Raw genomic sequence first — 72,089 nt, 5'->3', positions numbered from 1 at the left:
GTAATTTTGGCACAATTTTGTTGAATCAGGCTATAAGAGGCCATCCATAGCATGTCAAACGAAAAGGGGACCACTATATATGAACCCCTAGGTGTGAGTGAAGCACTTCATGAGCAAAAATTAGTAGTCTCTTGCTAGTTCATAACCATAAATTAAGGTTTCTGGCATAAAATTGCAATAAACGGGTGCCAAACCTTAAGACCATCATCACATTTTTCTTAAAGTCTATTTTGCATTGGCTGATGGAAATTTTAAGATTTTTTTTTGTGGGCAATTGCTAATTTTTACTAAATTTTGCTATTTTCTTTTACTATTTTTCACTCAAAAATTAATAATACGAGGCAAGAAGGCCAAAAAAATATTTTGACTGCAAATGGGTCATCTACAACACCTCACAGAGCATCGTGGAAGTCTGCACATCAAACGGTGAAAGTCCAAAATTTCACTTATCCCACCACGCGGTGAAAACGGTAAAGTAGAGCGAATGGGAGCTCAGAATCAAGCATGATTAAACCTGTAGCGTAAGTGCATGGCGTACTAAGCACATTGGTGCACAAACTATGGGTAAGTTGGTCATGTCGGGGAGTATAAGCACTTAGAGCCAAATTTCTAGTCATTTGCATTCTATGAGAGCTAGAGACACTGAGAGACGAGAGCGATTGCGACTTCGAGCGCTTCATACACCCTCCACACCGCACCACCGCACACAAGATGAGAGGTAGGGTTTCTATACCATCCACAGTTGATGTTTATGTATGCATAGCACAAAAGCGCATCAGACAGCGCATGCATGCAACAAAAACGTGCCCACCGCACAAGCCGCACAAAACACGTTGCATGAAGCCTTAAAACCAATCCAAATATGACTAAAATGAAACCATGTGATAACCAAAGCATGGGGAACACATAGGCAAGCTAAAAAATTCCATCTAGGTCAAAATCATGGGACGCGCGTGTCCCATGAAATAGGCATTTTAGGCAGGATATGCAAACTTTGACCTCATAGCCCCATCTATCACATCTCATACAAGCCATATATGCAAGAAAATCACACATGCACATTAAAACCAAGGCAAAAACCATCAGGAGCGCTTTGGAGTGACACAATGCAAAATTTGAGGTAGCCTCACAAACCAGGAACCCAATTTGAGAACCAAGCACATATCTAGCATTAGGAGACCAAGGGCTATCTACTCATCATGTTGCATGTTAAGAAAGACAACATTCATGGGACATGCATGTCCCATGAAAATGCACGAAAAGGAGAATGTAACCTCATTACATGATTCCTTATCATCTCCTGAGGCCATACATGTGTTCACATCACAAATCCACCAACGGACGAGCCCTCTAGAAACAACAAAAGATGAAAAATGAGAAAAATTGGAAGATCAGGCCATCGATAAGTGCAAAGTCAAGAATTTTGACATGGGTAGTTGGGGAAACATGTGCCCTACATGGCCATATACCAGCCCCATGAAGAACAAGCCAATATTGAGTGCACAAGGAGCTTTGGACGTGTTTCTAGATAGAAAGTTAGAGTACATGCTCAATAATTCCTAGTTACAAGTAGGAGTTTTCACATTTAATCTAGCAAGTAAGCTAGCAATTTTCTAATTCATCTAGAAAATCACAAACTCCTATATAGTAACTTGCTCTTGGACGTGTTGATCTAGTAAGTTCATATAGTAAGTCATAAACTCCTATATAGAAACCTGTTCTTGGACGTCTTTATCTAGTAAGTTCATCTAGTAAGTTATGAACTCCTATATAGTAGCTAGCTCTTTCGCATCCTCATCTGTTAGTTTATAAACTTCTATATAGCAAAGGGTGTTTCATCTAGTAATTTATCACTTACTATGGATCAAGTAATTGTAGTAAGTTTGTCTGCCCCTAGTTTCATTTTAGTAAAAATTCATTAAGCAGAGTTAAACAACTAATTATTGACAAATATCATGGTTACTCGCTCGATCATCAACTAAGTTTCTTTATTGATATATTTGTTGCTAATATAAATAAGAAAACAAAATAAAGTCTCATAGTTGTAGACGAAGCTATAAAAGGGAAGGGATCAAAACATTTTATATCTCACACACTCTATCATTGATTTGCAAGTACCACAACTGCACACATTGTCCTTGGAGAGGAAAATATATTACAGGATGATAGAGATTATTGTGAATTTTTTGAGCAATTTATATTATATTGTATTATTTAATGGCCTAGTAACTTGTGTGTAGCGGAAAATAGCATGAACATAGTGAACATTTCATTAGAATAGATTCCTAATGAGATTAACAAGAGTGCTTGGGTGGATAGAGCAACAAAAAGCATAACACCTAGTTAGATAGCATGAACAATACTTCAAAAGAGAGAGAAATTAAGCAATTGACAACATTTGAGGACCGGATTTGCATGGAGCCGGTCCCCCCTCCAAAAGGCTTGTATTATGGTTTCTCCCATCAAGAGATACATTTTACAATACAATTTCTTGTGTTCCTTCAATACTAGCTAGTGCAATGAAGATGGAAACTTCATGCACTATGCAAAACACGTATCAAACACAACATCAATTCCCTCACGGTCTCAGACCCAAGACCTCACACACCTTCGAAGATGGTGAGAGCTAGAGGGGTATGAGAGTAGATTGAGAGGAAGAAGGAGTATTCTTACGAGAGAGATGTACATCTCCTCACATAATCACTCATATTAGCACAGCTTAGCTTAGTAATTATCATGGTAGAGGAGATGAGCATGTATTAAAGCTTGGCTCTTGGTTGGATTTGCATCACAAAGCCAAGAGTTGTTGGTGTAGACCTTCCTTGTCACAAGCTTGGAGTAGGTGATAAGCTTTTCATTAAAGCTTCAGAAGGAGAGAGAGTCTTCTTTACTTCACACATGAGATTGTGTGAGTGTGTGTGTGATAATGCCTTGCAAAAATGATCCCCCCCTCTCTCTTGGTCGACCCCTCTTGCTATTTGCTCTTGCTAGCATCCTATTCGACCTCCCTAGGCTTAGCCAATGGTGATTAAGCAGCATAAGTGATAGCCTTTTGACATGGGTCCCCCTTTCCCCTTTTGTGAGAGCTTTAGGTAATTATTTAATTAAAATAAACTCTCATTGGACCCCTTTGCCTCTTGGCCAATAGGAATCAGGCAAGCCATTGGGCTGCTAAATGCTCATTGGTCCCCTTGGGAGACTGTCCAATAGTCTTCTAGAGAGTTTAATTCCCATTGGTTCTTTGACTAATTTTTTAAAAATTAATTAAACTAGATTTACTCTAGCCTAATTCTCATTGGTCCACCTCCAAGGCCATCCAATAGGATTTGAGTACACCTTGTGGGCATCTGGGCTAGGGAGCTGACATGTGTCCCTCATTCCCTTTGTGTAAAGGGAGCTTGTGTGTGTGTGTGTGTGTGTGTGAGTTTCTATCTCATCCCCTACTTGCAAGGCTCGCCCCCTCCTATGTAGGGATTGATAAAGACTTTTTGTGACACACACTAAGCATCCAATTTCCCAAGTATTTGGCCTTTGGACACAACCTTTGAATTTTGGAACCTTAGCATTTTGGAAGTCTTAATGGGCTGAACCTTAGGGTCTTTTAAGCCCATTGTTCCACATTTCTTTTTTGCAGATGGCCCCCCCTTTGAATCCCTACTGTGGCCCGGTGTGCTAGCTTAACCAATATTCTAGCTTTTTCTCCACTTGCACTTCCCCATATTAAATGATTAGTTTAATAACAGAGAAAATCATTTAGGAGAATTAGATATTGATTATTATATTGAGAGGCCGGGAGAGAGAGAGAGAGAGAGAGAGAGAGAGAGAGAGAGAGAGAGAGAGAGAGAGAGAGAGAGAGAGAGAGAGAGAGAGAGAGAGAGAGAGAGAGAGAGAGAGAGAGAGAGAGAAGGCTATGAAGCTAGTAGCATCTTTTGCTCTCAGCAGCATGAATGTTATTGTTTGATCACCATTAATCTTTATTCTGTCTCAATTTATAGAGGCAAAAGGATATGTTGTATCTTGACGTTGAGCTCCGCAAATGGGTTCCAATTGTAGAGGCTAAAGCATGAATGTTATGTGATCAGCATTGACCTTCATTCTATTTTTCTTGTACAGAGGCAAAAGCATGGATGGTATTGATCAATTAACAGTTGGCATTTTTTATGGTTTTCTTGAATAGGTAAGCAAGGAGAAACTATGTGGGATGAGACAGCCCATTAAGACTGGTTTCTTGTACATGAAATTGATTATCATGACTATCATAGGCAGCCCATTAAGATTGGTTTCTTGCACATGAAATTGATTACCCTAGTGATCGACATGTATGCCAGATGTAGTGTGCTTGAGAAAGCACAAAAAGTGCTTAAGGAGCTTTCTATCCGGAATGTCGTCTCTTGGAACACACTGCTCTCTAGATGCAATCACCTATGCGCGCATCTTGAATCATGTGGCTCTACAAAAGATTCTGATATGGACACAAAAATTCATGATGATATTGTTAGTCAGAGGATATTGAAAAGAGATGTCGTTCTTGGAACTTCCCTAGTCGATATGTATGCCAAATGTGGTGCACTTCAGAAAGCACCAAAAGTTCTTCAAGATTGAATTTGATAAGGCTTATGATTTTATTTTTCAGTCTCTTCATGATATAGGAATTGGGAAACTTTTTATTAAGTTTGTCTAGTTCTCTTTGGCAATGCTTGTGCTAAAATCTCCCTCAATGGTGATCTTATTGATGTCTTTCCTATGATGAAATCCATTAGACAGGGCTGCCCTATTTCCCCTTATTGTATGCTATCTGCTTTGATGAATTGGGACGGCTGGTGCAGACAGAATTAGAGGCAGGCAAGATAAAAGGTATCCCACATCCCTGGTGCTAGCAAAGACCTGTGTCTTCAGCAATTTGCTGATGATACAAATGCTATGATGAGACAGGATGAGCCATCTATTACTACCTTTTGGAATTGCCTACATACCTTCTGCACAACAGTGGATCTGTGATAAACCATCAAAAAATTGGATATAAAGTTTCCAAAGGAGATCCTCCAGCTGATCAAGGATCTAATGCCACTTAGTAAATTTGACTCCTCTAAACTCAAATTTTATTGGTCAAACTCATTTCAATAGAATGAAACTCGATTTCACACTTTAGGTCCACACATTTTCAATGACAGTCACAAATGAGTGAAATCATACATACATATGATCAAAACATGAGGTTATGCACCCATGTTTTATCAATTGTTACTTGAACTTGTTACACTTTATTGCACTCAATTTAACTCGTTTACGATTAAAGTTCTCTATGTCGGACGCATTTGACATTCAATCAACATGAAATTTAATTCAATTTATCTCAATCCCACTCATTTGATGCTCTAGACCTAGTTGTAATGTACTCAATTTGGGTTTAGGATAACTTTATTTGAAATGCTATTGATTGGAAGCATTTGGGTCTAGCATTTGACCTAATTTCTTTAAAATGCAGACAATTGAGGCCTCATGAACAATGCTATGGTTCGAATTCTCTTTAAATTGAATTCAAGTGATCTAATTGGATTTAATTTTTTTGGTTTGCATTTTGTTGGACTCATTTGCACTTAATCATTTGAACTAAAGGGACATGTTAATAGTGCATCTTGGTTTTCAATAAAAAAATAATAAGGTTACATGCTTACCATCAATCATGCATGATTTCTCTTAGACTCTTTTAAGTTCTCCATTGGTATTTTTTGGCAAAAGATATAGTCTTTTTTGAACATATTAATACCTAGATTGCAAAATACCCCATATGCACATACCTTTCATAAAACACTAAAATACAATCAAAATGAACCAAGTAAGTCCCAACTCATCTATTGAGCAACATGCCATGCCCATGATTGATACCATGTGTTTTTGTAATGTACCATGCCAGATGCCCAAGAAAGTAGTGGGAAGCTCTCACCCCTATATGGTTGGGCTAGTCTACTCATGAAGAGTGATAGTCCTTGTCTTGTTAGCTCAATTGCTATTGGTTTTGTGTTTTCTATTGTACCGCAGTTACCTTATTATGTTATATTTTGAACCTCCATCTCCATTGTGTGCTCTCTTAATTGTGTGCATGTTTGCTTGCAAGAGCTCAAGATCTATCATTCTCTCTCTTTACATGGAATCAAAGAATGGTTGTGTGGCTAAGGGTTACAAGCAGCAAGCAAAAGCGGGTAGATGTTAATTGCTTAAATGGAAAGATTTTAATATTAAGCGGGAACCTCAAGGAATCCTACATATGAAAATAAAAAAGGAAGCCTTTTGCAAATGCAAATAAACATTTTATATCTCTCGCTCCTGTGTATCCAATTTGACAACCCTATAAGGTATCCACCTTTGAGTCAATTTTGCAATGTCATATATTTTCAAGTCTTGTATAGTAGTCAACCAAAAGTTTTTGATCTTTTGATGGTACATTTATGGGTAATATAGGTAAGGTTGTCTATAGTTACACATGCTACTCAATATAGGTTCATGCTCCTAGTAAGGCTTTACAATCATCATTGTATGAATCCTTGTTTAGCAATGCATTCTATATGTCTAATTAAGGGGATGGTGCATTCTACCATTAATTATGGCAAAAGAAAGGAGAATGGTTGTGAACCAAAAAGAGCAATGTAGTCTATGTTCTCAAGGTAGTCTCATGAAAAACCTCACTCTAATTATCTTAAGGGTGAGTGGGAAGAGGATAGCTAATTTGTTAAGAAACCCAAAAACCTTGGCGCTAGTGAGAAACCTGATTAGTTTGCAATAGTGACTCCACGAGCCAGGAGCGCCATGAGCCTCTATCCTCAAGTGTCGAGTGCCCCACGAGATGCATAGGGCAGGATGTCTTGATGGAGGATACACATGTTACTTCTGAATATTAGCTATGAAACATGGTCGAGCAAGGTCCGCGTACCATCGGCAAGAAAGAGCCACACGTAGGCATCACCATTGCTACCTAATTGATGCACCACATGTATTGGAAAAAGCGGAGAGATCTCGTAGCAACAAGCTAGGAACCTCCGCCTCGGGTGACCCACCCTAGGACTCGAGTGTTCAAGGGTAAGAGCCCTAGCAAAATGAGCACCAAGTGAGCACAAGGTACCTGTCCCTCTAGCGGGGACCCAACCAAGCATGACTAGCTGCTGGTTGACGGTTTGTACCAATGCTTGAGTTTGGAAATTACCTCTAAGTTCAAAACTTGAAGGTGAGAAAACCTAAAGAGTTTGAAGAAATTTAGTGTAAAACCTTCCAAATATAGTGAATTTATCGTTAATTTCTTTTATGCACAGGTTTTCTAACTTTTATTATCTCAAGCTGTAGTTTCTACACTAATTGAGTGTCCAAAGTATGGCCCTCGTTCTCGGCCACTTTGTGAACACGCTCTTGCCCTATTTTTGAAAATATTTTCTATCTTGGCTCTCCGTGAAAATTCATGCTGAGATGCAGAGGATGATGATGTGAGAGGCCACTGGCATCAGCGTTGTCCATGACCGGCTTGTCATCCCTTCCGGTGTAGCGATGGAAGCTTTGGAGGAAGCAGGCTTGGTACCTCACTATACTGACACTGATGGACACATTATCTATGGGTCTCTCCCCCCCCCCCCGCCCAACATGACCAGAGCCAATATACTCGTTCTGAAGCTCACGAGCAGGTTCTCGAGGGGCCATTGATGCGTGGCGTTCACAGAGGCAGGGTCTGCAAACAACAACAACGGATCCTACATGGATGTAATGAGTAGATTGCAGCGACATGCAAGAGACTTGGGCCTTGCTTGGAAACACACGGAGAATGAAGTAGGCCTTCAGTCATCAGTATAGCAAAGAATGGTTTTCTGGCTTCTTGGTAATGTACAAAATTTCAATTCTCGGTCATGGAATAAGCTAACGAGTTCAATTAGTAGAAGCAGTAAGTCATCCATGCACATGGTAATTGTAGTCACAGATGAGGAATAGTCATCTTGTTGAAAATTTACCTTTTTAAAATATATCCTTGTCGGTGCCAGGTAGTAGCTATAAACATGCAACCCGTTCTTTGGGATTGAGAGGGGGCTCTGTATCAAATGTGGACCTGCTGAACTGCAGTTTGCAATCTGAGCAAAGCTAAACAAGGGGGACAATTGCAGGTACTAATTGGCTTGAGCGATTATTCTCAGATGTTTTGATCTGATTGTGCCTACAACAAGGCATTTTTTGATAATGAGTGTAGATTGCTTGAGGGAGTATTGAGTACTTTGTATCGTTGAAATTAGTTTGCAGGTACAAAATATCTAAATCTGTGATGTATTTGCATATAGAATAGGGTGATCGACAAATGCCTAACCTATGAGTTCCTCTACAAGCAATGCAAGATCAGAAAAGCATTTGGTGGTCTGGAGCGCCTCTGCCAAGAGTGCTCCCCCGAGTATTGGATTCTTGTATTGGATGTCTTCCAGAGTAGAAAAGTTTATAAGTCTCTTCCTAAGGATTGTAGACCTATATGTGATCGCTTGAAGCAGCTTGCTCGGGTGATCGACGATTTTGTAAATTGTGATTTGCAGAAGGCTAAATTGGAGGGTATGTAAATGTATGCATCATGCCTGGATGGCTGCAAACTATGTTTGTTCTTGCTGGTTCACGTGCCCAGATGGAGGCCAACTGATTCGAAAAGATATTCCATCTTTTGAATCAGATGACAGAGGGTTTCCGTTCGGCCACCTTCCTTGATGACTGGGATGCTCTATTAGATACTGTCGTCCATTTCACGACCAGTAACGTGGGAATTGTTGACAACATTCCTTCTTGCAATGCTAGTGACGATTATAGGAATTTTTGCACCCACTTGGAAGCTCTTCCTGATCAACTGAGGAATGAAGTGTTGTTAACTGGTGCCTCTTTTAAGTAATATGCTTCATGAAGAGGACACCATCGGTTGATTTCCTTGTTTTCAACTAGTTTCAGTTAAACAACATGTTTAATCATATAATGACATCTGTGGACTCTGTTTTCAGGGATCTGTGCATAGCCAATTTGTGGCTGGATAATTTGCAGAGTTAGATTCAACTTATGAGATTTCTTTTTTTCACGTTTCCTACTTTGGCTGGGGTGTTGGAAGATTCTTGTAGGTTACGTGAGAGCAAGCAACCTGGGGATCGCCTCAACAGCGTGATTGGATTGGCAGGCATCACAGATTTCACCGCACATAAGGGAAAAGACATTGAAGCCTCAACTGTGAAGTTTTTCAATAAGGCTGGGGAGGGTCTAATCCACGAAGCATTTTTCTAGGTGAATGACTACCATGACAAGGAGAAATGTCACTCTTGGCTGCCCAGCTTGTGCAGAAAAGTAAGTATTGCACTAGGTCCGTTGGGCGCGCATGTGAGGGAGGATTTGTCTGATGATGCAGTCAAGTGTGTAGTGTTGGAGAATGGCATGCTAGAGCTCACATGAAACATGTGCTTGGTACCTGTGGAGTTCATGTTTAACGGGAAGCTAGACAATGTACAACGTAATCACTAGACCAATGTACAATGTACATGTTTAACGGGCAGCTAGACAATGTACAAGCTAGTAAGAAGAGAACTCCTAGTTGTGCTATATGGTGAGATTAAACTGCTATATAGCTAGAATGTGGACCTTTATTTCTTGCTATATAGTCAGATAAAACTGCTATATAGTTAGAATGTTGTGGCTATAACCATCTAGGAGTTTTCTCATTATTACATGTTTGCACTCTTACTAGATACGTGTATTCGATTTAGTAAGTTGCCTAGCAATCATAGTTTTTTTACTATATAGAAATGTGTCCAAAGTTCCTTGTGGTGCAAGAAGCCAAACAACAGATTTTAGACTCTAAAACAGAAAAATGGCTTAGCCCCATCACTCAAAATCATCGTAAGAGATTTAAACACATATTTGGCATCCTACCAGCATGGGTAGCACAACCATCATGTCAGAACAAAATTTTCTCAATAGATCTTACTACAAAATTAGAATTTTATGATTAAGATAATGTCTCTCAAGTGTTTTAGCTTATGAAAGAAGGTAGGTTCTCCATAGTTTCAAGTATGATATAGTCGGAAGGTAGATATGTTAAGCTATAGGAACATCTTTCAAAGGCCTTCACTTTGTTATTAGGGATGACCTTTGCTAATTTGTTGTACACCCATATCATCTACAACACCCATATCATATGCAACACTTTCTCATTGTCCTTTGTAATGCAAGAACTTGCACTATCTATGCCTCTAAACCAAAATATGTGTTTTAACTTCTTTGTACCACTTATTTTTCCTTAGGTTGATGGTAGTATTTCCCAATTCATTGTCGGACTCATCTAGAGTCATGGCCCAACATTGGCTTCTACTCCATTCCCTTTGAACATAGTTGTCGAACGGGTTTGTGATTGTCTCAAGCGAAGCCATCATAGACCGCCAAAAATTAAAACTCAGCGAACAAAGAAAAATACATGTCATACGTCAATCAAAATACCAAAAATGACATGAAATAATCACATCTCCCATTTACACTAATCTAGGTTGTAGTATCAACATTCTCAAAAAAGTACAAACATACAAGTAAGTAACACAAATAATGAATACAAAAGTCCTTGTGCTTTGGCGGACCTGGCGTAGTTGAGTGTACAACCCAACTGTTATGGTACCAAGTGTGAGTTCCTATCCATAAAGGCACAAGAATACAAAGTATAAGGGGAGAATGACTCTAGTCTCTACCTTATAGGGGAAGACAAATCTAAACAAACTTAATCATAATAATACCTTATAGGATACAAAGTATAGGGGGAGAATGACTCTAGTCTCTACCTTATAGGGGAAGACAAATCTAAACAAACTTAATCATAATAATACCATGGTTGGGGTTCAATGTTTTTTTCACCTTTTGTCAATGCATGACCATTGTTTGATGCCTTTTTCCCCATCGTTTGGAGCACAACCATACTGCCATTTATTCCTTTGTGTCTTCTATCCAACAAATAAAAACATATTATTATCAATTGCATCTAGAATTTAGAAAATCTCTCACATCTAAAATTTGAGAAATATAAACTGGAACCCCATTTTCTCTTATGCAACAACCAATGACATTTAAAACTTATAGACCTCGCCGAGTCCCATGAGCCCTCTCAAGGAATGTTCCCAAATAGTTGGATTTTTATTGCACTCCTTACCCCCTTGCACCCAAAATGAGGTAGCTCATCCACCTACATGGTCTAGATTCCAAGAATTAAGTGGGAAACCATCCTATGTGCCGAGGATAGGCCTAAGACCATGATCGATTAATTGTCCTTCCTAGCTGTACATGTGTGGACGATACCTGTAACATTTAATGGCTTAGTAACTTGTGTGTAGCAGTAAATAGCATAAACATAGTGAGCATTTCATTAGAATAGATTCCTAATGAGCATAGCAAGATTGCTTGGATGGAGAGAGCAACAAAAATCATAACACCTAGTTAGATAGGCATGGACAATACTTCAAAAGAGAGAGAAATTAAGCTATTGACAACAGTTGAGGACCACATTTATATGGAGCCGGCCCTCCCTCCAAAAGGCTTTGTATTATAGGTTCCCCCATCAAGGGAGACATTTTACAATACAATTTTTGATGTTCCTTCAATAAATAGCTAGTGCAATGAAGATGGAAGCTTCAAGCACTAAGCAAACACTTAAAACACAACATCAATCCCCTCACGGTCTCATACCCAATACCTCACGTACCTTCGAAGATGGTGAGAGCTAGCAGGGTATGAGAGTACGTTGAGAGGAACGAGTAGTCTTACGAGAAAGAAGTATATCTTCTCACATAATCACTCATAATAGCTTAGCATAGCTTAGTAATTATCATGGGAGAGGCAATGAACATGCATTGAAGCTTGGCTCTCGGTTGGAATTGCATCACAAAGCCAAGAGTTGTTGGTGTAGGCCTCCCTTCTCACAAGATTGGAGTAGGTGATGAGCTTTCCATTAAAGTTTGAGAAGGAGAGAGAGTCTTCTTGCTTCACACATGCGATTGTGTGAGTGTGTGTGTGATAATTCCTTGCCAAAATCAGCCCCCTCTCTTTCTAGGTCGACCCCTCTTGCAAATTACTCATGCTGGAACCCCATTGGACCCTGCAAAGCTTAGCCAATGAAAATTGAGAAGCATAAGTGATAACCTTGTGACATGTGTCCCCTTTTTCCCTTTTGTGAGGGCTTTAGGTAGTTAATTAATTCAATTAAAATCTCATTGCACCCCTTAGTCTTCTGGCGGATACGAATCAGGCAAGCCATTGGGCTGCTGAATGCTCGTTGGACCCCTTGGGAGAGTGGCCAATAGTCTTCTAGAGAGCTTAATTCTTATTGGTTCTTTTATCAAGTATTTTCAAATGAATTAAACTAGATTTACTCTAGCCTACTTCTCATTGGTCCACCTCTATGGCCATCCAATAGGATTTGAATGCACCTTGTGGGAAATTGGCCTAGGGAGATGACATATGTCCATTATTCCCTTTGTGTAAAGGGGCTTGCATATGTGTGTGTGTGTGTGTGTGTGTGTGTGTGTGTTTGTCTCTCATCCCCTACTAAAAGGGCTTGCCCCCGCCTATGTAGGAGCTTGCAATTATTTTTTGGCACACTACAAAGCATCCAATTTTCCCAAGGGTTGGACCATTGGACTTTACATTGAATTTTGGAACCTTACCATTTTGGATGTCTCAATGGGATGAACCTTAGGGTCTTTGAAGCCCATTGTTTGCACATTGCTCTTTTGCAGATGGCCCCCCCTTTGGATCCCTACTGTGGCCAATCTGACACCTTAACCAATATTCTAGCTTTTTCTCCCCTAGTACTTTCCCATTTTAAATGACCAGTTTAACATGAGAAAATCATTTAGGAGAATTAGATATTGGTTCTTATGACAGTACCTCTCTCTTGGAGGACTGTTAGATCTTCCTCAATTACCTCAAAAGGTGCTTTTCCTGTGGAGGTATGTACAGTATTATTGTAGTCATACTCCACTAAGGGTAAGTATTTCTGCCATTGGGACCTTTGATCTACTTCCGTTACATAGACTTTTAGTAGATCAAGGATTCTTAGGTTAGCTATTTCACTTTGGCCATTCATTTGTGGGTGATATGCTAAAGAGAATTTTAGCCTTGTCCCTAAATTCTCAAAGAGATCCTTCCAAAAATTATTGGTCATTCTAGGATCTCTATCCGTCACTATGGACATTGGCAAGCCATGGTACTTGAAGATTTGTGAGATGAAGAGGCTTGCCATTTGATGGGCTTTGATAGTCTTTTTGTCAGGTATAAAATGAACTTGTTTACTGAACCTGTCTACTGAACTTATGTACTATCGTCCATATTCCCGTATTCTTATGGATAGACTTGGGAAATCCAAAGATAAAAGCCATGGATATGCTCTCCCATGGAGAATTAGGGATTGGCAACGGTTGAAGCAATCCAGATTGCTTCCCTCTATCAAACTTTGTCTTTTGGCATACCACACGTTTAGAAACATACTCTTGTATGTTTTCTTTCATGGCAGGCCAACAGAAATATGTTTCAATCCCTTTTAGGGTAGACTAAATCCCTCTATGCCCCGCATAAGGAGGAGCATGAGATTCATACATTACTTTCTCACGTAGTGAGTTAGTAATGCATAGTCTATTTCCATAGAGAAGATAACCATCTTGTAAGTTAAATGGTGCTTCTTTCTTCCCTAGTGCAAATCACATCTCTCAAATCCGGATCATTAGCGTACTCATCTATCATAGAAGATAGATAATTGTGAGTTGTTATGGAAACTGCTATTGGGAAACAAGCAAACTCAAACACCTCTATAGCGATGTCACAAAAGATCATTGAAAGAGCACAAAAATAACACCAAAATCTTTGAAAAAATCCTTTGAAACATCACTAATACAACAAGAGTAGTCCCCTTGGGAATCTACTGGCCGTCGCCCACCAAGAGACTATGCCACAGAGAAGGAAGAAACCTGTTTAGGCACGGAATTACGGATGTCGCCTACCAATTCTCTTGAAAACAAATCTTTCCCTTTCATCAAAAACCACTTAAAAACTCCCCATTCAAAGAATACATCACCCACAAGATGTATGGGTTTCCACAATTCAACCTACATAGTTTTGCCCCAAAGTTGCCATACATTGTAGGTTGCAAAGAACAAACCATAACTCCAAAACCCCAACTCCAAAAGACATGATTTCAAACTTCAAGAAATTTCTGCAAACTCTGCAACAGAAGTTTTGAAATCCTTCAAATCTAATCCACACACAACTATGTGAAAAATCAACTCGAACAGGATGCTGTAGAAAAAAGACTAGGTGTAAAGATAGCTAATCGAGGGCAAAAAACTGCATCCAAAGGCATCAAGAAGCCAGAACGAGCTTAGACCTGAAAAACTCTGAACTTTGGATGAACTTGTTTAAGTTTGTACATGAGTTTAAGTTATATACAAGTCTCACTTCAAAAAACCACACTCACGGGCACTTACAATAGCCCGACAACTGTCACTAGACTAGCGACTTGCAGTGCACGTACATGTGCTTGCTAAAGCAAGCTAAAAACCCGACAAAAATAAATCCCACACACACTTTTGACATCGGGTGTCATGTCAATATGTACAAATTTACAAAAAACAGTGTGTCAGAAATGCGCCCAACATAGTTTGCCAACCCCTCAGTCTGCTAGAGCATTCATGCTCAGCAGTAGCATAAGCATATTGTCCACCCGAATCAAAGGTCCATACAATATAAGCACAAAATGCATGAAGAAACACCAGCTATATCAATTGTGTCACTCCTAATATCAAAGCATAAACCATATGTAGAATCCAAATCCTGTTTAGGCATAAAGTACTCTCAACAGATACCACACAGAGAAAGTATTTCACAACTACAACATCCAAAGAAGCCTTTAACATCTCCTCCAAAAGGTCTTCAACCTTTAACTCAACTATTTTCATATCCTCATGCATATTCATATCATTACCCCCACTCTTCATTAAGCATCCATCCAATTCAACCATACCATGTTTGATATGTAAGACATCTTCTACACATAGCTTCCTATCCTTAGCATAAGGATCAATCAAGGAATCATCAACCATATCATCTTTAGGCATCCATATTACATTTTCACGGCATTCCACATCCTCAAACACCTCCAAATTCTCCTTCTTGATCAAGGCATGGCTGCATACATCATCATAGATACAAGCACGAGAGTCCTCATGGAAAATCTCCTCATTAGCAAGGTCCACAACATGCTCAATAGCATTATCATTTATTGGAAAAGGTTCAACAATAGCAGACATTTGAGATAGCTCTTCATTCACATCATTCACTTCCATATAAGTATCCTCATTGACTCGTAAATCATTGTCAATGACTTCATATAACGGAGAGGGATACTCAACATCCACTTTTGCATCACACACATGCTCATCTTTCCGTGTATGTACATAAAATATATCAACAATGGCATCTCCTTGATTCTTATCATGATCATTCATTAAGAATTCATTTATTGCATCCTTTTCCTTCTCATAAACTTTTACATTTGTAGAAACATCATCTTTTGCATCTGAAACACCATTGAGAGGCATAAACAACAAGGATGGCATGATGTGTACATTCATCTTAGCGTCTTTCTCCTCATTATATGCTTTTTTCTCTTTATCAATAGAACCATCATCATACAATATTGCATTAGAGGCACTCTTTGTATCTACATCAATGCAAAAACAAACCTTTGGCTCCATATCACCCTACAATCCAAGTTGCCTCACTCTCTCTAGCTTCCATTCCTTATGCTTTGCAATACTTACTGCATCATCGAATGTGAGTGGCCTTTTAAGCTCAACCTAAAACTTGAAATCAGCCCTCAAATTTTGCATAAACATAAACTTCTTAATCATAAGAGGAGGAGCATCACTTTCCAAAGCAACACACCATCTTCGCCACAAAGCATTGAATTCCGTGACAAAGGCATCTACACTTTGACCATCACATTGCACAAGTCCTTCAATGGAGTGCCATACATTTGTTGCGTCCTCTACCATACTAAAACCCTCAAGGAAGAACTTCTTGACCTCATGATAATTCATCACTTGTGAAGGTTGAGATGATTTCCACCAAGACTCATACTCATCGTACCATGTCCTTGCATCGTCTTTCAAGCAAAAGAACAAAATCTTGAGAATAATCATTGGATCTTTCTTATTTGCAATCAAACAACAAAACTCAATCTTCTCAATGAATGCATCAGCATCCTCACCTACATGACCATATAACCTTGGAAACTCTATCACCATAGCCATCAAAGCTGTCAATTGAGGGTCACTTGAAGAAGATCCTCGGTGGCGGGCACCATAACACTGTTGGGAAACAAGCAAATTGAAACACCTCTATACCGATGTGACCCAAGAGCATTGAAAGAGCACAAAAAGAACACCAAAATATTTGAGAAAATCCTTTGAAACACCACTATTCTAACAAGAGTATTACCCTTGGGAATTTACTGGTCGTCATCCACCCAAGAGACTATGCCACAAAGAAGGAAGAAACCTGTTTAGGCACGGAATTACGGACATCTCCTACCAATGCTCTTGAAAACAAAGCTTTCCCTTTCATCAAAAACCACTTTAAAACTCCCCCTTCAAAGCATACATCACCCACAAGAGGTATAGGTTTCCACAATTCAACCTACATTGTTTTGTCCCAAAGCTGCCATACATTGTAGGTTCCAGAGGACATACCATAACTCCAAAACCCCAACTCCAAAAGACATGATTTCAAACTTAAAAAAATGTGCAACAAAATTGTTGAAATAATTCAAATCGAACCCACGCACAACTATGTGCAAAATCAACGCGAACAAGATGCTGTAGCAGGAAGACTAGGTGTAGAGAGCTACTCGAGGGCAAAAAAATGCATTCAAAGACATCCAGAAGCCGGAACAAGCTCAGACCTGCAAAATTCTGAAATTTGGCTGAATTTTATTTTAATTTTGTACACGAGTTTAAGTTATATACAAGTCTCACTTCAAAAAACTCACTCAGGGGCCCTTATAGTAGCTCGACAGCTGTCACTAGACTAGTGACTTGCAATGCATAAACATGTGCTTGCTAAAGCAAGCTAAAAACCCCACAAAAAAAAAGCCCACACACACTTTTGACATCAGGTGTCATGTCTGTATGTACAAATTTACAAAAAACCGGTCAGAAATGCGCCCAACACCGCATTCAGTTTCGGCCGTCTTGAGAGTGCATCGGCTACTTGATTATGCGTGCCTGCAATGTGATCAATATGAAAATGAAATTAAGAAACAAAATGTGCTGATGTTATTTGTTTCTTGGAGAGCGTGGTCTGCATCATGAAGTACTTAATGCTTTGGTGATCCGTCCGTAGAATGAAAGGAGTTCCCAATAAATAGTGCTTCTATGTGTCTAAGGCATATAGAACTACAAGGAGTTCCTTTTCAGCTTGCTCAATAGGGTCGAGCCTTTGAATTTTATAGGCTATGGCATGTCCTTCTTGGAGCAAACCAGCTCCAAAGAAATACCCACAAGAGTCACATTGGACATCAAATGGCTTTGAGAGAACCAGAAGTGTAAGCAACAGGTTGACAGACCATGAATACCGAACTTTTTTCTTTGTTAGGTCATGTAATGGTCTCCCGCAATTTGTGAGAACTTTTCTATGAAGCGTCTATAGTATGCACACATACCTATAAAGCTTCTTAGTTCATGAAGATTCCTTGGATGAAGCTTCTACGATCTATTTGGATGCCATCTTGAGAGATAATGTGACCTAAATACTGAATCTCTTGTAAGAAAAATTCACCTCTAGCTTTGATGGATCTATTTGGATGCCATCTTGAGAGATAATGTGACCTAAATACTGAATCTCTTGTAAGAAAATTCACTTTTCTTTCAATTAACATAAAGTTTATTCTCTCGTAGAACTTGAAATATTACCTGGAGGTGTTGCTTGTGTTCGTCTAGTGAATTAGAGTAGATGATAATATCATCAAAAAACACTCCAGTAAACGTTCGGTGAGACGTTAATAGCTTCTCCATCAAGCGGTTGAATGTGGCTAGTGCATTGGTCAAGCCAAAAGGCATGACTATATATTTGTAAAGACAAACTGTAGTGCAAAATGCGGTCTTTACAATGTCTTGATCAACTGTACTTATTTGATGCTAGCCACTTTCTCGGTCAATTCTACTAAAGGAGTTCAACCCTTGTAGATTATCAAATAGGTCTTCTACCCTTGGAATGGGAAACCTATTTTTGATAGTGATTCTATTTAGTGCTCTATAGTTGACACACATACGATATGTGGGTCTTTCTTTTGCACTAATAGCACGGGTGAACAAAATGGAGATGAGATAGGCCTAACCATGCCCTTCTCAACTAACTCATGCACTTGACACATAATCTCCTCTTGTTGAGCTTGAGAAACTCTATAAGGAGGTTTATTAGGCGGTGAATTTCCTGGAAGAAGTTCAATTGCATGGTCATCATTGCCTTGTTTAGGAGGTAGCTCACAAGGGATGTCGTCAATAAAAACATTTTGAAATCCCTTGAGAAAATTGGATAACTCTAATTCCTTGTGATTGTTTATATTTTCTTTTGCTAAAGCATTAGGTGTATTTTGAGAACCTTTTACAAAAATCATGTACTCGGAAATAGAGCTCTTTATTGACTTATTGAAACCTTCCGTATGTACAATGGGTATGGTGTTACCCAAATCCTTAGCATCTATGTACATATCTTTTTTACTTGAACCTGAAGTAGATTCTCCTTTTAGGGAATTTAACATTGGCAACCATGCAATCAAACCATGGTGCCCCTAGGATTATATCCTCGTGCTTGAGAGGAGAGATAGAAGTCCTCTTTGTCCACATAGATTTGGTCATGGAGCCTCAATTTTCCAATTAAGGGAGTGACTAAAGCTTCTTGCACCTTGAAAGCACCATTGGCAGGTAGGACATATCCCATCTCATAGTCTAGGATGCCTAGCTTGGTGTCCAACTCTGTTATGAGACTGTGAGTAGAACCAGGGTCAAAGAGAATAAAAGCATCATATTCTCTTACCTTTCCCAAAGCATGGCATAGAGGAGATCCTTTGTGGTGAGCTTCCTCTTCTTGGATATCAACCAAGGTAGCTCTAGGAGGCTCATGGCGGGTGTTCTTTTGGGGGCAAGAACGCTACATATACCCTTGCTCGCCGCATTTGAAACAACGGTTATCCTTGCGATAATGATCAAGCTCTTCAGGAGAGAGTTTGTTTTTGAATTTGTAAACTCCCTTCTCCTTAGCTTTGTTGTTATTAGAATTGCCTTTAGGAGAGTTTTGGACATTGTCCTTCCCCTTAGGCTCATTAGAACCCTTGTTTTCCGTTGGCTTAGGATTTCTCTTAATCCCTGTTTGGAAATTGATTCGTGAAGCCACCATGGTATGGTGTATAACCGCAAATATGGTGCGTGGCCTTTGGGAGTTGACATATTCTACCATTTCTTTAGTTAAGCCCGCACAAATTTGTTGTTTTTGCTCTCCAAAATCCATCTTTTTGAAGACAGTGGCTTTGAGATGTAAGTACCAAAACTTGTCTACATATTTGTGAATGGATTTGTAGGGAGAGAGCTTCAAGCTTCACCATTTGGTGAGTACTTTGTCTTTAGCATCAATAGCCAAAAACTCCTTCATGATGGAAGCTCTTAAATCACTACAAGAGGCTATTCATATTAGCGACGCTACACAGCGACGCTCAAAAAAGAAATTTCCCGGCGTCGCTATGAGCGTCGCAAATTTACAAAGAAAAAAAATTTACCGGCGTCGCTATGAGCGTCGCAAATTTACCGGCTGGGCTAAAAAAATAACCGAGTGCGCCCAAAAACTCAGATCTCAGATCTGAGTTTTTCGGCGCCCTCAAGCAAGGAGCAGGTAACGCTCTCCCTCCCTCTCTCTCTCTCTCTCTCTCTCTCTCTCTCTCTCTCTCTCTTTTTCTTCTCCACACACACACACACACACACACACACACACACACACACACACACACACACACACACGAGGAGAGGAAGGAGAGCCAGGTATGCTCCTTCCCTCTCCTCATTCTCATGTTCCCTTCCCCTCTTTCTCTCTCCCTCTCTCTCTCTCTCTCTCTCTCACACACACACACACACACACACACACATAGTGTTTTTGAGAGAGAGAGAGAGAGAGAGAGAGAGAGAGAGAGAGAGTACAAACAAAAACAAAAACGCACACACACATACATGAACAAAGAATGCACACACACATTGAGAGAGGAAAAGAGAGAGAGAGCATGCATAAACAAAAAACACACGCATTGAGAGAGGAAAAGAGAGAGAGAACATGCATAAACAAAAAACGCACACATTGAGAGAGGAAAAGAGAGAGAAAACATGCATACGATCCAAAAAAACGCACACACATTGAGAGAGAAAGAGAGAGAAACTAATTTAACGTCGTAGGAAACTAATTAAAATTAAAAGACCTAAAGATCTAGCCGACGAGGAGTTGAACTCAAGACCTATTATTCAAGAGGGAAATGGCATAATCAATCTATCCTACTTGGCATGGGTGATAGAAAGGTTATACCATTTATCTCTTTTTATTGGCACACACATCCACACACGCGCACACACAAAAGAAGAAGAGAGTTATAACGTCGTAGGAAACTATCTTAAAAGACGTTAAAGATTAGGTTATATGTAGACTTACATTAAATTAGATTTAGGTTTATTTTTAACTAGATTTACGTTTATTTACGCTAGATTTAGATTTACGTTATATTAGATTAGATTTAGGTCTCCATAGACTACGATGCCTGCATGAAGCGGGTGAAGAAAGCCCTCAATGGAATATAGGGTATTGCTGCCTTCACTCATGGTGGGCTTCGTCGATCCAAAAGTACTGGTGAAATGTCTTCAGAAGATAGGGAAGAAGGTGGATCTTGAGGGCGGCAAGAGTCACTACATCCCCGACACAATGACCATCTAGACAACCTCTAGTCATTCAACAGCAACTTCAAAGTTAGTAACAAGAGCAAGAACGGTCTAAAGGGCCAATTGCTGTTGTCAGATGTGGATGGAGATGAGGCAGCGTCACCGCCGGAAGTTAACTCTCACATCTTTAGTGATGAGAATGCCAACTCTTGCCGAGTTATGTGAAAAATTATGTGTTAAATCAGTTTTAAGGTTCTTATAATCCCTGTTAGTTTAGTTCTTTGTTTTTAATATAACATAATTTACGTTAGATTTAGATTTATGTTATATTAGATTAGACTTAGGTTTATTTAGGTTTACCCACACACACACACACACACACACACACAAGAAGAAGAGAGTTTTAACGTCGTAGGAAACTATCCCAAAAGACGTTAAAGATTAGGTTAGATGTAGACTTCCGCTAAATTAGATTTAGGTTTATTTTTAGTTAGATTTACGTTTATTTAGATTTATGCTTATTTACGTTAGATCGAGTCCATGCAAGAATTACTTACGGTTTAGGGTTTAGAGTTAGACGAACAGTGAAAAGATCTACTGTGAAAAGATGTTAAGATGCTGTGAAGTGCTACAGCTAGAGAAGAGGCAAAGGGGTTTTGTCCACTACATGCAGTATCATGTAGACGTGGGTGTGTAGATTTCTTGTACCCACAAATATAGGTATTGACCAATAAAGACGAGATTATAACCCGGTGGTTCTGATCTCCGTGCACCTCTAGACCGAGGTGTGCGGGGATTGGACATGACTAGAGAATGTGAGGTAAAGAGAGAGAGAGAGAGAGAGAGAGAGAGAGAGAGAGAGAGAGAGAGAGAGATAAGAAAAATAATGCCAATAGAATATTAAATTTGTTGTCCAGGTTATAAGTTTTTTATCCTCATTATGAGTAGTGACGAGGATGTGGGACTGTCCAACCGAAACACCTATCTCTCAACGAGGGTCTTATGTCCTTGTAATCAATGCAAGCATGCTGTGCGACGGACAAGACGTGTTTCTTTGCAGCACGTTCGCGAATTTGGTGAGTTCGATCCATCTATTATAGATCGAGTTGTTGCCAATTATAACTCGTCGGACTCTGACGCTGGCCAACAAGCAGCAATCTTGCAACCCAATAGACGTGTTCGCAGGCGCTTTGGTCAAGCAGCATATGTGAGGCCACAAGATGTAGCCTCTGACAGCTCGGGGGATGATCATGCAGAGCACATTCCCAACGAGGCAATGTTTGAGCCCGAGATTAATGAAATGATCGAGACGATCATAGATTCAGAAAGGCTTATCTATGATGATATGAAAAGTGAAGCCGATACGCCATTGTATAATGGAGCACGTATATCTAGATTGAAAGCACTCCTGGTTCTTCTCAACATGCAGGCAAAGTTTGGATGGAGTGACACTAGCGTCACAGCGCTTTTCAGGTGATCTATTACAATTAGTTTACTTTAATAAAACTCTAAATGTATAATGATCTGATAGATTTTTACACGACTGTATCATATTTTTATGTTGTGTAGATTGCTGAAAGAGCACATACTACCAGCTGACAATGTGATGCTAGATTCCCGAGATGAAGCAAGAAAGATTTTGCGAAACTTGGGGATGGATTACAATTCTATCCACGCTTGTCCTAATGACTGCATTCTTTTCAGAGGGGAATACATAGACATGGAGAAGTGTCCGAAATGTGATTTCGAAAGATATCGAGTAGATCTCCACGGGACAAAAATTCCACAAAAGGTTTTGCGACATTTTCCTTTGCTTCCTCGCATCAAGCATTTCTTCGAATGTAAGTCCATGGCCGCCCTAGCATCATGGCATGAGGAGAATAAATCTTCGGATGGTGTGCTACGAATTCCTGCAGATTGCGCAGTCTGGAAACATATAGATGGAACATGGTCGGATTTTGCCAGGGAAGCTCGAAATTTGCGCTTAGGCCTGGCTATGGATGGCGTAAATCCATTTGGTCAAAGATCAACATCTTACAGTGTATGGCCCGTTGTCATCGTCAACTACAACATTCCCCCGTGGTTGACTACGAAGAAGGGGCACCTATGGCTAAGCTTGATTGTGCCAGGGCGATATAAAGTGGGGAATATGGATGTGTATCTTCGTCCACTATTGGAAGAGCTACAACAATTGTGGATTGGCATAGAGGTGGTGGATATGAGCCGACACACAGGACGACGGAATGCTTTGATCAGAGGCATTCTAATGTGGACCATGCATGACTATCCCGGGCTAACAGAATGCTCAGGTGATCTATTGACACTCCTCACTCAAACACTGTAAATCTTGTTTTTTCCCATAGTTGATCTATTATCATGTGTATACATGCAGGGCTTCAAACAAGCGGATACAGAGCATGTGTCACATGTGGACCTAGACTGAATGCACGTAGGGCACCCTCACTGAAGAAGCAAATATACGAAGGTCATCAAGCGTATCTTCCAGAGAATCATGTGTTACGCGACGGCTTTTTGGGAAGAGAGCCACCAAGGATGTCTGCACAAGCATGGTTAGAGCAGAAGGAGATGTGCGATGACGGATTGCCTCCAGGGATGAAGAGACTATCTCTATGGTACGAGTTACCATACTGGCCCCGACTCATGATCAATCACTTGCTCGATCCAATGCACATATTCAAGAATGTGGGTAATCTACTATGGGACCATCTGACCGGCAAGAAAGATACTTTGGAAGCCAGAGTTGACCTTAGAAATGTAGATCGTATGGAGCAATATTGGCCGCAAACAGCGTCTGATGGATTGATAAAACTCCCTAAAGCAGCATGGATTTTCACAGGAGCCCAAGAACGCAAAGTAAAAGAGACCATTCGATCTTTGCGGACCCCCACTGGCGTAATGCACTCGCTCCGAACGTGTTTTACTAAAGAAGGAAAGCTTACCGGTTTGAAGTCACACGATTGGCATAAAATGTGTCAGGTACGTTCATAGTGGACTTTAATATCATTGCATAAAATGTGGACTTTAATATCATTGCTGCACATAATTTACAGTTTATCTTACCGGTTGCCATTGAGGGATGTTTGTCTCTCGACATCCGTAACACAATCTACAAACTTGCAAAGCTGGTGCAATGGATCTCACAAAAGGAGATCAACGTAGACTCCATACCATTCGCCAAACTAAATGCTGCGGAGCTTGTGTGCATGTTTGAGAAACATTTTCCTACTACAATGCTAACCATTCAGGTGCATCTTCTTGTTCACATAGTTGATGAGGTGTAAATAGCTGGCACAGTTCATTCTAGATGGATGTTCTTCTTAGAACGTTTCATGAAAACGCTTAAGGGATATGTGCGTCAAAAGGCACGTCCGGAGGGTAGCATGGCAGAAGGTTGGCTGGTATCAGAGTCCCTAGTGTACATTGGAGAGTGGCTAGACGGATTTGATAAAGCCCGGGACACGCTATGGCGAACCTTAGATGATGAGCGCATATCTTGGATTGTCATGTGCAATCTCGGTGTTGAGAAGAAGATGACGGAAGATCTAGAGGCTAAAATCAACCGATTTTGCATGCTTCACAATCCAGTGATGCAAAAGTGGATTTCACAATATCAGGATGCAAAGCAAGAGCGACAAAGGGCACGAATCGAGTACGTGGAGACGGGGAAGACGACCACCGATGCACTATCCAACGGTTCTGGAGAGCCTACCAACCTTCATGAGCTTAAGATGGTTGCACAACCAATTGAAAAGCGCACAACAATACGGTGACGAAGTGATTGAGGAAGAGTGGGAGTACTCTCGGGGTTGCGCGACCAAGGTAAGTTTGCAATGTACGACTAGCAAGTGACTTTATTTATAAACGTTTGAACGGCCACTCATAATCTTTGTTCGTTGTAGTATAAGTCATACACAGTAGCATGGTGTAAAGGTCGACATTTTAGAGTGGAACGAATCGACAAAAAGCGTTTTACTCAAGATTGTGGAATCATGGCAAAATTTGAACAGTCTAGTCGACGACGTTCCTCTGATGCAGATCCTGTGGTGGCGGAACTCACTTAATTCGGCACGCTGCAAGAGATTTTGAGGATCGATTACAGAGGATTTTTTGTCGACTTGTTCGACGTGCAATGGTTCAAGATAATCATGGAGGGTCGCAACGCTACTGTGCGTAGAGGAGAGTCTGGTTTTCTTGAGGTGGATTCTACTAAGAAATGGACTGACCTAAGAGACACTTTCGTACTACCCGAGCATTGTGAACAAGTAAGTATGTAAATAGTTAACATCCCCCTTTTACAAGTTATGTGCTTGAAAGCTCTCATGTAAGTTATGTGGCTCTGGCAGGTAATATTTCATCCTACAAAGTCTACATCAAACTGGTGGTACGTCATAGAGGTAGCCCCTCGTAGTGCAAGGACGTATGAAGGCTACCATGTGCCAATCACAACGGCATCAATGGAGGAGATCAGAGAAGATGCTCAATCAGAAGCCGCTGCGGTGGTGCCAGACGAGCATCAAGATGCTACTACTCTATATGGGGTGCATGCAGAGGAGCTACAAAATGAAACAGAGGATATGTGTTTAAACGGAGAGCTCTATATAGATATAGGAAGTTATGCTGAGTTATGCGAGGATGAGAGAGAGATCTCTTAAAGCCACAAATATTGTATTTGAACAATTTTGCTCCGTGTTGTAAAAGCTCTGGCTCTCTAAGTACCTTCCATGGTGTATAACGCTGTTTTCTACTCGCGCTCACATCTTTTGATTGAAAATTCTGAGTTTTCGACTTGCCTCTTCTATCACTCAATTCATTGCATCTTTGTATTTATATGCATCATTACGTCATTGTATTTAATGGTCTTTGCGTCATTGTCTACTCTATTCATTCAATATTAAGTTTAAATATTCGTGTGTTTAATGCAAGTATGGATGATGAGGAGTTTCTTTCTTCTTTGTCACCGCAGCAGAGACAGTGGTACGTGGAGCGTCATCTCTCTGGCGCATCATCGCGCGTTCCTACTCCATCCGCATCTCCCTCTCTTTCGGAGCATTCGGCGCGCTCCGAAGCTTCGGTGTCGACGAGACGAGCTTCACACTCGTCTAGACACCGGCGCTCTAGTGGTGGCGGTGGCGGTTGTTGTGGGGAAGCTACGCCGCTTGGACGCGATGAGACGTCTGACTAGACGACGTCAGTTTAGCCGTAGCTAGATAGCATTAGTTTAGGGTTTCTCATAGCTTATGTATCATGAGATGGATTTTATACGTCTTTTTGAGCCATGTATAGTATTACATTTGTCACCGCAGTTCCTTTTGCCAATCAATTCTTTATGCCATGATGTTGTACAATTGTCATTATTACATTTGCCAATCAATTCATTTTGCCTATGATGTGTACAATTGTCAATTTTGCAAACAATGCGTCTTGTGGGTGACTATTTTGGGTCTATTATCTACCCTTGCACTTTTTAAAAAAAGTGAATCAAGTACAATATGGTTGATGAATGCCCTGCCACCAAAAAAAAATTCTCTCGGGCGTTGCTATAACCGTCGCTATTTATGGCTCTGTAGCGTCGCTATAGTCTTCAGTGTAAACGTCGCTATAATCGTCGCTATGAGCGTCTCTATATAGCGACGCATATAGCGACGCTCGTAGCGACGGTTTTAGCGACGCTCGTAGCGACGGTTTTAGCGACGCCGGGGGTTATAAAAACCCAGTGTATTTCCGTCGCTAACAGCGTCACAAGAGCACACAACCTCTTGTAGTGAATCTTTCCATGTCTGTGGGGCTTCACCGTTTGCCCGTAGGTTAGACCAGCATTGCCTGGTGGACTTTTGAAAGTGAATATCTACATGGGGTAGCTTAGAGGAATCCATGAAGCCCTCATCTCCAAACGCCGCATCGAATTGTGGGATGAAAGCCAAGACTTTGTCCGTAGCACCAAAGGTGCCATCGTAGGTAAGGAAAGAGATGCTATTTCCTCCCTCTTTGAAATTCTTGAGCTTGGAAGATCTCTTCCACGTGGCACTTGATTTCCTATGGCCTCTTGTTTTTGATGTTTCAAAAGTTGCACCATCGCTTTCTTCAAAAGATGAAGAATTTGAGGAAGATGGAGAAGAGGACGACCTCTTTATCGCCTTTTTCTTGCCTTGTTCCTCCCTATATGCACCATCACTTTCTTCATAAGAGGAAGAGGATGAAGAAGATGGAGAAGAGGGTGACCTCTTTCTCGCCTTTTTCTTCTCTTGTTTTCTGTCATCCCTCTTTGAATTATGGTGTGGAGAAGTGTGTGATGGTCTTCTCCTTTTAGGGGGTGATGGAGAGCATTTTGCCCGCCGTCGTTGTGGAGCCATCTCCACTGAGGTGGTAGGAGACTCACTTCTTTCTCGTTATTTTGCTGGGGGCTCTTGAGTTCTCCTTTGGGAAGGAGATGTGTCATCAAGAAGTAAATTTTTGAGCCGTTCGTATGGATCCTCTTCTTCTTCCCGAATCGGAGAGAGGCCTCTTTTGGAAGTCTCACAAGGAGGCTTCCTAGGTGCTCTCTCTTCAACGTGGTGGGCTTGGAAAATCCCATAAGCACGAAGCTGTTGTTGCACTTCACTTTGGAGGGATGGATTGCACATGGATTCTTGAAGCCTAGAAACAAAGTAGTTAACAAGCATAGGGGCATCATTAGTAGACTGCTCATTAGCAAAATCAAAGCTATCAACATTCAGTTCACTCTCTTTAATATTCTCAGCCATTCTAACAACTTTTAGGTGTAGTTTGACACTTCAAGCCCTAGTTGCTACTTCTCTTTACCCCCTTAGAAAAGCACTCAAGCTCCTATACCCGTGGTTCGAGTATCATTAATTGCAAGGAATTAAAGAGAGAGTCTTTCAACACCAAAACAATAACGGCTCTTGTCAAGCTTCTAATAGCTCAATAGTGGTTAAGCCATAGTGGTTAAGCCATAGTGGTTAAGCCATAGGCAAGCCCCGTAGGAATCCACTATTAAGACCATAGCTCTCGAAGGTGATTCCCCATTATTTGCGCGAAGGCAGGCGCACTGCAAGGCTGAAAAATCCTTATTCTACTTATTCAATTGAAATTAATAATACCAACCATTTATAGCTAGCTCGAGGACCTCCCTTCTTGAGCAAGAAAAAATAAAGCTTATGCTCTGATATCAATGTAACATTTAATGGCCTAGTAGCTTGTGTGTAGCGGAAAATAGCATAAACATAGTGAGCATGTCATTAGAATAGATTCCTAATGAGCATATCAAGAGTGCTTGGATGGCGAGAGAAACAAAAAGCATAACACCTAGTTAGATAGGCATGAGCAATACTTCAAAAGAGAGAGAAATTAAGCTATGGACAACAGTTGAGGACCGGATTTATATGGAGTTGGTTCCCCCTCCAAAAGGCTTTGTATTATAGGTTTCCCCCATCAAGGGAGACATTTTACAATACAATTCTTGATGTTCCTTCAATAAATAGCTAGTGCAATGAAGATGGAAGCTTCAAGCACTAAGGAAACAATTTAAAACATAACATCATTCCCTCACGATCTCAGACCCAAGACCTCACACACCTTCAAAGATGGTGAGACCTAGCGGGGTATGAGAGTACATTGAGAGGAAGAAGGAGTAGTATTACAAGAAAGAAGTATATCTCCTCACATAATCACTCATAATAGCTTAGCATAGCTTAGTAATTAGAATGGGAGAGGAGAATAACTTGCATTGAATATTGGCTCTAGGTTGGATTTGCATCACCAAAGCCAAGAGTTGCTGGTGTAGGCCTCCCTTCTCACAAGCTTGGTGTAGGTGATGAGCTTTCCATTAAATCTTGAGAAGGAGGGGAGAGTCTTATTTCTTTACACATGAAAGTGTGTGAGTGTGTGTGATAATGCCTTGCCAAAATCATCCCCCTCTCTCTCTCTTGGTCGACCCCTCTTGCAAATTACTCATGCTGGCACCCCATTGGACCCTACAAAGCTTAGCCAATGAAAATTGAGAAGCATAAGTGATAGCCTTGTGACATGTGTCCCCCTTTCCCCTTTTGTGAGAGCTTTAGGTAGTTAATAATGCAATTAAACTCTCATTTGACCCCTTAGTCTTCTTGCCAATAGGAAAAAAGGAAGCCATTGGGCTGCTGAATGATCATTGGACCCCTTGGGAGACTGCTGGCCAATAGTCTTCTAGAGAGCTTAAATCTTATTGGTTCTTTTATCAAGTGTTTTTAAATGAATTAAACTAGATTTAATATAGCGTAATTCTCATTGGTCCACCTCTATGGCCATCCAATAGGATTTGAATGCACCTTGTGGGAAATTGGCACAGGGAGCTGACATGTGTCCACTATGCCCTTTGAGTAAAGGGGCTTGCATGAGTGTGTGTGTGTTTCTCTCTCATCCCCTACTAAAAGGGATCGCCCCCTCCTATGTAGGAGCTTGCAAAGCCTTTTTGGCACACTACAAAGCATCCAATTTTCCCTAGGGTTGGACCATTGGACTTTACGTTGAATTTTGGAACCTTAGCATTTTGGAAGTCTTAAGGGGATGAACCTTAGGGTCTTTGAAGCCCATTGTTTTCACATTGATCTTTTGCGGATTTCCCCCTCTTTAGATCCCTATTTTCCCTCCTTCAAATCCCTACTATGGCCTGTCTGCCAGCTCAACCAATATTCTAGCTTTTTCTCCCCTGGTACTTCCCCATATTAAATGACCAGTTTAACAAGAGAAAATCATTTAGGAGAATGAGATATTAATTATTATGACATTACGATCAATACCAATCTTTCTTAATTTTTTCAACTTGAATCTATTGAATCAACATACCCTCAAGAGTCAACATTCCTCTGCAAACAAGAGGAAAAAAATCATTTGAACTCGAAATTGCTAAAAACGGTCTTTTAAAAAACATATGTGATCGTTTCTAGGTTATAACATCCACTTATTTTAGGAAAACTTAAACAATATTCCCTAATTTGCAAAGTAATCTTAGTGCAATCAATACATTATAACCTTAAATAGTGATTCTAACGTGGAGATCCATTTTATGGTTAGTGTTGTTGGCATTGCAATACTCTTTTGCATGTCCGCTTCAGACATTGCTAGGTCCCACGCTAATGTGTGATTCCTATCAGGATCATTTTGGCAGCATTTGCCTTAAACAACTAAAAATTTAGCAAATCCTCAGAGGGTTCACCATTCAGTATCCCCTATATAACGTGCGTTTGTGGGGTATTAGAAAAACCCCTCTTTTAACATGTCTATATGAATAGAATGATTCCTTATTTTAGAAAATTTTTCTAAAATTGAATATTAAAACCCCTCATTTTGATGTTTCTTTGTTAAATTGCATAAATTTTTTGCATTTAAAACTCCTCCTTTTGAACTCACCTTATACATTAACATGATTACAGAGTGCACCCCCCGAGGCAAAAGCATGCATCTACACTATGCATTTGTGTACATAAATGCCTATGATGATGACTTGTCATATAAGAAGTAGCAATTTTGGGAGATGAATTTTAGTTAACTAGATTTCTTGGTTAGTTTTGCTAATTTTCACCCCTTAAAATTGATTTTTTTGAGAAGCAATATAAGTTTCAATGATTAAATAACAAAAATGCTACTTTTTGGATAAAAAACTAAGAGTAAAATCCTAAGAATTAGCTTTTTTTTTTTTTAACTAATATAAATTAGAGTATCAGCCTTTACTTACTAGTTTTATTTTTTAAAGCTAAAGTTCTATTTTTGTTTATTTAATAGCCTAAAAAGAGGCAATTTGCGGTAAAAGTTAGCTAGCTTTCTCAAATGATTCTAGAAAAAATATGGGATACACAAATGATGTTAATTAATTATAATGAAATCTTAAAAATAATTAATTAAGAACAAGTCCAATTTTCCAAGTTTAAACAATAAATTTTAAGCTAAAAACCACTGATTATGAAAGCATAATATCTTAACTACATGAGGTTATCAAATTTCAAAATTTCTTGATAATTTTGAGCTAATATTAGTTCATCATAATTTCTTTCATCACTTTTCTAACTATATGCAATCTTTAATGAAAAATAATGCATAATTATGTTAAACTAGTGGAAAGCGATAAGCTTATGGAGATATTTGAGAGAATTTATGAGAGTAGTATGCTATTATCCATAAGAGGTATGTAAATAAGTATTGATTATGTTTAATTACATAAGGAGTGGATGTCATGCAAAAATTATGCATAAAATTCTATTAATTGGAAATTAATTACCTTAATTGAGTTTTAATCTCCAAATAAATCAATTCTTGCTAATGCTTGAGTTGCAAGAGCTCTCCACAAGAATGTCAATACTACAAAACTTGAAATGATATGATCAAATGAGCTAGAAGAAAGAGGAGAGAGAGAATGTGGAGCTAATTTGTACAGTGGTGGAGCTTCCTTCCAAGGAGCCATGAATGCTTGCTTTGCCCCTCCTTTGGCGGCAACTTTGGTTTGATCACCTTCGGACAGCCACACCTTTGACTAGAAGTATCTCTTACTGTTGTGGTGAATTGTACGAGCCACATATTTACTCCAAAAAGTGGTCACTTTAATTTAACCATTCAATTTATGCATATTAAATTTAATCTATTAACTAATTGACAAGAGATTATGCACACGAACACCCATAACTTGAGCATTTCTAAGGCAATTCACAATCCAAAAATTGGTATGCAAAGATTGAGACAAGGAAAAAAAAAAAGTTATTTTTTTAAATTATTTCTTGTAGTAATAATTACAAGATTATGTTTACATATGTAATGGACACATTACAATCTTTTCATACAAATGTGCATGCTAAGTCTTGTTTTGCAAGCCCTCTCAGAAGATTGAATCAATTTTTCTTGGTTGGGTTTTTCATCAATTGGGCACCTTGTAATTTATTGCGTAAATTTATTAGTATGGTCTCTTATAGATTATTAATCTTTGTTTTTGAAAGATTTGATATATGCTACCATACTCTATTTTATCTCCATCATAGATAAAGATGCAATAAAATCTTTCTCCAATGTTATAAAGTTATTACAAGACTCTAATTCATCGTTTTGAGACGAAAGCCTTCAATCTAAATGTCTTGGTTTGTGACTTATTTTGCTTGAATAGCCTACCTAAATGACACAACAATATGGCCATATGGATCCCTTGATATGTTGTACTTACTGACCCCACTTTTGTAGCATAGATAGTCTTATCGAGTCATATTCATGCTCATATGACTCTTTTCGTTATATCTCTAGGTCTTATGCGATGAGATTCCTCATGCACAATTATCAGCATTGGTGGCTTTGTGATATCCATGTGTTCTAGTATTAGTATTCTCCAATCAACATAGCTACGGTGTCCTGGAGAAATACTCCTCCAAGGTCAAATCATTTTGCTTTAGATCAAAGAACTCATTCATCTTCAAATATTGGTGGGCATGGGGTAGATATCTTTCTCTAACTGCCAACTTGATTTCATTCCAAGACTGGAAATCTTCCGCAACACCCTTGTCACGGCAGTAGTGTTTCCACCATAGTTGCGCTTCTCCAATCAATCGAAACATTCCTAGCATGGATTGATTGTCTTGCATCGTCTTAGCAGCAGTAAAGTAGTCATCCATGGATTCTGATCCATGCCTTAGCATCCTTTTCAAAATTAGCCTCCTCACCTTAAAGGAAGGGGGTTGCATCTGCTTCAGGAGCAACTTCTTCTCATGTACTTCCGTGTAGAGATCCACTTGGGCTTCCATTTTTCCCTGATTTTGATTACAGAACATAGAAGTTAAGTCTATCTTCAACAAAGTTATCCATTAATCACTTCTCAAAATTGACCATCAGTGATGGTAAAATTTTTCTAGAGCTTGATTCTATATTTCATATGCATCGATAGGCTTTCTCCTTACACCAAAGACTTCCTTAAAACATACAGAGGTAACCAAGTCCCAACAAGCCCACAATAAAACCATTCATCACAACTCAAGAGACAATTCATGAGAAAATCAATGTCCTTTATTTATGTAAGAATCCTTTACAACGATGAGGTCCATGATCTTGTTACAAAAGTAGAATAATAAGTCTGATTTTCTGGCATATAATCATAGCCATGATACTCTTGTGTGCTCTTTAGATAGAAATGGAGGGTTTTACACCAGAGTTGTGGTAAGCGGGTCGTCCATACCTTGCCAGAGAAGTGGCTATGTCTCCCCATAACAACCACTCTATCTTCTGGAACAGCTGCAACAATGACCTTGTCATAGACCCACCAGTTGAGGTTAACACTTTTGTGTACGATCATTGTCTTGAAGTTGGTTGGCCAAAAGATATAGTAATGCACCGAGCTCCAACTCTTCACACCATTTGAGGCGATGGAGATCATTCCTCAAATTGCCTAAGCTTTCGGATCTGATGGTGAAAGTGCCTCACAAACCCACCAGGTTATGTACCATCCTCGTTGGACACTGGTAAAATGCGGAGTGGTCAATACTTCTAGAATTCCGATGGAGATCATTCCTCAAATTGCCTAAGCTTTCGGATCTGATGGTGAAAGTGCCTCACAAACCCACCAGGTTATGTACCATCCTCGTTGGACACTGGTAAAATGCGGAGTGGTCAATACTTCTAGAATTCCGATAACTATTTCTTGAAATTTATAGTTGTTTGATCGGCACACAGTTAGATACATGATGTTGAATACTTGAAATTGTATGTATGCCTCATGTTGATCCCAGAACCTGCTATATATATATATATACGTAAGAATACAAAATTAATTGAATATGTCATTAAATATAATATCTAACCAACCCAAATGATTTTTTGATATTAAACTAATCATTTAATGTGGGAGAATAAATGGGAGCAAGGGTTAGAATATAGACATGTGCTTTTACAGATCTATCTCAACACGGGGCCAATGGTAAAGGGGTCCAAATGAGAGATGGTTTGTCAAAGAGCAAGGCTAACCAATTGAGCTTAAAATAAATTAGGGTTAGCTTCATTAAATACCTCCAAAGGTTAGTGTGAAAAGTCCTCTGACCTTAGGTAAGTTAGGGCTAAGCTTGAGGTGGGAACTCGGCCCAAGCTTGAGGTGCTTGTCATGCTTGCTGACTAAGGTGCTTGAGGTTCTTTCCGTGCTTGATGTGCTTGTCGTCTTGCTGACCTAGATGCTTAAGGTGCTTGTCATGCTTGCTGATTAGGGAGCTTGAGGTGCTTGTTGGAACACTACCCAAGCTTGAGGTGCTTTGTCATGCTTGCACACTAAGGTGCTTGCCCTAGTCTGCACATCGATGAGAACCTTCCCAAGCCTGGCTTGCTCTGCATGCTTTCCTCGTCATTCCATCCCCCCCCCCTCTCTCTCTCTCTCTCTCTCTCTCTCTCTCTCTCTCTCTGTGCACGTTGGTTCTTCCAACTCCAACGACAATCAACCTCAGCTTCTACCTTGATCCTCATGCACAGACAAACGACACTCTATTCATGGATTTTATTTGACACTGCTTGCAATGATTGCCCTTTGTCCACTAGAGCAGCAGATGCTTTGGGCAAGACAAGTCTGGGGCTTGTTATGCAAAGCTTAAATGCAAGCTCTCATACACATTGCTGAAGCTGCCTACTTCTACTGGCACATCCCCATGCCCTGCATATGTTACCACCCTGCATTTGGGTTGCCTACAATGGTGACCACGAGTAGTTGCAACAATCCCAAAAGCACGTCCACGAAATCCTTCCATATATAGAATTCTCTCCGTCTCTCTCTCTCTCTCTCTCTCTCTCTCTCTCTCTCATGCGGCATCCTATCCCAAATCACTCCCGATATTTTGTCATAAATTCCCAAAATGCCCTTAAAATTTCCCAAAATTGCCAAAATACTCCTGTTTGAGATTAAATTTTCACAAAGATAAAAATTTTGTAGCTTTTTGTAAGAAGATGATTGTCTATGAATACAAGATATGGTAAAACTAGAATCTGAGTTGGTTATTTAGGATTTGGAGACGAACTGCTTCATTATTTTTAAACATAACTCACTCTCTCTTTTCCACGTGCAATATCTCCCCTTTTCACCCTCACAAACCTAAGAGGATCTACTGAGATTCCTTTAAAAAGAAAGGAAAAAAAGGTTTGAACAACACATACCATTTTTTTTGTGTCCATGACACAGATTCTCCTCAACGCCTGTAATGTTTGTCTACTCCCTGCGCGTACCATGTGTGGGTGTACCTTTCTCTTCCACACACCCGTGCCCTATGCCGAGCATCAAATTTCTACCTGCTTCGGGCCGATGGTAGCCATCTCGTCTTGCCCATTCTCATCATGGCGCTATGCATGCCCAGTGCGCTTACATTCACTCTTGCTTTGCTTTGCAAGTGTGCACGTCTTTGTGGCACCTCTTGGTCCCATGTTTTGCACCTGTAAGAGGTTTGCCTCTACCAGTTTCTCTCTCGTGGCCTCCTGTGTGAGGCACTGCACAACAAAGAGACTCCTTGGCAACCAGTCCTTGCATCCTGTGATTCCTCTGGACTGCAGCACACCTGCCCACCCTTCACCTTGCCATATCCTACCAGCTCGCAACAGAGCCTCCCTTCCTTTGAGTGTGGCCATCTGGGAAACCTGCTCAGTCAGATCGGCCTCCTCGATTCCCTAAGCTCCATCTCCTAAGTGCAATTGGCGTGCTGAGTCCCTCCACTCCCTCCATTCTTACTCTGACAAGATTGTTCTTCTCATGCTTGTTAGCATGGAACTCCAGCAACCAAGAGAGAAGAAGAAGGAGAAGAAGAATGTTTTCACGTGTAGGAGACTATCCCAAAAGACTTTAAATATCTAGCTGGGCGAGGAGAGTTTATTCATTATACTTATACTTATAGTAGGTCTATTCTACACCCATTAATTAATTTCCTGCATAGATTCTCTCAATATCTCAACTCTGAACACTAGTCTCCTAGTTGCAGATGGTGCAAACAATTCCTTCTATTTGCATGTCATCCTCCTTCTCGCATTTCCACTCACGATACAGAGCAGACAGGGAGAGAAGAATTGGAGGGGACAATGAAATGTGCCTTCAACCCTTGAGCATGGCTTTCGACGTGTCTGCATCGCCCTCAATGGTGGCCCTAGCAATAAACTACTCACAAAACGCTTTCTTCTATTGGCTGAGCCCCCACCCCTCGGTTCACTTTTGTGCTTCAGCTGCGTCTATAAGCTATATCCTGCATCCATCCATTGGCCCTGCCTCGCCTACACTCCATTCATAGCCTTATCACCATCACCTGCAACCCACAAAAAACACCCTTGTCCTAGCGGCAACAGATCTCCCACCACAAAAATAGTGATGCGCAAATCACATGGGAAAGCAAGAGAGAAATGTCACCTCTAGATGTGCAAAACACACACACACACACACACACACACAAAGAGAGAGAGAGAGAGAGAGAGAGAGAGAGATTTTTGACGCGTCCAGATCACTGTTGGCCGTTTTGCTATCCTTTTCTATCTCAGTGTCAACCACACACATGCCTACTGTTAGCATAAAAGAAAATATTCGTCTATCTCTTGCATGCAGACGTCTCTCGTTTTCCTCTCTTAAGCCTTTGACAACATCTGCACGGATTTCCCTTTCTCTTTCTCTTTCTCTCTCTCCTCTCTCCCCAAGATTCCTCTTTCTCTTTCTCTCTCTCCTCTCTCCTCTGCACGTGTGATCTGTGACTTTTCATAAGAAGACTGATTGTCTATCAATACAAGATGATAAAACTATAATTTGAGTTGGTTATGCAAGTTTTGGAGATGGATTGAGAGGTAATTGTCAAAACGGAATAAAAATAAAAAATCTTGAACTTTTCACTCCTTCAAGCCCCAACGCATCACCCAACAAATGGAAACAAGTAAAATAATCACGGTGGCTTTCTAAAATAATTAGAACGTGATAAAATCATTAGGTTGAGTTTTAGAATTAGTGTTCAAGAAAGGATTGCCTCAGCTTAGCCTTGAGCCGGTTGAAAATGGAGACTTAGCTTAGCCTTGAGCCAGTTGAAAATGGAGACTACCTCGTTGCAAACCATCGTAAAGGGAAGAAAAAGTGGTGAAATATGTGAGAAAATAGCTAAAAAATCTTGCAAATTGTAAATTTATGCTAGTATTTCTAGTTTGCTTTTTTGTGGGAAGGAAACTTAGTCGACGGTCATTTAAAATAAAAGAGATTTTTTTGAATATTGACTAGAGAGTTTGTGAATTGAAATGTGAAATTTAAAAAGCTCATTAATATATATGTGTGTGTGTGTGTATCCATAGAATTTACTAGAATTATGCAAGTGAAGTTTCACTTTAACATTCTAAAACAATAGAATGCAAAAAAAGTAAAGATATGTCAGGATATGAAATGAAAGTGAATAAACATTTAAAGGAAGTCTCCATCATGCACTAAAAACAATGAACGTCTCCCTAAAACAACACAACACTAAGGTTTCTTCTAGAAAGCAAAAAGATTAAAGCAAGGCCAACGCTAAGACACTACAAAATGAGATGCTTTAGTTTGTTTAAATGATAATTCAAGAGATAAGCAAAAGTAAAAGGTGTTCACCTTTTTTTCTCTCTCAACCACTTAGAGGCTTTTCCCTTGTCCCTTCTTGTAGTCACTTAGGTTTACTACCTAATTAAACATTTATAGGAACCAAGGAGCTTCATCGCTATGGTAAAGCATTATGCTCGGTCACCCAATCCTCTCTTATGGAATTGGAAACCCACAAATTTGTGATGCATAACCATCTACAAAAATGAAGTGTATTATCCTCCTTTATATTGAATAGCATGAGCCTACACAAGGCGAAATAAACCTTGATCAAGTAACTAAGTAAGCTATTCCTTAAGTTTGGTTTCTTTTGAAACAAACATCTTGTATGATCTATAATCAATTGGCTAAGCTCTAGATATTGATAGCCGTTTTTGGCTATTCAAAATTGCCATAATGAGCTACCTCACCTTATCAAATCACTCAAACACTGTGGTTATCCTCACTCTTTCACTGTGCATAGACAGGCGTGTGTGAGTTAAGGGACTTTTTCCATATCTCCTTAAAAACCCTCAATTAGCTCACTTGGCTAATCAAGCCAAAAAAAGAAAAAAAAAGAAAAAGAAAAAGTATGTTATGGCCTCTTTTGTGTGTAAATATTTTATTGTATATATGGCCTAAATATAGAGATTTTTTATAATTATTTTGGTATTTTATTTAAATATTTATACTTAGGTGTGTGTTTTATTAAACGTATGAATGCCTTCTTTCATCCTCTTGCACCATAAGTATAATTTTTTTTTGCCAATGTGTACATACTCTAACCTCATATTTTTCTTTTATACAAATTACCCCCACATTTTCACCCTCACGCTTGTGAAAACAAAAAATCGATTTCTACTCCCTTAGTCACATTCATTATAATATTTTCATTTACTTGCATACCTTTTCCTCTTTCACCCAAAATAATTCAAAATAGGGACCATATCATATCATTCTAATATCTTTTTTCATATCCATAATTCTTCCATATTTCTTAATTATTTTTACTCATTATTCTAGCAACATGTGCTCATTGAGCTAAAATCCATAAATAGTCCATACACTAGTCCGACCTTGTATATACTTCTTATTTCATCGATAATCCTCCTCCATGCATGTGTAAAGGTAACGATGAATAATCACCTCAAATTTTTTCATGATTTTTGAAGCCATTATCGTTGAGATAGGAATTTTTGAGTGGACCCCAATTTGCCCACTTTTCTCACAAAGTAACCCATAGTCTTCTCTCACCTCCTTTTCCACTTCCATACACACACGCACATACACACACACACACACACACACACACACATACTCACTCATTTCTCTCCATCACCCACTCAAACCTGCAACTTTCATGCTTCTTTCATCTTCTTCACCATTTCCATCTCTCCCTTGCTCCATAGCTAAAAAATTATCATCTCTACGCACATATAGCTCAATTTCTCTCTCTAGAGTCAAACTCATATTACTATAACCTCTTTATCCTTTTCCAAAAAGAAAAAAATCAACAAATAACCAAAGTCAAGCTCTACAAAAGGAGGAGTTTGATCAAAGAAAATTCAACTTTCCCCTGGTCACAAAAACTACACCGACAAAGTTCTAGAACCGCTTCATTCACTGGAGGAGATAGGTGGAAAATTCTTTTTCCATCTTGTGGTTTCCATCAAATTGTGTATATTCTCATCCTTCTCTTACATTCTATCATTGTATAAATAATATAATGCACCTTAAGTGCATATGCCATGTAATTTTATCCCATTCTACTAACCACAAACTACTAATACTAATGAATAACCCTTCTTATAAATCGCACCCACTCTACTCTACCTTGGAGTAGGCAACCTCATACAAAAAATCACTCACCTCTCTAGAATCTTCTCTATTTCACCTCAATAATTCTCTCCTCTTGAGCCCACATCCATGTGACTCAGGAGACAAGAGAGCTCCACTATTATAAGAATACACAAAAAAATTCATAAACATGGTTTTCTATGTAAATATTGATAAGAAGATCATCCTAATAAGGGCTCTCCTCACCTATAAATAGAGACCCTTTCCCTTTGTAGATAGCATTATCTCTACACTATTGCTCACTACTTTGAGGGTACCATTCACCAACGTAGTTGTAGGGAGAGAGAGTGAGCTCTCTATACACCATTTCTTGTGGGGTATATGAAAGCTTCTTGAGATAGTTGTAGCATTGTAAGGGAGTGAGTGATTCATAAATTCCAATCAAATTTCACCTACTCTTGCACATCAATTGAATCAATAAGTTGGGTGCAACCGCAATTCAAAACTCTCTTGAGTCTCTCCAATTCACTCTTGGCAACCTCATCTTGTTTTGTTTAAGGTGACGCGTTTTCATTTTGAGATTCTTGTGTGGTATTTGCTTGTATGTGATGCCAAGAGCTCTTGTGTTTGTTTTGTTTCTTGAGAAACATTATAAGAGGGTTGTAAGGTGAGAGGGATCCCATAACCCTAAGATAATGTGTAGATTGCAACCTCATCAAACATAACTGTGTCTCTTGATTGTCCTCCAAGTTGTTTATACACCCGCATCAATCATTTAAACTGCAGCTTGATTCTTGCACAAAACTGTGTGTGTGTGTGTGTGTGTGTGTTTGGTGTGTGTATTTGTAGCATTGTTATTAGTGATAGTGTACCTTCCTTTTCACTTGTATTGCTCAGAGATTCTCCTCGTTTGCGTCCTAGTTCGTGTTGCAGAGAAATGCACATAGCTTGGAGAAGACGAAGGAAGCTCAAGGCACACAATGGAGAGTGTATTACTTAGTGTGCAATGGAAAGATAGATAGCCCTAGAATGATAGGCGTATATATCATGCACGGGGAAAAAAACCTCCTAAAGAGGCAAAAAATGCCCCGGTGGTCCTAGTGTGTTCACACACATCACTACCACATGTATATGGTAACAAATCCCCCCTGGAGTGATGCGGTGAACGAGAGTTGGCACATGAGTAAAGGGAAGTGCCATGCCCTAAGGACATGATCAGTCCACAAAGGGGAGTAAGCCCAAAGCTGAAAGCTTCTCACGAGACAATGCCTTTGTGAAAAGATCTGCAAGGTTTTCCTGTGTTGGCACATAATCCAAGCTGAACTCTCCTGCTGAGAGCCTCTCCCTAACATAGTAGTAATGCACCTCAATGTGCTTTGTGCGAACATGAAAAACTGGGTTCCTGGCAACTGCCAATGCGCTCTGATTGTCAGTGTATATAGTGTTGGCAGTGTTCGGTCCAACACCCAAATCAGCCATAAGGCGTCTCAGCCATACACACTCAACCGTAGCTGTGAAGACTGCCCTGTACTCAGCCTCACAACTCGAAGTGGCCACAGTAGGTTGCTTCTTGCTCAACCATGATATACATGAATTGCCAAGCATGAAACAAAAACCACTTGTGGTGGACACTCTCGTGTCAAAACAACCAGCCCAATATGAGTCCGGAAAGCCATGTAAGTCTGTCGGCAATGATCCCCCATTGGGATAAAACAAGCCAAGATATAAAGTGCCACTAAGGTAGCAGAAAATCCTCTTTATAGCCTGCCAATGCTTAGACCTTGGGCTATGCATAAATCTGCTAACCTGTGAGACTACAAACTGAATATTCGGCCTCGTGTTGCATACATAAATGAGGTAGCCAACAACAGTTTGATAAAGAGTGACATCAGCAGGATCGCCAACATCATGTAGACTCAACTTCAAACATATTTCCATGGGAGTGGAAATAGGTTTGCAATCCTCAAGTCCAAACTTACATAGCAATGTCTCTATGTAACTTTTCTGACACAAGGCAATACCACCATCACACTGCTTAAACTGTATACCCAAGTAGTGATGCAACAGCCCCAAAGTTTTCATCTTGAAAGTAGCATTCAAATCAGCCTTAAATTCAACAATATGTCTCTCAAAGTTGCAGTGATCAGCAAATCATGAACATAAAGAACCACAATGAGAAGTACATCACCCTCACGCTTTACATACAATGTGCACATAGAAAACGCACAGTAGTCATACGACAAGTGGGAGCAAAAGTCTCTTCATAATCAATGCCTTTTTGCTGTGCATAACCCTTTGCAACAAGTCGATCCTTATGGAGATTGATCTCACCATTCGGCTTGCGTTTCAACTTGTAAACCCACTTCGTACCAATGGCCTTTTTGCCAGGAGGCAAATCACATAAAGTCCATGTGTCATTTTCTATAAGTGCATCATATTCTGATTGCATGGCAGCCATCCAATTTTTTGAATTTTGTGCTTCATCAAAAGACAGAGGCTCATCATGTAAACTAGACACAGCCAAAGCATAACAATTTGATGCAGAAGATGCATGGCAAGAGCCTGAGTACGACTAGACAAAGGTGCATCCAATTTACTGTCATGCAAAGTGTGCACCAGCCATTTTGGCATACCTCTAGCATGCTCATTTTCAGCCCTTTCGTCATCGAGTACATCATGTACATCTGCATCAATAATAGGCTGATCTAAAACATTTCCAGAAACCCCCATAGGCTATACATTCGTATTTCCACCTCTAAAAAGAGGCAACAAAGTGTCATAAATGTCCTGTGAGCTTACATTACTGTCTCTAGTACATGACAGCAAGGGATGAATAGAATCTTCCACAAACACTACACCCCGTGAAACCAGAATACGCTTTTTTTGTGGATGATACAACTTGTAACCTTTGCTTTCAACACTATAACAAAAATACATTTGATAGCCTTATCATCCAATTTTCTGAAATTGCACTTGTGGCACCAAAGCATATACGAAACAGCCAAAAACACGTTGTCAAGAGTTTTTTGGAGCAAGGGATTGCGCATATGTACATACACATGCATGGTGCATCGAATAAAGGATTTCCCAATTTCCATAGCCAGGTGGTTACGTGGGGCCCACATGTGTATAGGTAGGACAGCATGTACATAGTGCATCGAATTTCACTATCACCAGTACCAGTATGTTTTTTCTACAATAATGAGGAGTTTATAGAGCGTAAAACTTCTCGAGGAAGCTATCCGTGGGCCGACGACATGAGGTAAGTAGGTGCGTCAGATGGCATCTAGTGGCATCAGGAGGGCGAACGGGGTCAATATTTGCACGTGGATGAATACGGACACAAAGTGGTGTTTTCTTGTGAGAGTTATGCAAAACGTTCATCATTAGGACCACTTTTTGGGGCCACTTCATGTGGTTGCGAGACGCATTATTGAAAAGAAATGAGTGCCATGTGTGCTCATGGATGCAACAGGGTGACGACTATGCACTGCGAGGTCAATTTTTGGCCTGTTTGGGGTCCGTTTGAGGTCATCTAAAAGGCCAAGGGTGCCCAACTAATAAATCTAAGTGTGGGAACTGAAAAAATAGAGAGAAGACCATAAAAAACATGGAGAAGAGAAGAGGAACAGCCGCAGGTGTGTTTTTGCTCATTTTGGAGCCTGTTTTGGCCGTAAACTGCTCATCCGAGGTCGGATTTGAGCACTTTGACATTGTAGACTGGGGTTTTGGGCCCTTCCAGACGCGATGGCACTGTCCATTTTTCCAAATTCCTCACTCTTTCTCTATTGTTTTGGTTGTGTAGGTTTCTCCTATGAGCGAATCTTCTGCTCCAGTTTGTGATTGTATCTGGTACTTTTTACTCATATTGTGTGAGTTGTTTGCCCCATTGGTGTTGGCCCAAGCTCATTTGTATCTAATTATCAGAAGTTCTCCTCTTTTGAGCTGATTTTTTTTTTGTGTGTGTGTGTGTCTCTGTGTGGAGTGGGCAAGTGGATAGTCTCTCTCCTCGCACTCCATCGGTGTGTTCCATGTCTCGGCCAAGTGTGTTGTGTAAGCCAAGTGGTGCCCCATAGTGTGTGTGTGTGTGTATCTTCCCAAGAGTGTGTGTCGGGTCGTTATAGAGGCGTTCTGTGTGTTTCCATCCCGCTCACATTCTTTTGGCGCCCCCACGGAGGATCTTCTTCGAGTACCTTCTGCTTCAAGCTTCAAGCTTCGAGATTCAGGGCTACAGGTTACAGGTAACAGGTTACAGGGACAGGTAAGGATACAGGTGATTCACACAGGTACATGTAGCTGGAGTAGAGTGATATACTAGCAGTGATGTCACTTGCAGTTGTTGTGGGTATGCATCACTTGGCGCCTATTTGAGCGCATTGTCTGCTGGATTGTACGTTACTTGTGGAAACTGCCATTGTACGCATTTGTGGAGCCATACATGTTGTATTTGACAGTCCCAGCCATTTTTGAGACTTGGTCTGGAAGATAGTCATTTCTGACGCTTGACTATACGCGATTTGCATTAGCCTTCCTGTGAGGGTCGATAGCGTGAGGTTTTTATTGAGCTGGGGGATTCTCAAATGTAGAGATCCTTTCGGTGATACAGGTAGCTGGAGCACCCTTTTTGTGACCTCGCCATAGGCTATGTACTAGTGATTCCTAATTGATTCTCGGGTTCTATTGTTGGCAGTTTATGCATACATAGACAGTCTATATTTTGGGTTCACACTGCTCTACTTCTGGGGAAACTCTGCCAAAATTTTTCCAAGTTATGATGGCTGGTTTTTTGGTATTTTGAGCTATTATGCTGTTGAAATTTGGGCAAAAATCAGAGGATAAGTCAGGTGTGCCTTCTTGGGAGCTTCATGGTTGGCTTTAATGGATGATCAAAATGGCCCTCAGTTCACTCCTTTTCATTTAACTCAAAGAATTCAGATTAATGTTCATGTGTCCAGGAAGATCTTTTTCCAGCAGCGCATATTCTTTATGTTTGGGCCAAGAAGATTGAGAGAGATCCTGGAATGTCCTTTGCCTGTTGTCATTCCGATGATTAACTATGAAAACTCATTTGATGTGCATGTGTTTGTCCTTATCTAAAGCTGAGCTCCATTGAAGTTTCTGGGGATTGGGTAGTGAAAAATTTTGGGTTCTTGCACGTGTGTTCGAAGGGGTTCTCAAAGCATCATAATTTGGGTAGCCATGGCTTTCTCTTATCCGGAGTTTCATGGAAGAAGTGATGAAGATGTGGAAGAATTTTTGGAGAAGATGGAGGTTGCCTGCATTAGCAACCAGATTCATGACCCTACGCAAATGTTACGCTTTCTCCAAATTTGTTAGAAGAGTGATGCACGAGTTTGGTCTAAAGCATTTGAAGAAGAGTTGCGTGTGGCTGATCCACCTGTAAGGTTGAGTTGGGACAATCTACGACATGGGTTGGAAGTGGAGTTTGTGAAGATAGAAGATCCTGAAAAAGTTTGGGAGGAAGTATAGGCTTTGGTGCAAAAGGAAGGTGAGCCAGTAGATGCGTACATACGTAAGTTTTCATTGGCATGGGAGCGAATTTTCAAGGCCTTAGCACCAGAGGTACCCTCGCGTGACATGATGAAGAAGGACAGGTTCTTAGCTGGTCTTTGGGAGAATATACGTTGGAGAGTGGAGCTAAGGAACCCTAGAACATATGAAGATGTACTAGAGGTATCAAGGAACAAAGAGTGGAAGTTGAGGAAAATGAGCCAGTTAGGGGTGGAGTCTTTGCCCATGAGGTCTGAATTTCAGCCTATGGACTCTTTACAAGGTCGCATGCCAACGGTTCATCATGAACTAGTGGTTCCTGTTACTACTCAGGTTATGCCAGTAGTGGTCACTACATCGGTGCAAGATGATGGGCTAAGGCAAGACATGAGGCAAATGGTAGATTTGATGAATAATCTCAGCCTAAACATGCTAGGTCAAGTGGGAAATAATCGAGGTCGAGGGAGGTTTGCAAATCAGCCAGGAGGTGAAGAAAGGCCTAGGAATGGTGTTGGACAAAGCAATGGTAGGTTTTGGAGGCAGACACCCACATGTTATAATTGTGGAGAGTTGGGTCACATCAGCCTGCAATGTGATAAGCCACCAAGGATGGGGGGAGACATGTATCCATTGCCAAGACAGGTGCTAACTAGGTCAAATGATTATGGCATCGAAATTAAGGGAGACGAAGGAAGCAGTGGACTGACCCAGGAGGGAAAGGGAAAGACAAAAGTTCTAAGTTTAGTCACCTTGGAGAAGGCATCAAAGCTAGAGGATACATTAGTGATGCCTATTGGGAAGAGTACCACAGAGGATAAGGAAGGAAGAAGTGCCTCAGGTCCTAGTAAGAAGAAAGTAAAGAGCCATGAAGGCGAGGATGTCAAGGCCAAGAGGAAAAGGAGAGCTCATCGAAAGTTTCATGTTTCAGATTTTTCACTAGGGGATGGGCAATTAAGCTATGACTTGAAGGAGGATCTGACGAGCAGGAAGGCAGATGTTACTTTTGGGTAGCTTATAGAGATGGTGCCTAAGCTAAAGCGACAGTGGAAGAGGATGGTTAACCCAATGGAGAAAGAGCCAGAGAGAGGTTCAGTGTAATGGAATTTGCCTATTCAATTTGAGAATAGCGGAATTTAATGAGAGTACTTTCAAGAAATGATTTTGTGAGCATAGCGGGTAGACATAATTGAAGATAGCAACATAATCATAGCAATTAGTTAACTTGGCATAGACAATACTTTTGCAAGAGAGAGAGTTTAGAGAACATGACAACAATTGAGGACCGGATTTATGTGGAGCCGGTCCCCCCTCCAATAGGCATTTGTATTATGATTTCTCCCATAAAGAGAGACTTGTTACAATACAGTCTTTGTGTTCCTTGTGACCTAGGTGATGCCATGAAGATGGAAGGCTTCATGCACCACAAACATAACATAAACTTGAAGAAAGCTTTAACTATCCCAAGCCTCAGTCCCAAGACCTCAAACACCTTCGAAGGTGGAGAGAGCTAGCAGGGAATGAGGGTAGGGAAGAGGAAGAAGAAACATTTCGTAGGAGAAAGAATTAGTTCCTCACTTATCATACTCTTGTTGCTAGCATACATAATAGCATAGTAATGAAGAAGAAGGAGATGGCAAGCTTAAGCATTGAAGCATGGCTCTTGGTTGGATTTGCACTCCATAGCCAAGAGTGTTGGTGTAGGCTCTCAACCTCTACTTGCTTGGAGAGGGAGCTCTTGCACTTTGCATAGCACACAATGAGAGTGATTGTGAGTGTGTGTGGGTGAGTATACCCCCTAGGCACCCCCCTAGCTTGCTTGGGTCGACCCCCCCTTGTAGCTCATGCCTGAAGCTCATTGGACCCCTCCAGGCCTAGCCAATCACAAGCAGGAGCCATTACAAGCAACATGGGTAGCCTTGGGACAAGTGTCCCCCTTTCCCCTTTGAGAGAGAGGACTTGATAAATGCTAAAACAATTAGATAATTCATGTAATTTATCATTGGACCCCTTTGAAGCTTAGCCAATAGGCTTCAAGCAACACATGAAGGTAACATGGGTAGGGGCCTGACATGTGTCCTTGCTGCCTCTTCAAGTTGGGGCTTCCCTTGTGTGTGTGAGTGGGTGTTCTCTCTCTAGCTCCTAGGAAAAGGGCTCGCCCCCCCTCTTGTAGGATTGATTTTGACTTTAGGTGATCAAGCACCTTACTCATCAAGCATGACAAAGCACTTGAACTAGGGGGTGTTCCCACAAGCATCTCAGGGAAGCTTCTCAAGGCACCTCAAGTACCTTAATCATGCAGCAAGTCAAGCACCTCAAGCATGACAAGCACCTCAAGCAGGACAAGCACCTCGAGCTTGGGCCGGGTTCCCACCTCAAGCTCAGCCTTAGCTTACTTAAGGTCAAAAGGACTTTTACACATATTTATTGGAGGTCTTCAATGAAGCTAACCCTAAGGTCTTATGCTCCATTGGTTAGCCTTGCTCTTTGATAGACCATCTCCCTTTTGGGCCCCTTTACATTGGCCCCGTGTTGAGATAGATCTAAAAGCACATACCTATATCTTAACACTTGTTCCCGTTTATTCTCCCACATTAAGTGATCAATTTAATATGAGAAAATCATTTGGGTTAGTTAGATATTAGATTTTATGACATTCAGTAAAGGTGTTGGCAATGGATGAGCTACCAGACATTTGTGCAATAGTAGATGTGTGGCATAAAAGGAAAAATTTGGGACAAGGTTATGTGGATGGCGGAGCCCAAATATGCGTCATAACACACTCATGCGTTGAGAAGATGGGTCTCACAGTGGCTGGGGTGTCAAGTTTTCGGATCAGATTGGCAAACCATCAAAAAGTAAAATGCTTGGGTGTTGTAAAGAGCTTAGAAGTGGAGGCATATGATCCAAAGGAAGTGGTTGATTTTCATGTGATGCCAGCAGGGTTGGGAGCATATCCTATTATACTGGGCAGACCATGGTTACGTGCAGTGGGAGCTGTTCAAGATTGGCGACACGGTACGATTAGCCTCTATGGAAAGACAGGTACCAAGAAGCTTTATAATATGGACACAAGGAAACTATTAGAGGAGCTTTATGAAGATGAGGATGAGTCTAGTGATGAAGACTCTTCCACGGTGATAGATGAGGACATTGATAGCACTACCAGCAGTGATGAGGATGCTGATGTTGCATTTCTTTTGATGGACAAAGAAATACAGGAGTTTGGTTTAGTTGCATTTGCGAATGAGGTTGAAGATGAAAGTGAAGGGCCTTATGAAGTGATTGAAGGGCTGATGCAAACCAAGGTTGAGTTGTCAAAGAAGCGGGAATTGATGACACAAATGATCAGTGGAGACCTCTCAGCTATGGAGAAGGATATTTATTTGCATATGCTGACTAGTTTTCCTGATTTTTTCATTACTTCATATGAAGAGATCAGAGGGTTCAAGGGTGAAGAGATGCATATAGAGCTGAAAGAAGGTGCTAAGCCACTGCGGCAAAGGCTAAGAAGGATGGGTCAAGAGCAAATGGAAGCCTTGCGAGAAGAGGTGGACAAGTTGTTGAAGGCAGGGTTCATAGTCCCTGTGGAGACCACAAAATGGGTGAGTCCAGTTGTAGTCAGTCCAAAGAAGGATGGGAAGTGGAGAATTTGTGTAGATTTTAAACCCTTAAACGCAGCCACTAAGAAGAGCCCATATCCTCTTCCATTCATGGATCAGATCTTGGATGCAGTGGCAGGTTATGAGAGGTACAGTGTGTGTGATGGTTTTTCAGGCTATTTTCAATTGAAGATTGCTCTTAAAGACCGCACAAAGACAACTTTTATTACGCCATGGGGCTGCTATTGCTACACAGTATTGCCATTTGGGTTGTCAAATGGACCTTCCTTCTATCAAGAGAGAGCAAATTGGGTGTTGGCACCATTCATTGATAGTTGTGTTAAAGCTTTTATGGATGACTTCTGTGTTTATAGCAGTAGGGCTGAACACCATGAGAAGATGCAGATGGTATTGGCTCGATATGATGAATGTGGAGGACAACTAAATCCAAAGAAATGTCATCTAGCACAACCAAGGGTGAAGTTATTGGGCCATATGGTGTCAGAAAATGGCATTGAGGCTGATCCAGACAAGGTTAAGTCTATTATTCCTCTTCCATGAACTACGAGTACGAAGCAATTGGCAACCTTTATACACAAAGTGAAGTACATGGCAAGGTTTATTCCATTGTCTTCTCAGATTCTTTATCCATTACAACAAGTGGTAAAGCATGATCCATTGCAATGGGATGAAAACTGTGAAGAAGTGTTTCAAGAGGTGAAAGAGGTGTTAGGGGGGTTGTCAGCCATGCAGGCTCCTGATTGGGAGCAAGTGTTTTATGTAAATCCATCAGTAGGGGAGGATGCCATTGGAGCCATGCTATTGCAAAAGGGGAAGGGCAGCCATTATATGAGGCGAGTGTATTGTGCAAGCCGTGTGAAGCTGGTAGCAGAGAGAAAAATCTCGGAAGTAGAGCTAGTGATGGCCAGTGTAATATTTGCTTGTCGAGGATTTCGTCATTACTTGCTACCATGACCTTTTGTTTTCTTGATGAGTTATGCCTTTTTGCCACAGTTAATCAATGGCACTAACATGTCAAATGTGGTCAAGAAATGGGTATTTGAGTGGAAGATAGTACAAGGGCTACCCTAGCTGATTTGCTGACCTACAAGGAGAATCCCCTTATTGTTAAGGAAGAGGTGGTGAGAAAGGTAGTTGAAGAAGTGCCACAGATCAGCAATGCACATGTGTTGTTCTTGATGGTTCATACAGAAAGAGCCATGATGCAGCTTCAGGGGGTATAGCATGCTATGACCCAGAGGGGAAGCTAGTATGCAAGAGAGGGTTCATCTTGGATGCTCATAGTAACAATGAGGCTGAATATGCTACTCTGGAAGCCGGATTACACATTTGTTTGAAGCATGGGGTTCAAAGGTTGAGCATAAAAGGTGATGCCTTGTTAGTGGTGAAGCAAGTGCTGGGTGTGTGGAAGAGCAAGAACACCTCATTGAAGGAAATGTGATTTAGAATTAAAGGCCTGTTAAAAAAGTTCGAATCATGGATCATCAAACACATTGAACGTGCTCTAAAAGAAGTTTCAAATTAAGTGGGAAGGCCCTTTCAAGGTAGTGGAGTGTTTCCCGAATGGTACATATCAGTTGGCTAACCTGGATGGATTTCTACCTAAGTCAAGGGTAAATGGATTGCGTCTTAAATTGTATCATTCCAGGTTGATGATGGTCGAGCAAGATGAGCTGCATGTGGATCAAGGAGTGTCGGTGAGGGATGAGGAGACCTGTGATGCGGCGAGTCTCATATCTCTTTTTGCTGCTGCTGATCATGAATGATCTAGCAGGCTAGGGGATGGGCAAATTATGTCATGAGTTTTTTGGAGCAAGGGACTGCGTATATGTACATACACATGCATGGTGCATCGAATAAAGGATTGCCCAATTTCCATAGCCAGGTGGTTATGTGGGGCCCACATGTGTACAGGTAGGACAGCATGTACATAGTGCATCGAATTTCACTATCACCAGTACCAGTATGTTTTTTCTACAATAATGAGGAGTTTATAGCGCGTAAAAATTCTTGAGGAAGCTATCCGCGGGCCGACAACATGAGGTAAGCAGGTGCGTCAGATGGCATCTAGTGGCGTCAGGAGGGCGAACGGAGTCAATATTTGCACGTGGATGAATACGGACACAAAGTGGTGTTTTCTTGTGAGAGTTATGCAGAAAGGTCATCATTAGGACCATTTTTTGGGGCCACTTCACGTGGTTTCGAGATGCACTATTGAAAAGAAATGAGTGCCAGGTGTGCGCTAGATGCAGCAGGGTGACAACTATGCACTACGAGGTCAGTTTTTGGCCTGTTCGGGGTCCGTTTGAGGTCATCTAAAAGGCCAAGGGTGCCCAAATAATAAAGCTAAGTGTGGAAACTGAAAAAATAGAGAGAAGACCAGAAAAAAAGTGGAGAAGAGAGGAGGAACAGCCGCAGGTGTGTTTTTGCTCATTTTGGAGCCTGTTTTGGCCGTAAACTGCTCATCCGAGGTCGGATTTGAGCACTTTGACATTGTAGACTGGGGTTTTGGGCCGTTCCGGACGCGATGGCGCTGTCCATTTTGCCAAATTCCTCACTCTTTCTCTACTCTTTTGGCTGTGTAAGTTTCTCCTATGAGCGAATCTTCTGCTCCAGTTTGTGATTGTATCTGGTACTTTTTACCCATATTGTGTGAGCTGTTTGCCCCATTGGTGTTGGCACAAGCTCATTTGTATCTAATTATGAAAAGTTCTCCTCTTTTTAGCTGAGTTTTTTTGTGTGTGTGTGTGTGTCTGTGTGTCTCTGTGTGGAGTGGGCAAGTGGATAGTCTCTCTCCTCGCACTCCATCGGTGTGTTCCCTGTCTCGGCCAGGTGTGTTGTGTAAGCCGAGTGGTGCCCCATAGTGTGTGTGTGTATATTCCCAAGAGTGTGTTTCGGGTCGTTATAGAGGCGTTCTGTGTGTTTCCATCCCGCTCACAATGCATGTGCTCAATAGAAGGCTTTCTATCATGACATGCTTCATATGGAGTAATAGACTACAAAGCTTTCGTAGGACACCTGTTAAGTACATAAGTGGCACACATGATGGTCTCAAGCCAAAAAGAATGCGGCAAAGCTTGACTTTTGACCATACATCGTGCCATTTCCGTCAGTGACATGTTTTTCCTCTCAGCAACACCATTTTGTTGAGGTGTATAAGGCACTGCACATTGGTGTTTTATCCCACGACTAGCCAGAAATGAATTAAATTCATGAGACATATACTCCCCCCCTCGATCGGAATGCAGGGTGCCCATAGTACATTTTGAGACATTTTTAGCCATAGCCAAAAATTGTTTGAAGCACATAAAAACTTCGGACTTCGCTTTAAGCGGAAATACCCACGCATGCCTGGAGTAATCATCAACGATTGTCATGAAGTACATGTAATTGCCCAAGGACGGAGTTTGCATGGGCCCACAAACATCACTATGCACAAGCTCCAAACTGCATGTGGCCCTAACTGAACCATCCTTTGGAAACTTAGAACACTGCATTTTACCCAGAATATAGCCTTCACAAACATGTTTGACAAGTGCTTCAAGAGGCGGCAAAGAAGCAACCATATCAGATTTTTGCAAACGCAGCAAACTGGCAAATTTCAGATGACCAAAACGTGCATGCCAAAGTTTTGCATTTGAAATAGCCCTTGAATCTGCAACAGCATTTGCAAAATTTTGTCCACACTTGTCATACAAAGTGAGCTTATACAGCCCACGGCACAAAAGCCCAGATGCAATAATTTCATCACACCAAAACTGAGATCATGAACTGTACATCTGTCATCCACAAATTTGACTACAAGTCCAAGTCTAGCAAGTGCGGATAGAGACAAGAGATTCTTCTTGATCTCAGGTACATAAAGTGCATCAACAAGTGTGAAGGAGCTGCCATTAGCAGCATTGAGCACAATCCGTGAACTGGATAAGAGGCGTTGTTGGCACAAGTGACTGAATTCCCATGAAGGACATACTCAAGAGAGGTAAACAATTCACGATGTGAGGTAATGTGCTTTGTAGCACCACTGTCGAAATACCACACATGTGAATTTGTAGCAACAACTGACAAGCATGCATCATGGACAACAGGATTGTAAGTGCACTCCGCGCTAAAAGTCCATTCTGCATCAACATCAGCATTACAGTCTCCTTTCACAGAAGACTCAACAATGGCTGCATTTGTAGTGGAACCACCCTCTTTCTTCTTAGCCTCTTTGGCCTTCAACTTAGGACACGACTTGATCAAGTGATCGTTGTAAGGTCTCTGACCCGATCACAAGAGCACCCTTGTAGCACGAAATGAATACAATGGAATAAGTTACTATTTTTAGCAGTTTTCCAGGTTCTGTCAGTGCCATGATGTTTAGAATGTTATAAAGCTTCAAAACGTGAATTAAAATAATTTTTGTGAAAAATTTCCAAAAATAGTAAGTTTTTGGTCACCCAACCCGTCCAGTTTTGACCGTCTTGAAAATCTGCAACCGTACCCCAAATTTGAAAAAAATGCATTTTCGAACCCGGGGGGCTGCTAAATATGGCAGGTACTCGGGCCAGTACACCTTAGTTAGAGCTTCGTATGGCAATTTACGGCATCAAAATCCGATTCGTATGACCCGTTTTTGCCTAGAACCAAATTTCCTAAAAATTGTCCGGGGAGGCACCGGGGGCCCGGGACTGTGTGGGAACAGGTCCCAGGCCACTCCAGATCAGCTTTAGCAGCTAGGGGGCGCCCTCTTGCTTTGTGGGAGTCTTGGGAAAGCTGCCAAGCCTGCAACTCAGTCTCAGAACCAGTTAACCAAGCCAACCTGACACTTGGTGGGCAAAGAACTGGACTTGCCATGCTTAACTGGACAAGCTCCCAGATGCATTTAGCAACCCAGATCGATTTTCAGCCTGTAGGAGCCTATTTAAAGACCTGCATACACACACACACACACACTTATGATCACACACACACACACAGTGCATACACACACACCCACATACATTGGGGAGGTGCTGCCGAATCACACACCTATTGAAGAAGAAGCTAGGAGGGAGGTGCTGCCGAATTTTCATCTGAAGAAGCTCGATTAGATCAGAACATCGAGAAGATTACCAGCTCTTAATCACGGTAACGATAGTTTAATTAATGCTATCTGTAAATTCCTTTCTCTACCATCAAAATTTCTCGTACATTATGCCTATTCCTAGTCGGAAATCTCTATGACTACTCCCTAAATTCTCCTTATTCATACTCTATTATGTAATCATCATTCCATAGCTGAATTATCACCATTCTTCACTCTCGATTAATGATTAGAGCATAATTATCAGAATCTTCTCTCTCTAGATAGTATAGTAATTAATCGGTAAGCTAGTATTTGTGCAGATTGAAGAGAATCACTATTGTAATCACTCATTAACATTGCAGCTTAATTGAATTCATTTTTTTCTTGTGCATTAAGACGTAATTAAGGAGAAATTAATCCGTCATTAAGTCTCTAAGAATTGGTTTTTCCTCACACATATGCATAGGGTAAATCTGCACCATCTGATTGCTAGGAAATAGTTTAATCATACTTAATCCAATTCTCTGGTATTTCTAATAGTGAAATCTTAATTATTCTTGATCATGCAAGCCGAATAATTATCTTAGAGCCGGTTCCCATAGGATTATGTGCCATCCTTAATGATTGCTTATGATAGAAATCTAGACTCTCATATAGGAGGGATTAATTGATGTCACTAATCTACCCATTGGACTGCTATGATGCTGTGAACCTTAGCTCTTTCCCCAAGCTAATCATTTAAAGTAGTGAGAAATGGCCCCGGTTAAGAGGACGCGCTTCGGTGATGCCCATGATCGCGAAGCAGGAACGAGCAATGTCAACGGAAAGGGGAAGGCCCCCATGGAAGAGCAAATACCGGCCATCTCACGGGCCATCGATGAAGAAATGGAAGAGGTAGGTCCCAATTTCTATTCAAGTTGTTTAATTAACATTGCATACGATTAGTTAAGAATGAACATATCCCCGAACATGTTGGAGAAATCCGACGGAAACCTCGGCATTGAAATCATTGTACATTAAGTTCTAAAGTAGGAAGGTAATGTCTGATGGGTATGCTGTTTGCAAGAGGAAAGAATGTTTGCTAGGGAAAATTTAGCTCGACATGTTCATTTTATTTCCAATGTTGAATCAGTCCTGACCCCCCCTACTGATCACACGGGGCAGAGTTCCTCGTTAGGACTCTTGAATCCACGACATGCTTTCTATGCGGTGGATACCCACGACTTGCTTTCTATGTGGTGGGAACCCACGTCTTGCTTTCTATGCGGTGGGAGTGTCCATGACGTGCTTTCTATGCGGTGGACATACCTAGTTGTATGGGCAGCTAGGCGACAACGGGAGGAGTGAACTCTCGCTGGAGGGGGGATGTTGTACCTCCAGAACATTGGAATTTTTATGAATAAGTTTGAGTATAATTTTTACTAGAATTCTGTCTTGGTGTTGTTTGCAATACTGGTTGAAGGGCTGTTTTAACGAACCATGTGATTCGGAATTAAAACAAGGAATATTTATGTTGAACAACCTTGTGGTAGTAATTAGGTCACAAGAGGAAGTGTGAGTGTGGGGGTGGAAAGTGGGGGCTTGGCTCAGGTTGCCAATGCCTACGAGATGGGTGGTCCTGATTGGTCGGGAACTCTCTGTCCCCATAGTGCTTACTCGATATTAGTAACGCTCATTGCCCCTAGAGCGGGGAACTCTCGAGAGTACGTGCCTCTGAAACATGGGGAAAAAGGCACTCGAGGCTTCTCTCCTCTTGGAAGGTGGATCATAGGATCGCTAGATAGTTTAAGTATGCTTCCCCTGCGAGGTGGAGCTAGATCTCTTTGCTAGTAGGCTCGAACTCGACTCACTTTGTGATGAGAGATCGTCCGCTAGTCGAACCCTGAACCATTTTGTTTGCTTCCGCTATAGATCTAGTGGCCATCAGGTTTACCATCAGATCCGTTGTATGATACGACGGGGTGGGTACCTCACACCTGGTATCAGAGCCTAGGTTAGGCTGGAAAAATAAAGTCGTATTGTTTGAACATTTAAAAGGAACTGAAAGTATATAGGTAGTTGATCCGAATTCCTTGCATTGGTGTTGCAGGAAGACCCCGTGCTCGAATATCGGAAGTTCCAAGTGTTTGAGCTTATTTATGAGCAAGCTCGAAGATCCCCTGTTTACCAGTTCAGGCGAGATGTCATGGAGATACTATTGAAGGCTTATACGGCACACTCCACTCGCATTGATAAAGGATGGGAACTTGATTGGACATTTTCAGGAGGGGTTTACTACATCAATGCTCGGAAGCTAGGATGCCTGGCTACCGACTTGAAGAAGATACGTTGGGGAGAAGAGTTGAGAGTAATAGAGATATTCTACTTGGTGCCCACACGATTGGATCAGACTGTTTTGGGCAACTCCAACCAAACCATCAATGACTGGCTCTTGGAGAAGGTCACCAATGTGATCCCAGCAAACCGAGTCAAAACCTTTGGATTACTGAAGGCGGAACTCTGGCCCGATATCTTAGTTTATTATCCCCTCAAGAATGTGTATAAGAACTATTACACGAATGAAGTAGTGCATCATGTCAATACTATTTTGTAGGCGTATGTTATACGCAAATCCATAAAGCCTTGTAATAAGCGGTCACCAGTCATTCTAAACCTTGAGGAGTTTCGATTGTAATAAAATTCCATCAATAAAGTGCTTTTTGTCTATGAATCTCTGTCTCTTGATAAAGTGGAATTTTGAATTTTTATTAAAGTCTCGTGTCTCTTGAAATTCAAGTAATGGTATCAAGAATTTCGTATAACCCATGTAGGTACCGCCTGTTGCTCTGTACTCGGGAGCGCAAGAGAAGAAGCTCCTCCTTAAGCAAGCCCAACCTCCGATCTTTAAGGGTGAGGGGGCAAATGTGGAGAGAGATGCGGAAGTATGGATGGAAGCCATGGACGATTACTTTGAAGCTGCGGGAACCCAACCCGTAAATCAAACCATGCTTGTGATGTTCCGCCTGACTGGCGATGCCAAGATATGGTGGAAGCAACATTGCAGGGACATGGATATTAAGGGATCTTCCCAGTCCTGGGAAGACATCAAAGCTGCGATAATGGGACGTTATTTACCACCTGCCTATAGGACCTTGAGAATGAATGAATTCTTTTCACTTCGGCAGCTGAATTCAACGGTCGAAGAATACTATGCAAAGTTTTTCACTCTTCGGAGATATGCTCCTAAGATGACCTTGGAACAACAGGTGGCAAGGTTCTGTCAAGGACTAATCGATCCCTTGAACACTCGGCTGGAGGCTCTCAGGCAGTCAACGCTACAGGATGCCTTGTTGACGGCTAAACCTCTAGCTCTCGAAGTACAAAAGGCTAATCAGAATAGGAGGAATCATTGGGCAAAGAGGACAAGGAACACTGCTTGGGACAACAGACCAGCCAACCAAACCTATAACCAGCGCCCTATTGTGGCTACCACTACAACCATGGAGTTCCCTGATGTTCGATGCTATGGTTGCGGCGAGCATGGACACTACAGATCCAATTGCCCCAGGAACATTCATGCAACCAACGCCAATGCCATACCCTTGAATACCCGTGGGCGTGGCCAAGCTAATGGAAGAGGAGGACGCGAAAGAATGAACAGAGGGCGAGGGCGTGGAGCTACCGCCAGAGTGAATGCTGCAGTGGTACAACCAACTGTGGGTGACGAAGCAGTGGAGAGAGCAACCCTACATGCTGCAATTGAAAATCCCAATGGTTGCGAGCAATACGCAGTCATTCATACGCCAGGATCTCTCAGAGGTGAACAACTTAACTTCCTTATAGATTGTGGCAGTACTCTTTCATTTCTTTCACCCAGATGCATGAGGAAGCTTAAGCTAGATAAGTATCCGTCAAGCAAGCTAGTTGTCGAGTTAGCAAACGGCAAGGAAGTAGTATCTCAACACTCTGCAGGCAAAATTGACTTTGATTTAGGAGGACACCCAACTTCTGCCCAATTTCGAACCCTACCCTTAGGATTCTTCGATGGGATACTAGGGATGGACTGGCTAAAGCAAAATAGGGCCCACATACATTGTGCACAAGGGAATTTTACCTTTACAGATAACTTGGGAAATGAAGCCTTAATCCAGGGGGAAAACGGGAGACCTAAGGCTACTCTAGTTAAGGCCAGCAGACTCTTGAAGGGACTAAGGAAGGGTCAGCAAATATATGCAATTAAACTCAATAAGGTGGACCAATCAGGTACCTCACTTCGACCAGACTGGCTGAGGGAGTATGATGACGTATTCCCCGAAGACCTTACGAATCTTCCTCCACACAGAGAGGTAGATCATGAGATCGAGACTATCCCTGGGTGTGAACCTATCTCAAAAAGACCTTATAAAATGTCACTTCCGGAGGCCATCGAACTCAAAGAACAACTTAGGCAACTCATTGAGCAAGGATTCATTCGACCCAGTACTTCTCCTTGGGGTGCTCCAGTTCTTTTCCAAAAGAAGAAGGATGGGACCTTAAGGCTATGCATAGACTATCGTGGACTGAACCAGGTAACTGTCAAGAACAAGTATCCAATTCCAAGGATTGACGAACTTTTGGACAGACTCCACGGCGCCAAAATATTTACAAAGATAGATCTAAGGTCAGGATATTACCAAATCAGGATCAAGGAATCAGATATTCCGAAGACAGCTTTCAATACTAGGTATGGGCACTACGAATTCACAGTAATGTCTTTTGGTCTAACAAATGATCCTGCAAGCTTCAATCGACTTATGCAGGATATTTTTAGACCTTACCTGGATGATTTTGTCTTGGTTTTCTTTGATGACATTCTAGTCTATTCTAAGAATGAAGCAGATCACAAGGAACATGTTCGCAAAGTACTTGATCTCCTTCGAGAACACCAGCTTTACGCTAAGGAGAGCAAGTGCACTTTTTGCTCACCAAAGGTCAACTATCTTGGATTTGTCATTTCGGTTGAAGGGATTTCAGTGGACCCAGACAAAGTCAAGGACATCGTTGATTGGCCTCAACCATCCACTGTCAGCGAAGTAAGGGGATTTCTTGGAATAACGGGATGGTACAGGATTTTTGTCAAGGATTATGCACGTATTGCTGCACCTTTGACGGAACTCCTGAAGAAAGGAATGAGGATCGATTGGAAGACCGAGCATGAGTCTAGCTTTGCTAAGCTAAAAGAATTCTTGGTCTCAGCTCCTATTTTAAAGCTTCCAAACTTCAGTAAAGAATTTGAAGTAGCGACAGACGCTAGTAAGTTTGCTCTAGGCGGAGTTCTTACTCAAGAAGGAAGACCGGTGGCGTATACTTCGCGAAAGCTGAGGGATCATGAGAAGAATTATCCCACTCATGATCTGGAACTTTTAGCAGTTATACATGCACTGAAGTTATGGAGACATTATCTTCTTGGACGCAAGTTTCAGTTGGTTACAGACCACAAGAGTTTAAAGTGGATTTTTACTCAACCCATTCTCAATATGCGACAACAGCGATGGATAGAGCTATTACAGGAATATGACCTTGACATAAAGTATAGACCAGGGAAGGAAAACACAGTTGCAGATGGTCTTAGCCGAAAATCAGTTCTCGGAGCTATCTCTATTCCAAATAACCCTATCTGGGATAGAATCAAAGAAGCATCCCTCGAAGATCCAGAGTACCAACGTATGGCTTCATTAGTCCAGTAGAATAAGATGCCTGAAGCGAAAGATTACTCTCTTATGGAAGGATGTCTTTACTACAGAAGTAGACTCTGTGTACCCAGAGACCCAGCTTTAAAGAAGGCCATTCTATATGAAGCACACGATAGCCCTACATCCGGACACCCAGGCTATGCTAAAACTCTTCACGCCGTCAGAAGGAGTTATTTCTGGTCTGGAATGAAAGGAGACATACTTCGATATGTGAGGCAATGTCTTTCTTGTCAACGGATAAAGGCCGAAAGGATCAAATTACCAGGGCAACTTCAACCTCTTGACATACCCCAGATGAAGTGGGAATGCATAAGTATGGATTTTGTTACAGGGTTACCTTCTACAGGAGGTTATGATTCTGTTTTCGTGGTTGTTGACATGCTCACAAAAGTGGCTCATCTAATACCCGTAAAGACGACCTTTACTGCTTCAGATGTTAGTCGGGTATTCATCAAGGAGATTTTTAGGTTACATGGTCTACCCAAGCGTATCGTCAGCGATAGAGATGCCAAGTTTACATCAAAATTTTGGACCTCTCTTTTCCAATCTATTGGGTCACAATTAGCCTTCAGCACAGCATATCATCCGCAGACTGACGGGCAAACCGAAAGAGTTAATCAAGTCATTGAGGACATTCTCAGAGCCTATTGTTCGCAAGAACCAAAGAAGTGGTTACAATATCTACCTTTGGTAGAATATGCTTATAACTCTTCCGAACACAGAAGCATTGGAATGTCACCTTTCAAAGCTCTTTATGGACAGGACTGCTTAGCACCACTGAACTTTTCAGATCCAATCATCAGAGTAGAAGCCTCTAGAAAGATGTTAGAAGATATGGAAGCGCAGACTAGAGCAATTCTCCAGGACATTCAGGCAGCTCAGGATAGGCAGAAGCACTATGTAGATAAGGATCGTTCGGAAAGGACTTTCAAAGAAGGAGATAAAGTTTTTCTGCGAGTCCGACCTAAGAAAAGAAACTTATCGCTAGGCAGATATAAGAAGCTTAGCCCAAGGTACTGTGGACCATTCGAGATCATTAAGGTTGTAAGTGACCAGGCTTACAAGCTAAAGTTACCTGCAAACTTGAAGGTTCATGATGTATTCCATGTCAGCTTACTCAAACCCTATATTCCCAATCCCGATCAATTCTTGGACTCAGATCAGATAGTCATGCCAGCACAAGGAGTTCTCGAGCTCCAACCTGACTATGTACTTGAAACAAGGGAGAGACAATTACGCAACAGAACTATCACAGAGCATCTGGTAAAGTGGAAGGATTACCGTGAAGAAGATGCAACTTGGGAAGACGAATTGACTCTCTTAAAAGATTACCCAAACTCATTCTTGAGATGAGGACATCTCAAATTTTTCACGTTGGGGAGGTTGTAAGGTCTCTAACCCGATCACAAGAGCACCCTTGTACAACGAAATGAATACAATGGAATAAGTTACTATTTTTAGCAGTTTTCCAGATTCTGTCAGTGCCATGATGTTTAGAATGTTATAAAGCTTCAAAACGTGAATTAAAATAATTTTTGTGAAAAATTTCCAAAAATAGTAAGTTTTTGGCCACCCAACCCGTCCAGTTTTGACCGTCTTGAAAATCTGCAACCGTACCCCAAATTTGAAAAAAATGCATTTTCGGACCCGGGGGCTGCTAAATATGGCAGGTACTCGGGCCAGTACGCCTTAGTTAGAGCTTCGTATGGCAATTTACGGCATCAAAATCCGATTCGTATGACCCGTTTTTGCCTAGAACCAAATTTCCTAAAAATTGTCAGGGGAGGCACCGGGGGCCCGGGACTGTGTGGGAACAGGTCCGTGGCCACTCCAGATCAGCTTTAGCAGCTAGGGGGCGCCCTCTTGCTTTGTGGGAGTCTTGGGAAAGCTGCCAAGCCTGCAACTCAGTCTCAGAACCAGTTAACCAAGCCAACCTAACACTTGGTGGGCAAAGAACTGGACTTGCCATGCTTAACTGGACAAGCTCCCAGATGCATTTAGCAACCCAGATCGATTTTCAGCCTGTAGGAGCCTATTTAAAGACCTGCATACACACACACACACACACTTATGATCACACACACTCACACAGTGCATACACACACACCCACATACATTGGGGAGGTGCTGCCGAATCACACACCTATTGAAGAAGAAGCTAGGAGGGAGGTGCTGCCGAATTTTCATCTGAAGAAGCTCGATTAGATCAGAAAATCGAGAAGATTACCAGCTCTTAATCACGGTAACGATAGTTTAATTAATGCTATCTGTAAATTCCTTTCTCTACCATCAAAATTTCTCGTACATTATGCCTATTCCTAGTCGGAAATCTCTATGACTACTCCCTTAATTCTCCTTATTCGTACTCTATTATGTAATCATCATTCCATAGCTGAATTATCAGCCATTCTTCACTCTCGATTAATGATTAGAGCATAATTATCAGAATCTTCTCTCTCTAGATAGTATAGTAATTAATCGGTAAGCTAGTATTTGTGCAGATTGAAGAGAATCACTATTGTAATCACTCATTAACATTGCAGCTTAATTGAATTCATTTTTTTCTTGTGCATTAAGACGTAATTAAGGAGAAATTAATCCGTCATTAAGTCTCTAAGAATTGGTTTTTCCTCACACATATGCATAGGGTAAATCTGCACCATCTGATTGCTAGGAAATAGTTTAATCATACTTAATCCAATTCTCTGGTATTTCTAATAGTGAAATCTTAATTATTCTTGATCATGCAAGCCGAATAATTATCTTAGAGCCGGTTCCCATAGGATTATGTGCCATCCTTAATGATTGCTTATGATAGAAATCTAGACTCTCATATAGGAGGGATTAATTGATGTCACTAATCTACCCATTGGACTGCTATGATGCTGTGAACCTTAGCTCTTTCCCCAAGCTAATCATTTAAAGTAGTGAGAAATGGCCCCGGTTAAGAGGACGCGCTTCGGTGATGCCCATGATCGCGAAGCAGGAACGAGCAATGTCAACGGAAAGGGGAAGGCCCCCATGGAAGAGCAAATACCGGCCATCTCACGGGCCATCGATGAAGAAATGGAAGAGGTAGGTCCCAATTTCTATTCAAGTTGTTTAATTAACATTGCATACGATTAGTTAAGAATGAACATATCCCCGAACATGTTGGAGAAATCCGACGGAAACCTCGGCATTGAAATCATTGTACATTAAGTTCTAAAGTAGGAAGGTAATGTGTGATGGGTATGCTGTTTGCAAGAGGAAAGAATGTTTGCTAGGGAAAATTTAGCTCGACATGTTCATTTTATTTCCAATGTTGAATCAGTCCTGACCCCCCCTACTGATCACAGGGGGCAGAATTCCTTGTTAGAACTCTTGAATCCACGACATGCTTTCTATGCGGTGGATACCCATGACTTGCTTTCTATGCGGTGGGAACCCACGTCTTGCTTTCTATGGGGTGGGAGTGTCCATGACGTGCTTTCTATGCGGTGGACATACCTAGTTGTATGGGCAGCTAGGCGACAACGGGAGGAGTGAACTCTCGCTGGAGGGGGGATGTTGTACCTCCAGAACATTGGAATTTTTATGAATAAGTTTGAGTAGAATTTTTACTAGAATTCTGTCTTGGTGTTGTTTGCAATACTGGTTGAAGGGCTGTTTTAACGAACCATGTGATTCGGAATTAAAACAAGGAATATTTATGTTGAACAACCTTGTGGTAGTAATTAGGTCACACGAGGAAGTGTGAGTGTGGGGGTGGAAAGTGGGGGCTTGGCTCAGGTTGCCAATGCCTACGAGATGGGTGGTCCTGATTGGTCGGGAACTCTCTGTCCCCATAGTGCTTACTCGATATTAGTAACGCTCATTGCCCCTAGAGCGGGGAACTCTCGAGAGTACGTGCCTCTGAAACATGGGGAAAAAGGCACTCGAGGCTTCTCTCCTCTTGGAAGGTGGGTCATAGGATCGCTAGATAGTTTAAGTACGCTTCCCCTGCGAGGTGGAGCTAGATCTCTTTGCTAGTAGGCTCGAACTCAACTCACTTTGTGATGAGAGATCGTCCGCTAGTCGAACCCTGAACCATTTTGTTTGCTTCCGCTATAGATCTAGTGGCCATCAGGTTTACCATCAGATCCGTTGTATGATACGACGGGGTGGGGACCTCACACCTGGTATCAGAGCCTAGGTTAGGCTGGAAAAATAAAGTCGTATTGTTTGAACATTTAAAAGGAACTAAAAGTATATAGGTAGTTGATCCGAATTCCTTGCATTGATGTTGCAGGAAGACCCCGTGCTCGAATATCGGAAGTTCCAAGTGTTTGAGCTTATATATGAGCAAGCTCGAAGATCCCCTATTTACCAGTTCAGGCGAGATGTCATGGAGATACTGTTGAAGGCTTATACACCACACTCCACTCGCATTGATAAAGGATGGGAACTTGATTGGACATTTCCAGGAGGGGTTTACTACATCAATGCTCGGAAGCTAGGATGCCTGGCTACCGACTTGAAGAACATACGTTGGGGAGAAGAGTTGAGAGTAATAGAGATATTCTACTTGGTGCCCACACGATTGGATCAGACTGCTTTGGGCAACTCCAACCAAACCATCAATGACTGGCTCTTGGAGAAGGTCACCAATGTGATCCCAGCAAACCGAGTCAAAACCTTTGGATTACTGAAGGCGGAACTCCGGCCCAATATCTTAGTTTATTATCCCCTCAAGAATGTGTATAAGAACTATTACACGAATGAAGTAGTGCATCATGTCAATACTATTTCCTAGGCGTATGTTATACGCAAATCCATAAAGCCTTGTAATAAGCGGTCACCAGTCATTCTAAACCTTGAGGAGTTTCGATTGTAATAAAATTCCATCAATAAAGTGCTTTTTGTCTATGAATCTCTGTCTCTTGATAAAGTGGAATTTTGAATTTTTATTAAAGTCTCGTGTCTCTTGAAATTCAAGTAATGGTATCAAGAATTTCGTATAACCCATGTAGGTACCGCCTGTTGCTCTGTACTCGGCAGCGCAAGAGAAGAAGCTCCTCCTTAAGCAAGCCCAACCTCCGATCTTTAAGGGTGAGGGGGCAAATGTGGAGAGAGATGCGGAAGTATGGATGGAAGCCATGGACGATTACTTTGAAGCTGCGGGAACCCAACCCGTAAATCAAACCATGCTTGCGATGTTCCGCCTGACTGGCGATGCCAAGATATGGTGGAAGCAACATTGCAGGGACATGGATATTAAGGGATCTTCCCAGTCCTGGGAAGACATCAAAGTTGCGATAATGGGACGTTATTTACCACCTGCCTATAGGACCTTGAGAATGAATGAATTCTTTTCACTTCGGCAGCTGAATTCAACGGTCGAAGAATACTATGCAAAGTTTTTCACTCTTCGGAGATATGCTCCTAAGATGACCTTGGAACAACAGGTGGCAAGGTTCTGTCAAGGACTAATCGATCCCTTGAACACTCGGCTGGAGGCTCTCAGGCCGTCAACGCTACAGGATGCCTTGTTGAGGGCTAAACCTCTAGCTCTCGAAGTACAAAAGGCTAATCAGAATAGGAGGAATCATTGGGCAAAGAGGACAAGGAACACTGCTTGGGACAACAGACCAGCCAACCAAACCTATAACCAGCGCCCTATTGTGGCTACCACTACAACCATGGAGTTCCCTGATGTTCGATGCTATGGTTGCGGCGAGCATGGACACTACAGATCCAATTGCCCTAGGAACATTCATGCAACCAACGCCAATGCCATACCCTTGAATACCCGTGGGCGTGGCCAAGCTAATGGAAGAGGAGGACGCGGAAGAATGAACAGAGGGCGAGGGCGTGGAGCTACCGCCAGAGTGAATGCTGCAGTGGTACAACCAATTGTGGGTGACGAAGTAGTGGAGAGAGCAACCCTACATGCTGCAATTGACAATCCCAATGGTTGCGAGCAATACGCAGTCATTCATACGCCAGGATCTCTCAGAGGTGAACAACTTAACTTCCTTATAGATTGTGGCAGTACTCTTTCATTTCTTTCACCCAGATGCATGAGGAAGCTTAAGCTAGATAAGTATCCGTCAAGCAAGCTAGTTGTCGAGTTAGCAAACGGCAAGGAAGTAGTATCTCAACACTCTGCAGGCAAAATTGACTTTGATTTAGGAGGACACCCAACTTCTGCCCAATTTCGAACCCTACCCTTAGGATTCTTCGATGGGATACTAGGGATGGACTGGCTAAAGCAAAATAGGGCCCACATACATTGTGCACAAGGGAATTTTACCTTTACAGATAACTTGGGAAATGAAGCCTTAATCCAGGGGGAAAACGGGAGACCTAAGGCTACTCTAGTTAAGGCCAGCAGACTCTTGAAGGGACTAAGGAAGGGTCAGCAAATATATGCAATTAAACTCAATAAGGTGGACCAATCAGGTACCTCACTTCGACCAGACTGGCTGAGGGAGTATGATGACGTATTCCCCGAAGACCTTACGAATCTTCCTCCACACAGAGAGGTAGATCATGAGATCGAGACTATCCCTGGGTGTGAACCTATCTCAAAAAGACCTTATAAAATGTCACTTCCGGAGGCCATCGAACTCAAAGAACAACTTAGGCAACTCATTGAGCAAGGATTCATTCGACCCAGTACTTCTCCTTGGGGTGCTCCAGTTCTTTTCCAAAAGAAGAAGGATGGGACCTTAAGGCTATGCATAGACTATCGTGGACTGAACCAGGTAACTGTCAAGAACAAGTATCCAATTCCAAGGATTGACGAACTTTTGGACAGACTCCACGGTGCCAAAATATTTACAAAGATAGATCTAAGGTCAGGATATTACCAAATCAGGATCAAGGAATCAGATATTCCGAAGACAGCTTTCAATACTAGGTATGGGCACTACGAATTCACAGTAATGTCTTTTGGTCTAACAAATGATCCTGCAAGCTTCAATCGACTTATGCAGGATATTTTTAGACCTTACCTGGATGATTTTGTCTTGGTTTTCTTTGATGACATTCTAGTCTATTTTAAGAATGAAGCAGATCACAAGGAACATGTTCGCAAAGTACTTGATCTCCTTCGAGAACACCAGCTTTACGCTAAGGAGAGCAAGTGCACTTTTTGCTCACCAAAGGTCAACTATCTTGGATTTGTCATTTCGGTTGAAGGGATTTCAGTGGACCCAGACAAAGTCAAGGACATCGTTGATTGGCCTCAACCATCCACTGTCAGCGAAGTAAGGGGATTTCTTGGAATAACGGGATGGTACAGGATTTTTGTCAAGGATTATGCACGTATTGCTGCACCTTTGACGGAACTCCTGAAGAAAGGAATGAGGATCGATTGGAAGACCGAGCACGAGTCTAGCTTTGCTAAGCTAAAAGAATTCTTGGTCTCAGCTCCTATTTTAAAGCTTCCAGACTTCAGTAAAGAATTTGAAGTAGCGACAGACGCTAGTAAGTTTGCTCTAGGCGGAGTTCTTACTCAAGAAGGAAGACCGGTGGCGTATACTTCGCGAAAGCTGAGGGATCATGAGAAGAATTATCCCACTCATGATCTGGAACTTTTAGCAGTTATACATGCACTGAAGTTATGGAGACATTATCTTCTTGGACGCAAGTTTCAGTTGGTTACAGACCACAAGAGTTTAAAGTGGATTTTTACTCAACCCATTCTCAATATGCGACAACGGCGATGGATAGAGCTATTACAGGAATATGACCTTGACATAAAGTATAGACCAGGGAAGGAAAACGCAGTTGCAGATGGTCTTAGCTGAAAATCATTTCTCGTAGCTATCTGATGTGAAAAGTGCTCGAAAATAGTAGAAATGGAGCGGGAACGACCTGTGCTATATAGAACAAACCGTAGAAGACTATAAGGCACCTGTTAATAGCACTGACACAAACTCTGCACAAAATGATGAAATAGTATGTGCAGTACTGCCTGTAGTGGAAACGGAGGCCGAAATGAGCCCAAATCAAAAATCGACCGACGAACGCTCACCAAAGCTCACTGAAATCGGAGAAAGTGAGCAGGAGTGTACTAGAGCAGCTGGCGACTAAGCCCGGGAGGATGCAACCTCCTCTGATACCAATTGTTGGTATTAGGGTTGCAGAGAAACACACACAGCTTGGAGAAGACGAAGGAAGCTCAAGGAACACAATAGAGAGTGTATTAGTTAGTGTGCAATGGAAAGATAGATAGCCCTAGAATGATGGGCGTATATATCATGCACGGGGGAAAAAACCTCCTAAAGAGGGAAAAAATTCCCCGGTGGTCCTAGTGTGTTCACACACATCACTACCACATGTATATGGTAACAAATCCCCCTTGGAGTGATGTTGTGAACGAGAGTTGGCACATGAGTAAAGGGAAGTGCCATGCCCTAAGGACATGATCAGTCCACAAAGGGGAGTAAGCCCAAAGCTGAAAGCTTCTCACGAGACAATGCCTTTGTGAAAAGATCTGCAAGGTTTTCCTGTGTTGGCACATAAGCCAAGCTGATCTCTCCTGCTGAGAGCCTCTCCCTAACATAGTGGTAATGCACCTCAATGTGCTTTGTGCGAGCATGAAAAACTGGGTTCCTGGCAACTGCCAATGCGCTCTGACTGTCAGTGTAGATAGTGTTGGCAGTGTTCGGTTCAACACCCAAATAAGCCATAAGGCGTCTCAGTCATACACACTCAACCGTAGCTGTGAAGACTGCCCTGTACTCAACCTCACAACTCGAAGTGGCCACAATAGGTTTCTTCTTGCTCAACCATGATATACATGAATTTCCAAGCATGAAACAAAAACCACTTGTGGTGGACACTCTCGTGTCAAAACAACCAGCCCAATATGAGTCCGAAAAGCCATGTAAGTCTGGCGGCAATGATCCCCCATTGGGATAAAACAACCAAGATATAAAGTGCCACTAAGGTAGCGGAAAATCCTCTTTACAGCCTGCCAATGCTAAGACCCTAGGCTATGCATAAATCTGCTGACCTGTGAGACTACAAACTGAATATCCGGCCTCGTGTTGCATACATAAATGAGGTAGCCAACAGCAGTTTGATAAAGAGTGACATCAGCACGATCGCCAACATCATGTAGACTCAACTTCAAACATGTTTCCATGGGAGTGGAAATAGGTTTGCAATCCTCAAGTCCAAACTTACATAGCAATGTCTCTATGTAAGTTTTCTGACACAAGGAAATACCACCATCACATTGCTTAAACTGTATACCCAAGTAGTGATGCAACAGCCCCAAAGTTTTCATCTTGAAAGTAGCATTCAAATCAGCCTTAAATTCAACAATATGTCTCTCAAAGTTCCAGTGATCAGCAAATCATGAACATAAAGAACCACAATGAGAAGTACATCACCCTCACGCTTTACATACAATGTGCACATAGAAAACGCACAGTAGTCATACGACAAGTGGGAGCAAAAGTCTCTTCATAATCAATGCCTTTTTCCTGTGCATAACCCTTTGCAACAAGTCGATCCTTATAGCGATTGATCTCACTATCCGGCTTGCGTTTCAACTTGTAAACCCACTTCGTACCAATGGACTTTTTGCCAGGAGGCAAATCACATAAAGTCCATGTGTCATTTTCTATAAGTGCATCATATTCTGATTGCATGGCAGCCATCCAATTTTTTGAATTTTGTGCTTCATCAAAAGACAAAGGCTCATCATGTAAACTAGACACAACCAAAGCATAACAATTTGATGCAGAAGATGCATGGCAAGAGCCTAAGTACGACTAGACAAAGGTGCATCCAATTTAATGTCATGCAAAGTTATGCAGAAAGGTCATCACTAGGACCACTTTTTGGGGACACTTCACGTGGTTGCGAGACGCATTATTGAAAAGAAATGAGTGCCATGTGTGCGCATGGATGTAGCAGGGTTACAACTATGCACTGCGAGGTCAGTTTTTGGCCTGTTCGGGGTCCGTTTGAGGTCATCCAAAAGGCCAAGGGTGCCCAACTAATAAAGCTCAGTGTGGGAAGTGAAAAAATAGAGAGAAGACCAGAAATAACGTGGAGAAGAGAGGAGGAACAACCGTAGGTGTGTTTTTGCTCATTTTGGAGCCTGTTTTGGCCGTAAACTGCTCATCCGAGGTCGGATTTGAGCACTTCGACACTGTAGACTAGGGTTCTGGGCCGTTCCAGATGCGATGGCGCTGTCCATTTTGCCAAATTCCTCACTCTTTCTCTAATGTTTTTGTTGTGTAAGTTTCTCGTATGAGCGAATCTTCTGCTCTAGTTTGTGATTGTCTCTGGTACTTTTTACCCATATTGTGTGAGTTGTTTGCCCCATTGGTGTTGGCCCAAGCTCATTTGTATCTAATTATCAGAAGTTCTCCTCTTTTGAGCTGATATATATATATATTTTTTTGTGTGTGTGTGTGTCTCTGTGTGGAGTGGGCAAGTGGATAGTCTCTCCTCGCACTCCATCGGTGTGTTCCCTGTCTCGGCCAAGTGTGTTGTGTAAGCCGAGTGGTGCCCCATAGTGTGTGTGTGTATCTTCCCAAGAGTGTGTGTCGGGTCGTTATAGAGGCGTTATGTGTGTTTCCATCCCGCTCACATTCTTTTGGCGCCCCCACGGAGGATCTTCTTCGAGTACCTTCTGCTTCGAGCTTCAAGCTTCAAGATTCGGGGCTACAGGTTACAGGTTACAGGTTACAGGTTATAGGGACAGGTAAGGATACAGGTACATGTAGCTGGAGTAGAGTGATATACTAGCAGTGATGTCACTTGCAGTTGTTGTGGGTATGCATCACTTGGCGCCTATTTGAGCGCATTGTCTGCTGGATTGTACGTTACTTGTGGAAACTGCCATTGTACGCATTTGTGGAGCCATACTTGGTTGTATTTGGCAGTCCCAGCCATTTTTGAGACTTGGTCTGGAAGATAGTCATTTCTAACACTTGACTATACGCGATTTGCATTAGCCTTCGTGTGAGGGTCGATAGCGTGAGGTTTTTATTGAGCTGGCGGATTCTCAAATGTAGAGATCCTTTCGGTGATACAGGTCGCTGGAGCACCCTTTTTGTGACCTTGCCATAGGCTATGTACTAGTGATTCCTAATTGATGCTCGGGTTCTATTGTTGGTAGTTTATGCATACATAGACAATCTATATTTTGGGTTCACACTGCTCTACTTCTGGGGAAACTCTGCCAAAATTTTTCCAAGTTATGATGGCTGGTTTTTTGATATTTTGAGCCATTTATGCTGTTATGCTGCTGAAATTTGGGCAAAAATCAGAGGATAAGTCAGGTATGCCTTCTTGGGAGCTTCATGGTTGGCTTTAATGGATGAACAAAATGGCCCTCAGTTCACTCCTTTTCATTTAACTCAAAGTATTCAGATTAATGTTCATGTGTCCAGGAAGATCTTTTTCCAGCAGCGCATAGTCTTTATGTTTGGGCCAAGAAGATTGAGAGAGATCCTGGAATGTCCTTTGCCTGTTGTCATTCCGATGATTAACTATGAAAACTCATTTGATGTGTATGTGTTTGTCCTTATCTAAAGTTGAGCTCCATTGAAGTTTCTGGGGATTGGGTAGTGAACAGTTTTGGGTTCTTGCACGTGTGTTCGAAGGGGTTCTCAAAGCATCATAATTTGGGTAGCCATGGCTTTCTCTTATCCGGAGTTTCATGGAAGAAGTGATGAAGATGTGGAAGAATTTTTGGAAAAGATGGAGGTTGCCTGCATTAGCTACCAGATTCATGACCCTACGCAACTGTTACGCTTTCTCCAAATTTGATTGAAGAGTGATGCATGAGTTTGGTCTAAAGCATTTGAAGAGGAGTTGCGTGTGGCTGATCCACCTGTAAGGTTGAGTTGGGACAATCTACGATATGGGTTGGAAGTGGAGTTTGTGAAGATAGAAGATCCTGACAAAGTGTGGCAAGAAGTACAGGATTTGGTGCAAAAGGAAGGTCAGCCAGTAGATGCGTAGATACGTAAGTTCTCATTGGCATGGGAGTGAATGTGCAAGGCCTTAGCACCACAGGTACCCCCGCCTGACATGATGAAGAAGGACAGGTTCTTAACTGGTCTTTGGGAGAATATACGTTGGAGAGTGGAGCTAAAGAAGCTTAGGACATATGAAGATGCACTAGAGGTATCAAGGAACAAAGAGTGGAAGTTGAGGAAAATGAGCCAGTTAGGGGTGGAGTCTTTGCCCATGAGGTCTGAATTTCAGCCTATGGACTCTTTACAAGGTCGCATGCCAGCGGTTCATCATGAACCAGTGGTTCCTGTTACTACTCAGGTTATGCCAGCAGTGGTCACTACATCGGTGCAAGATGATGGGCTAAGGCAAGACATGAGGCAAATGGTAGATTTGATGAATAATCTCAGCCTAAACATGCTAGGTCAAGTGGGAAATAATCGAGGTCGAGGGAGGTTTGCAAATCAGCCAGGAGGTGAAGAAAGGCCTAGGAATGGTGTTGGACAAAGCAATGGTAGGTTTTGTAGGCAGACGCCCACATGTTATAATTGTGGAGAGTTGGGTCACATCAGCCCGCAATGTGATAAGCCACCAAGGATGGGGGGAGACATGTATCCATTGCCAAGACAAGTGCTAACTAGGTCAAATGATTATGGCATCGAAATTAAGGGAGACGAAGGAAGCAGTGGACTGACCCAGGAGGGAAAGGGAAAGACAAAAGTGCTAAGTGTAGTCACCTTGGAGAAGGCATCAAAGCTAGAGGATACAGTAGTGATGCCTATTGGGAAGAGGACCACAGAGTATAAGGAAGGAAGAAGTTCCTCAGGTCCTAGTAAGAAGAAAGGAAAGAGCCATGAAGGCGAGGATGTCAAGGCCAAGAGGAAAAGGAGAGCTCGTCGAAAGTTT

This window comes from Adiantum capillus-veneris, chromosome 30, assembly GCF_014529385.1.
Source record: "Adiantum capillus-veneris isolate H3 chromosome 30, ASM1452938v2, whole genome shotgun sequence".
Classification (NCBI taxonomy): domain Eukaryota; kingdom Viridiplantae; phylum Streptophyta; class Polypodiopsida; order Polypodiales; family Pteridaceae; genus Adiantum; species Adiantum capillus-veneris.
The sequence above is the reverse complement of the archived record's forward strand: the minus strand, read 5'-3'. Positions refer to the sequence as shown.